Raw genomic sequence first — 63999 nt, forward strand, 5'->3', positions numbered from 1 at the left:
TACATATAATCATATCTACACATGTTAAGACTTTGTAGAAATATCCGAATAGAACAAAATATATGAACTTACAGAATAGATCAGTCAAGCCATTCTTCCTTAACCAACGATAGCAACTGTACTCTCCAGCCTCTGAATAGTTTATTTTCAATTAATTTCTGAAACTATGTTCTGTATCTAAACTATTCTACAAAACTCCCCAAAATCCCATAGAACAAGGCATGGATGTCAAGTTTTATGCACAAGGGAAATAGTGCTAGATAAGACAGGAAAAAGTTGATGGAGAAAACAGCTAGCAGTTTCTACCTTGAAAGTACACAAAGAGAGCTAGCTAACACCAACATTAACAGTGAACTGAGACAAAATAATATACTGGGGTGGCAGAAATGAAATCAGTAGAGAAGTGAATCATGAGACCAATTTTTGGTAAGAAACTACATGGAAAAGTAATATGGAAGTAAACGAGTAATTGATACATTGTTATTATGTAGTTGTGACTAAAGCATCCACAAAAGCACAAACAGGAATACTGCAATGCATTACATTTGCAAGTATTGTATAGCTATTTCACAGTGACAGAAGCAGACTATGTATATAGTCCCACAATAACAAGTAATAAAATAGAAAATTAAGAAGAGAGCAAGATCAATAAAGTTTAGCTTGTAGATATTACATTAAATTTCTTCTACATTTTATATAAGAGAACATATATTATTTTAGAAGTTAAAGAACTTCCTGAATTATCACAGCTTTGCTAATTAGCACACAAAGTGCTAGCTATTATCAAGGCTGTGCATACACATTTAAAAATTTTTGGAAGATAATTTCTTCCACTCCAGTGAGGTTCATCTTTAAACATCACCTGGTATTCCATGCAAGGAATAATATACTCCTCCATCAAATCAAATTTTAAACATCTCTCTGCCTTTCCAGTATACAATATTTAATCAGGTATTTCAGGAGTACTGCGTTCAGCTCTGGGGGCCCCAACATAAGAAGGACATGGGCCTGTTGGAGCGAGTCCAGAGGAGGCCCATGAAGATGATCACAGAGAGCTGGAGCACCTCTCCTATGAAGACAGGCTGAGAGAGTTGGGGTTGTTCAGCCTGGAGAAGTGAAGGCTCCAGAGAGACCTTATAGCAGCCTTCCAGTGCCTAAAGGGAGCCTACAAGGAAGCTGGAGAGGGACTTTTTACAAGGGCATGTAGTGATAGGACAAGGGGTAATGGTTTCAAGCTGAAAGAGGATAGATTTAGATTAGATATTGGGAAGAAATTCTTTCCTGTGAGGGTGGTGAGACACTGGAACAGGTTGCCCAGGGAAGTTGTGGATGCCCCATTATTGGACATGTTTAAGGCCAGGTTGGATGGGGCTTTGAGCAACATGGTCTAGTGGCAGGTGTCCCTGCCCATGGCAGGGGGGTTGGAACTTGATGATCTTTAAGGTCCCTTCCAACCCAAACCAATCCCTGGATCGTCCTTGACTGAAGATCTTATGGTTAATGATCAGGGGCCAGACCAACATGGCTGATGTTGTGGAAGGCATCTACTACAGACTCCCTAGCCAAGAAGAGGAAGACAGCTCTTTAAATAGCTGAAACAAGCCTCTCAATCACAGCCATTAGTACTCATAGGAAACTTCAGCAACCCTGATATCTGCTGGAATGGAAATATGTCTGGGCACAAACAAGCCAGGAGATTTCTGGACAGTGCTGAAGACAATTACTTGATGCAAGTGTTCAGGGACTGCGTAGGGACTGGAGTGTTGCAACAGATGGATACAGGTGCTTTAGGAAGGTAAGGACAAAATGGTGAAGAATAGGGGTTGTGCTCTACGAAAACACATGGCTTGAATTCATGGAGCTTTGCGTTGGAGCAGGTGATGAGCCAGTTTGCCTGTCTGCCAATCCTTATTCAGAAGCTCTCAACACAGATATGTGTTTAGAGCCTGATGATGGTGATAACAGGGTTGAGTGTTTATGGGTAAGAATCAGGGGGAAGGCCAACGAGGCAGGTATCATGGTGGGAGTCTGTTATAGACCACTCAACCAGGATGAAGAGGCAGACGAAATATTCTACAAGCAGCTGGGAGAAGTCTCACAATCACTAGCCCTTCTTCTTGTGGGGGACTTCAGCTTACCAGATGTCTGCTGGAAATACAATACCGAAGAGAGGAAACAGTCTAGGAGGTTCCTGGAGTGTGTGGAAGATAACTTCCTGACACAGCTGGTGAGCGAGCCAACTAGGGAAGGCACCTCACTGGACCTGTTTGCAAACACAGAAGGACCTGTGGATGATGTGGTGGTTGGAGGCCATTTTGGGCATAGTGATCACAAAATGGTAAGAGTCTTCGATTCTCAGAGAAGTAAGGAGGGTGGTCAGCAGAACTGCTACCTTGGACTTCCGGAGGGCAGACTTCAGCCTGTTTAGGAGGCTGGTTGACAGAGTCCCTTGGGAGGCAGTCCCAAAGGGCAAAGGAGTCCAGGAAGGCTGGACATCCTTCAAGAAGGAAATCATAAATGTGCAGGAGCAGGCTGTCCCTATGGGCTGAAAGACAAGCCGACAGGAAAGAACAGAGAGCTTTGGCTGTAACTCAGTGTCCTGGTTTCAGCTGGGATGGAGTTAATTTTCTTCTTAGTAGCCAGTGCAGTGCTGTGTTTTGGCTATGATGTGAGAACAGTGTTGATAACTGCACTGGTGTTTTTAGTTGTTGCTGGGTAATGTTTATACTAAATCAAGGACTTTTCAGTTTCTCGGGCCTTGCTGGCGAGAAGGCTGGAGTGGCACTAGAAATTGGGAGGGGACGCAGCCAGGACAGCTGACCTGAAACAGTCAAAGAGGTATTCCATACCATGGGACGTCATGCTTGGTATATAAAATGAGGGGGTTAGCCAGGGCCCGCGGATCGTTGCTTGGGGACTGGCTGGGGGCATCGGTCAGCAGGTGGTGAGCAGTTGTACTGTGCATCACTTGTTTTCCTTTCTCCCTTTCCCTTTGGATTTTATCTTTTTCCCCACCTTTCTATTATAACTGGTTTTGTTCTTACCTTTTTATTCAGTTTAAATTACTAAATTGTTCTTATCTCAACGCTCAAGTTTTACATTCCTTTCCGATTCTCCTCCCCACCCCTCTGGGTGAGGGAGGAGTGAGTGAGTGGCTGCATGGTGCTTCATTGCCAGTTAAACCACAACACTCAGAAGAAAAAAAAAAGAGAATTTATGACCTTTGGAAGAAGGGGCAGGCAACCCAGGAAGACTACAAGGATGTCATGAGGTTATGCAGCGAGAAAATTAGAAGGGCCAAAGCCCAACTAGAACTTAATCTGGCTATTGCTGTAAAGGACAATAAAAATGTTTCTATAAATACATTACCAACAAAAGGAGGGCTAAGGAGAATCTCCACCCTTTATTGGATGCGAGAGGAAACATAGTGACAAAGGATGAGGAAAAGGCCGAGGTACTTAATGCCTTCTTTGCCTCAGTCTTTAATAGTAAGACCAGTTGTTCTGAGGGTACCCATCCCCCTGAGCTGGAAGACAGGGACGAGGAGCAGAATGAAGCCTCCGTAATCCAAGGGGAAATGGTTAGCAACCTGCTACCCCACTTAGACACACACAAGTCTATGGGGCCAGATGGGATCCACCCAAGGGTACTGAGGGAGTTGGCAGAAGTGCTTACTGAGCCACTTTCCATCATTTATCAGCAGTCCTGGCTAACTGGGGAGGTCCCAGCTGACTGGAGGTTAGCAAATGTGATGCCCATCTACAAGAAGGGCCAGAAGGAGGATCCGGGGAACTAGAGGCCTGTCAGTCTGACCTCGGTGCCGGGGAAGGTTGTGGAGCAGATCATCCTGAGTGCCATCATGCAGCACGTACAGGACAACCAGGCGATCAGGCCCATCCAGCATGGGTTTATGAAAGGCAGGTCCTGATTGACTAACCTGACCTCCTTCTATGACCAGGTGATCCGCTTAGTGGATGAGGGAAATGCTGTGGATGTTGTCTACCTAGACTTTAGTAAAGCCTTTGACACCATTTCCCACAGCATTCTCCTGGAAAAACTGGCTGCTCATGGCTTGGACGGGTGTACTCTTCGCTGGGTAAAAAACTGGCTGACTGGCCGGGCCCAAAGATTATCTATGCTATTCTCTCCTTACAGTGTTAGCTCTAATAAATAGTATTTTAAGTTATACCTTACAGAATCTGAGTCCCTTTCTCACTGGGATCATAACGGACCAGCATGTCCTGGTGCAAAACATGCACCCACCGCAGGCCAAAGGAAAGCCAGTCAGAGAAGCTGGTGAAATATGTGTGAATTTCTCTGTGAAATTCTGGTGAAAAGCTGGTGAAATTATCTGTCAAAGCATATTTAAGAAAGGGTAAATAATGCTGCACGGGTAGCGAGGAGTGAGGAGAGAAAAAAAAAAAAGCGAGAGAAACAATGCTGCAGACACCAAAGTCGGAGAAGACGGAGGGGGAGGAGGTGCTTCAAGCACTGGAGCAGATATTTCCCTGCAGCCTGTGGAGAGGACCACGCTGGAGCAGATATCCACACTGCAGCCCATGGAGGACCCTGTGCCAGAGCAGGTGGATACGCTCTGAAGGAACTGCAGCCTGTGGAGATCCCATGCTGGAGCAGGAACTATGGCCTGTGAAGAGGACCCACGCTGGAGATGTTCTTGAAGGACTGCAGCCCATGGGATGGACCTGCACTGGGGCAGGGGAAAAGTGTGAGGAGGAGGGCAACCCCGCATTTCCCATCCCCCCTGTGCTGCTGGGAGTGGTGGCAGGGAGGAGGTAGAAGAGTCAGGACTGGGAATGAAGGACTGAAGTTGAGCCTATGAAAAAAAGGGGAGGTGAGGGGAAGGTGTTTTAGTTTTTGTCTTTGTTTCTCATCATCCTATTTTTAATTGGCAATAAATTGAATTAATTTTGCCCATTTTGCCCATGACAGTAACTGGTAAGTGATCTCCCTGTCTTTATCTTGACCCATGAGCTTTTCCATCTTATTTTCTTCCCCCGTCCTGTTGAGGAGGAGGGGGTGACAGAGCAACTGGATGGGTGTTGGGCATCATTAGAAACTGGTCTTTCTCATGTGGGAATGGCCACATAGGACAGCCGTTTTTTACATAGGATGGCTGCGTCCAAAGAGTTACAGTCAATGGCTCGATGTCCAAGTGGAAACCAGTAATGAGTTGTGTCCCTCAAGGGTCCATACTGAGACCAGTACTATTTAATATCTTCATCAACGACGCAGACAGTGGAATTGAGTGCATCCTCAGCAAGTTTGCAGACGACACCAAGCTGAGTGGTGCAGCTGATACGCTAGAGGGAAAGGATGCCATCCAGAGGGACCTTGACAGGCTTGAGGAGTGGGACCGTTCGAACCTCATGAAGTTCAACAAGGCCAAGTGCAGGGCCCTGCACTGGGGTTGGGGCAATCCCCAATACCACTACAGACTGGGGGCTGAATGGATTGAGAGCAGCCCTGCAGAGAAGGACTTGAGGATATACCAGTGGATGAAAAATTAGACATGAGCCGGCAACGTGTGCTTGCAGCCCAGAAAGCCAGTCGTATCCTGGGCTGCATAAGAAGCGTGGCCGGCAGGTCAGGGGAGGTCATTCTCCTCCTCTACTCTGCTCTCATGCGACCCCGCCTAGAGTACTGCATCCAGCTCTGGGGGCCCCAACATAAGAAGGACATGGGCCTGTTGGAGTGAGTCCAGAGGAAGGCCACAAAAATGGTCAGAGGGCTGGAACACCTCTCCTATGAAGACAGGCTGAGAGAGTTGAGGTTGTTCAGCCTGGAGAAGAGAAGGATCCAGGGAGACCTTATTGCAGCCTTCCAGCACCTTATAAGGGGGCTTATAAGAAAGACAGAGAGAGACCTTTTACCAGGGCCTGTAGTGATAGGACAAGGGGCAATGGTTTTAAACTAAAAGAAGGTAGATTTAGATTGGACATAAGGAAGAATTTTTTTACGCTGGGGGTGGTGAGACACTGGGACAGGTTGCCCAGGGAAGTTGTGTATGCCCCATCGTTGGAAGTGTTCAAGGTCAGGTTGGATGGGGCTTTGAGCAACCTAATGTAGTGAAAGATGTCCTTGCCCATGGCAGGGGGATTGGACTAGATGATGTTTAAAGGTCCCTTCCAACCCAAACCATTCTATGATTCCATGTTTTGTACATAGCTTAAGATAATAGAAACTGATCATGCATACGCTGGAGTGCTCACATAGAACCATGAGGTAGCTGGAACATAAGAGTTCACCAGAAAAACAGTTTGGTGAGTCTCACCTGATCCAGGTGAAGATGCCATTATAAAGATGCTTCTAACAGAGCCTGCTGTCACCGTTCAGATAATGACTGGCCATCCTGTTTGAAAGACTTGATTCCCCACACAAGCATTACCCCAATAAAGCAAAGGATCTCATTAAATCAGTGTGATTGGGGGGGTGTGGTGTGTGTTTGTTTTTTAAAACTAACACTCTGTGAGCGTAGAGAAAGTTGTTCTGTCTTCCTGGGAGAATTATTTAGTCATTTTAGGTATTCTTGCTTTTGCAAACCTAAACTATTCTGGTTTCTTTTTTTGGAAATCCTGGTAAGCAATCTCTCTGTCTTTTATCTCAACCCATGAGCTTTCTCATCCTATTTTCTCACCCTGTCCCACTGAGGAGATGGAGTGAGTGAGCAGCTGGGTGGGAGTTTGGCCCTTAGCCAAGGCTATTCCAACACACCACCTGATCAAGAAGTAGATGAGGCTTCCTCCAGTTGTTTAAAGGAGTCTTCATGTGTGCAGGCCCCAGTACTCATAGGGGACTGTGAACATCCTGATATCTGCTGGAAAGGCAATATGGCTGGGTGCAAGCAATCCAGGAGACTTTATGAGTGTGCCAAAGAATTTCTTGATGTAGATGATCGAAGAACCAACTAGAGGAGATGCTCTGCTGGATCTGTTACTCACAAGCAAGAAAGACCTGGCTGGGGATGTGAAGATCGAGGGCAGCCTTGGCTGCGGCAGCCATGAGATAGTGGAGTTTAAGATCTTGAGATGAGGAAACAAGGCAAACAGTAGAACCACATCATTGGACTTCAGGAGAGCAAATTTCAGCTTATTTAGGGATCTGCTTGACAGAATCCCATGCGGGACTGTCCTGGAGAGCAAAGGGGCTGGTTGATCTCGGAGGAGAACCTCCTCAAAGCACAAGAACAAACTATTCTGACATGCAGGAAGTCTAGCAGCATGGATGAACAGGGAACTCCTGACTGAACTCAAATGCAAAAAGGAGGTACACAGAAGTTGGACAAGGAGAACAGGCTACCCAAGAGGAATGTTGGGGTCTGCAGCGGGTCTGCAGATAAGTTAGTTGACCTCAAAGACTTAGCCGTGTACCTTTAAGACAGCCACAAATTGTCAGGTCTGTAAACAGGATGTGAAGAACCGGAACTATAGAACCTCAGCGTACGGGCACCTACAGCAACAGCAAATAGCAAGCAAGAAGGACACAAAAACCTATCAGGGTCTAACACCTGCACTGTCTAAGATATATAAATAGTTTGTATAAACAATAAAGGCCATTTTTTCCGAACGCAGCCACGCAGACATAGTGTTTCTTTTAAGTCCGCCTCGACTTGCGTCACCACAGAGGAATATAGAGATGTTACCCAGGTACACAGGGATGGAGTTAGGATAGCCAAATTTTAGCTGGAGTTGGAACTGATGAGGGATGTGAAGTGCAACAAGAAGGGCTTCTCTAAGTGTATTGACAGCAAATGAAAGACTAAGAAAAAATGTGGCTCCAACTCAATGGGGCAGGGGACCTAGTGAATGAAGACATGGAAAAGGCTGAGGTACTCAATAATTTCCCTGCCTCAGATTTCATTTGTAAAGTTTTCCCTCAGGTCTCTCAGTCTACTGGCAGAGTCTAGGGGGAGTAAAGCAATACCCACAGTAGAGGAAGATCGAGTTAGAGAGTACTTAAGGCAACTGAACATGCACAAGGTTTATTAATAATGTCAAAGTGTTGCTATCGCCAATCAGAAAGGAAGAGGGCAGCAGTCTCCAGTTTAACAGTGAATGCTGTTAACTAGAGAGAAAGTTCCATTAATAAACGTTTCAATTTGCAAATAAAATCGCCAAAGCAAAGGTCCATGTTGTAGCACAATGGTGCTTTAATGCCATTCCTTCCTTCTGTGCCAACTCTCAGCATAACATTTAATTATTTGACTTGAGGCATTTGACAAATATTTAAGATTAACAAAGTAAAGCACTCTCCCTAAGATTCAGATTTAATTGAAACTTTGGACGTGTTTGAATGTAGGTTTAAAGCTTATGACCAAAGCTGAGGATACACCACAATTCTGAATTTAAGATGTCAAAAACCACACATCATGTATACTCATATCAATAGGAAGCCTGAAAATACAATGTTTTTAGATGAGTGCAAATATGTCAAGCAATTGCATGAACCTACCTTGGAAAATCCAAATTGTTGTTAAGTCACAGAACAAAAATATAGATGCTCAACTCACTATGAATATGCTAACCAGGATAGATTTTTAACAATTAGACCATGCATCACTCATAGAGATAATGGCATAAGCAGCGCTTGAATGTTGCTGAGTGAAATTAGCTGACAAGAAGATAATTTACTAACAGACTGTATGATTGGTATTGCTGAAAGCCACATGCCACAGTAGTATGTAGGTGACATCCTAAAAACTAAAACCTAAGAAACTAGCAATGCTGCTGCTTTGGATACAACACAGCTATCCTATCATGGAGCACTATCCATTCACAGCCCTGGCTATTAAAGAACAAACCAACTGTTTGGCTATGTCTTTCTGTGAGAAGTACAAGGCCTATGTAGAAAAACATCACAAATGTAAAGGCTGGAAGGGTGGAATGCACTAGGAACAGACCTATAATGCACCAGTGCTTTATGCCCATGACCAAAACTCCAGAAGCAGTGCAGGACTATATTATGTATGGCATGAAATGTACACAAGAACCCAGGACACATATTCCAAATGACATTTTTGCCATGCAGTCAGTTCCAGATGCCCTTTGGGATGAAGAAGAAGAAGAAGAAGAAGAAGGAGTGGAAAGGAAAATGGAAGGAGAATAGGAGTTTAAGGGGGACACGTCTCATGGACTTTATTCAGTTGTTGATGGACACAGAGTTTTGGGGCTACACTTTCCTAGCACATAATGCCAAAGACTATTGTTGGGGTCTGCAGACAGGTTAGTTGACTTCAAAGACTTAGCCGTGTACCTTTAAGACAGCCACAGATTGTCAGGTATGTAAACAGGATGTGAAGAACCGGAACTTAGAACCGCAGCATACGGGTACCTACAGCAACAGCAAAGAGCAAGCAAGAAGAAGGACACAAAAACCTATCAGGGTCTGACACATGTAGTGTCTAAGATATATAAATAATTTGTATAAACAATAAAGGGCATTTTGCCATTTTGTCCGAACCCAGCCATGCAGACAGTGGTTTTTTCAGTCCGCCTCGACCTGCGTCACCACAGGCTATGATGGCTACTTCGTTATTAGCCAGTTTTTGAAAGGAAAAATGGACATGTAATTAATCATCCAAGGTGGTAAACTCATGTACATAGAAGTACCCAGCCTAAGTATACATTTAATAGACTCTTTACAATTTTTAACCCATGAAACTAAGCAGCCTTCCCCAAGCATTGGGAATTGCAAGCTGCAAAGGTTATCACCCCCATTTTTTGAACACTGCTGAAAATCAAAGTTATGTAGACCAGACCGTCTTCCACAGCCAGTATATTATGGGGTGGACACCATGATGCTTGAAGTGAAAAAGCCTTTCTTGGCATGGCACATAGCTAATCAGAAGAGGATTTCTGACTTGCAAAAAGAATCAGGCCTGGCTGGGATGGAGTTTCCCCATAGCGGCCCTCATAGTTCTGTGCTTTGTATTTGTAGCTAGAAGAGTGTTGATAACACACCAGTGTTTTGGCTACTGCTGAGCAGTGCCCACACAGCATCAAGGCTTTCTCTCCAGTGCCCACCCCAACACCAAAGGCCAGTAGGGTGATGAACCAGGGATTCACCTGACCAAGTGGGGCAACAGGGTGTTCACAAACAAGCTGACCAGACTTATGAGAACTTTAAACTAGACTTAGCAGGGGAAGGAGATGGAGTTTTGAGCACCAGACAAGAGCCAGGGGCTGCTGAGTTATTAGGAATCAACAGGGAGGAGAAGCTGGAAACCACTGTGCAGCTAGAAAGCTATGATCTAATCATCTTTGCTGAAACATGGTGGGACAAATCACATGACTGACTGCTGCAATCAATGGCCATAAGCTGTTCAGAAGGGACAAGCAAGGAAGGAGGAGCGGGGGAGTTGTTCTCTGTAAAAGAATGAACTGATTGCACAGAGTTGTATTTGAAAAACAGTGATGAACAGGTTGAGAGCTTATGGGTAAAAATTAGGGGCCAAGCCAACAAAGGAAATCTCATTGCTGGTGTTTATTACAGACCATCCAACCAAGGGGAGCCTGCAGAAGAAGCATTCTTATTTCAACTACAGGAAGCATCACAATTGCAGGCCCTGATCCTGCTGGGGGACTTCAATCACCCTGACATCTGCTGGAAAAGTGGCACAGCATGCTGTAAGTGGTCCAGGAGACTCTTTGTGAGCCTCGTGGATAATTTCTTAATCCAGGTGACAGACAGCCCGACCAGAAGAGAAGGGTTACTGGACCTGTTGGTCATGAACACAGATGAACTAATTAGAGAGATCAATACTGGTAGCAGCCTGGGCTGCAATGATCATGCTCTGGTGGGATTCACAATCTTGAGAACTATGGGCCAAGTGAAGACTAGAGTCAGGACCCTTAAGTTTAGGAGAGCAAACTTTCAGTTAAGGAACTAGTGGTTGTGACCTCTTGGGAAACTGCCTTCAGGGACAAAGTAGCTTAATAGAGCTGGCAGCTCTTTAAGGACATTTTTCTTAGAGCACAACAACTATTAATTCCCATGTGTAAGAAATCAGGCAAGGAAGGCAGGACACCAGCATGGCTGAGTAAGGACCTTCTGGTCAAACTAAAGTGTAAGAAGGAATGCCCAGATGCATAGGGATGGGACAAAGACAGATAAGGCAAATCTGGAACTGAATTTGGCAAGGGATGCAACAAATATTTATTATTATAAGGGTTTCTACAGGTACGTTGGCCAGAAAATGAAGGTTAAAGAAAATGTACCCCCTTCCCGATAAGACAGGAGAATTGGTGACAACTGATATTGAGAAGGCTGAGGTAATCAACAAATTTTTTAGAATAGAATAGACTATTTCATTTGGAAGGGATGTACAACAATCATCTAGTCCAACTGCCTGACCAATTCAGGGCCACCCCAAAATTAAAGCATTCCCTTTGAAAGAGCCAGATGAATCTGACAAATCAATAAATGGTTACGGGACTGGTGCCACAGCCAGGGGTTCAGCTACTTAGACTATGAGACTCGCTTTGAGAAACCTGGTCTTCTAGGGCTGATGGGGTCCATCTGGCAGAGAAGGCGAAGAGCATCCTTGGTCATAGGCTTGCCAAGCTGGTGAAGAGGGCTTTAAACTGAAGTTTCTGGGGAAGGGGAACCTCAATCCGTCCCACTCCTACGAGTTTATTGCCAGTGCCAGCAAGAGAAACCCAGAGCCTGGAGAAGGATCAAAGGTCAGCAGGAGAGCACCTTGTCGTGGTTTAACCTTCCTGGTAACTAAGTACCATGCAGCTGCTTGCTCACTCCCCCTTCACCCTGGTGGGATGGGGAGGAGAATTGGAAAGGAATGTAAAACTCAGGGTTGAGATAAGAATAGTTTAATAAGTAAAGCAAAAGCTGCACATGCAAGCAAAGCAAAACAAGGAATTCATTCACCACTTCCCATGGGCAGGCAGGTGTTCAGCCATCTCCAGGAAAGCAGGGCTCCATCACGCATAATGGTTACTCGGGAAGACAAACGCCATAATGCTGGATATCCCCCCCTTCCTTCTTCCCCCAGTTTATATACTCAGCTTGATGTCCTATGGTATGGAACATCCCTTTGGCTAGTTTGGGTCAGTTGACCTGGCTGTGTCCCCTCCCAATTTCTTGTGCCCCTCCAGCCTTCTCGCTGGCAAGGCCTGAGGAACTGACAAGTCCTTGATTTAGCGTAAACATTACCCAGCAACAACTAAAAACATCAGTGTCCTCTCAACATTGTTCTCACACCAAATCCAAAGCACAGCACTGCACCAGCTACTAAGAAGAAAAGTAGAAAAGTATTCTGCCAAAGACTATTGTTGGCGTCTGCAGCAGGTCTGCAGACAAGTTAGTTGATTTCAAAGACCCTCCAAACCTCTCGCTGACAGGGCCCAAGAAACCAAGAAGTCCTTGTCTGAGTATAAACATTATCCAGCAACAACTAAAAACATCAGTGTGGTTATCAACATTGTTCTCACATCATAGCCAAAACACAACACTGTACTAGCTACTAAGAAGAAAGTTAACTTCAACCCAGCCGAAACCAGGACATGGCGTCATAAGAGATATTAACTAGATGCCACCAAGATTGGAAGTCTCTTTCAAATTTAGTTGCATTATCCCAGATTACCTTTTGAATTTCAGTGAGTAAGGTGCCCTCATCGCCTTCTTTTATAATCACTGCCACAGCAAATTGTATCCACAACTGAGCTTGGATGCAGCTGAGAGCTAGGGAAACATTATTTTGGATGACACAATGCATCTGTAATTGATGGTCGTCTTCATTAATTCTTTCCCATTTAGGTAATATATCAGATAAGAGCCATTGACCGTTTCCTAGTGCCATTATATAAGATTGTAATGGTTATTCTAGTTTATGTAAATCACTTGTTGCCATGTTTATTTTGTTTGTTAAAATTTCTGCATGTATGCTGTTTAACACTCCTAATCCTGTTCCATGGATACCAGTCACATCTCTCCTTGATCATTTTGGAGAGGTGAGGATTCATCTTTGCAACCATGTTTACCACCCTGTATAATCTGTTTTCAGGAATGGCGAGCAGGTATGTTTATTTGTACCAGTATCAACCTGTATTGATAGTTCCACTCATTTAAGAGACCATGATGGATTAAACATCATTCGCTTTTGTCCTATGTTTTTAACTAGTTAGGGACCAGTGTTGTAAGTGTAAGGAGACAGTTTGATAAGAGGTTGAATTGGTGGATCTGGTTGTTCGATGTCAATCTTGAATTAAAAATCTAGGCTGGAATGAGAGTTGGAATCTGTACAAAGATTTATTATGTGTGCTGGATGGGATATAATAAAGTTGTACCAGGATTTGTGTTTGAAAGGACAGGTATGTATGTTGTATGTTCCTTCAGTATAGTTTACAACAATGTGTAAGGTTGCTGTCATACATTTAATGTGATTTTCAATTTGACATCCTACCAAAATGGTGTCTTGTTTGGTTTCTTTCAAAGACAGAATTTGTCAATTGTCACTTTAATTTTTAACAATCCATTCCTGCCTGTGGAAGGTCATGTTATTGTGTAGTACTACTGCAGATAAATTTAGACCAGGTATAGGCACGTCAAGAAATGTGTATGCATCACCCTATGGCCACCCTGTTGTATACACACAAATTCCAAATTTCACATTTGACAATAGTAAAATCAACAATAGTTCTACACCATGATTACCCCAAAGGCAAAATGTGAATACAGGTTGTATAAAAGTGAAATTGTACCAGCAATCTAGTTCTAGTATCTTATAGCAAGATTTCTCATTGTTTCTTAGTTTAGAAAAATCAGTAAATTATATTTTAATTTTGGTGGGGTTTTCATAGGTAGATCCACTGATTGCCCAACATTCGATTTTTATTTTTTCCCCTGGTGTGGCTTGAAGTGATGGTGTTTGATTAATGTCATTACTATTGTGAAATACTCCAATTCCCTTTTTGTATAGTGTCTCCCATCTCCATTCATCCTTTTAGATATGCTTCATTTCCATGTATAATCAGAGTAGCAAGGTTCAAGTTTGCCTTATATTTTGGTGAGATCCCAACACTTCCATTATAATTTAGTAGTGCATGGTCCCAAAAATTTTGTGTTTGAATTGGAAGGATTAGATTTGTTCTGTTTAAGAGGAGAAATGAAACTGTGTTGGAAGTATACTTCCATTGTTGTTGTTGCCATCGATTCATTTTCTCTTGCAAGAGGAAAGAAAGAAAGGTCTCGGTGGGTGTTGTGGTTTAATTCCAGCCAGCAACTAAGCACCACGCAGCTGCTTGCTCACTCCCCCCCACCTGTGTTACCGAAAACTCGGAATGAAGAACTTATCGACACCAATGTGATGTAGATAAGCAGACACTTCTTTATTGACAGCCGGGTGCGTGAGCGAGTCCTCTCACGATCAATGCACACCAAGTCTCAAAATCAGACACCATATATAGAACTTATTCATACATATTCTTTTCATATACATACATTGCTGACGGCGAGGGAAGTCAAGCAGGCAAACTCAATGTGAGTGATAAAGCAAGCTTCGATTTATTACGGCGCGATTATGTCTTATATACAGTTCCAGTTAATTATGCCTACTAGTCATCTGCTGATTGGCTAAGCTCTAAAGGGTTACATTTTCATACGTCCTCCTACTTGCGGTTTCTGCGGATAGCTAGCTACATATTTTTTTTCCTCTCTTGTCTACGCGAATTCCTCAAAGTTATTTACAACATTAGGCACAAGGTCAGTGTTTTTCTCAGCTTCCTTATCAGCATGCCTCAGCATAGCTGCAAGGCCTGCTTCAGCTAACTTACGCTAACTTTGTTTCACAAAGATCTTTAAGGGACTCATGGCCATGATCACGCAGCCATTCTGCAACAATACATAATTGTCGCGACAGAGCGAAGACACAGTCACTCAATATGAGTGAGCAGCAGACTTCGTTTATTGTGCCTTACAGTCACCTTTTATGCCTTGTTATAATTAGCTCATACATATTACAAAAGTTAAGCTCATTATTGGTTAGTTGCCTAAATACCAAGCCCGCCCCTAGTTTCTCTTCTGTAGTTATCTGTTCCCACCTGCAACATTCTTTTCCCACCGCGATCTTCCTGTTACTGTGTAACAAGAACAGCCAAGGACAGTGTATTTTGCTTTACTTCAGATAAGCTGAGAGCGATGTGCATTTTTGTCCAGCCAGCTGGACTATGTCTATGTGACCCTTTTCAGCTAGCCAGTTATCCACAATTCCCCCGTTTTTATTTTGGGCGACACAGGCTTGGTTGACCATTTTCAATAACAGCGTTTTAACACAGGAAAATACACAGCCAACTTATAAAATCTCAGTTCAGAAGTATAATTCCTGAAATACTTGACAAATAAAGTTAGCTTGAAGCTTTAATTTAGATGCTCTTTCTGTTCCAGTGATATAAAATGTTTAAAAAATTCAAAGGTAATTTTAAAGTTCTGAACATGGACTAATACAAGCTCAAAACCCAAAAAGAAACCAAACTGATGTTTGACTAGGAATATTTGCAAATATTTTAGTGGAAAATCCCTGACCATTAACAATTTTCTGTCCAAATAACAACTGCCCTTATGCAACCGACCAGTCCATACATTTTCTGAAGAATACCTCATTGATATCAAAGAATTAACAAAGGGAAAAAATTAGTTCTAAGCTATATACATTCATAAGTGTTTTTTTCAATAGTTACATACAGATTTACACACTAAGCCATAATGGCTTGTAGGTGATACACACAAGAAGAGTACGTTGCTTATCTGTCTGAATGTCTATGCTAAATTTGACAACTATGCCACAAGCCAAGCCTACATGGGTGCTGTATGTTATGCACGTTCCTTAACAAACAGAAGTATAATAGACAAATTCCCAAGACCTAGTCCCCAACCTAATTATATTATTTTGTAGCCAATTAAGGAAAATAACACAAATGTGCATATCTACATGTGCACACACCTTTTAGTTCAGAACCGATCTGTGATATAAGGCCTTAGCCTTATGGCATCATCGAATCTTAACGAGTACAGTAATTAAAAATGCAGTCTTACTGTAAGTGCGATTTACGCTGACATTCCCTCAAATGCTACACGTGAGTATTTCTCACTCAACTGCCTCAAGGTAAAATAGTAGTATTTGTTAATATGTATCGAAAAATCATTAATTCTCTACAATAGCAGTTGACTTCCATAACACTATGTAAGCAAAAGAGGCTTAAGATGGGTTTTCTGAATACTAACAATTTATTTTAGACTGTCTAAACTCAGGTCTTGAAAGATTTCACTCTGCCAGACATAGAAACACTGTTGCACTCCAGTTGTGATATCCCTTTTCCCAAGTTGTCACATGCACATCTCGCTCAAGCAACGTTATTGTTAAAGTTTCTCTCTGCTACATAAAAGCATATTGCACTTGCAGATATAAAAGACAGCAGCCTTACTTAGATTATTACCTTATTACCTCATAACTCTTAGTATACCTTGTATCTCTGATTTCATCACTTCAAAAATTCACCAGAAGCAGATAAAACCACAGCCTCAGACTAAACTACACCTTAACTGCTGATTCAAATAAAGGCATTCTCTTCAGATATGCCTAATGCTCACAAATAATTTGGGCTGGTTTTGATCAAAAAACTATTATTACAATAATGATCAAAAATAATAATCCCGTTTGCAAAATGCTTTAAGCCAGCCTCCTAGTCCCAACCAATTTCCACATTCAGAATACAGCATAAATACAGAATACAGCATAAATTATCTCCATCAAGGCAAAAAGGCTTCTCTTTAAGCACAGAGATGTTTGCTAGGTCAAGGCAGAAACCCATTTCTTGTAGGGGACATCTGAAGCACTTTTTTTTTTTTTTTTTTTTTTTTTGTGTGTGTTTGTAATCAATTCCGTATTTTTCCTTGAGAAGCTTAAGCTGTTCCTCTTGTTTCAGGAGTGTTTCCAACTCTGATTTGTCGAATAGGTCCGTATTTCCCAAACATATCATACATTTCCTCCGCTGTGATTTTATACGGCAGGTTCCGAATATAGAGGATCCGATTGACCTCTGGGGGCAGCCGGATGTCAGCTCGCTTGGCCGCTTGCATCGCCATGGCGCCGATCGGAGGGGGGGTGTGTGGGTGCCGCCTTGGAGAGAAACCGCGGCCGGGAAGGGGCCTGCCGGGCCGCGCGCCGCCGCTCGCTGCTGCCGCGGCGGTCCCGGACGCTATCCCATACGCTAATAACCCGGGTAATGCCTTTTTACAATCTATGTCCCGAACGCTCCGCTTTTCTAAAAAGCATATGAGCGAATCGTACGTCGCTTGTCTCTCCATACCTTCGTCAGCGCTGTTGCAGCCTTTGCGAGACTTCGGCGACGCGTGGCCGGCGGGACCCTCTGTAGGTGCTCCCGGGCGCGGGGACTGTGCCCTTCCGCCTCCTGCGCTGCTTTCAGCACCGGTACCCGAATCTCCGTCGAACCGTGGCTCGCAGGTTCAGCCCTCTCTAGGGTCCCTGTTCGGGCGCCATTTGTCGCGACGGAGGGAAGACACAGTCACTCAATATGAGTGATCAGCAGACTTCGTTTATTGTCCCTTACAGTCACCTTTTATGCCTTCTTATAATTAGCTCATACATATTACAAAAGTTAAGCTCATTATTGGTTAGTTGCCTAAATACCAAGCCCGCCCCTAGTTTCTCTTCTGTAGTTATCTGTTCCCATCTGCAACATTCTTTTCCCACCGCGATCTTCCTGTTACTGTGTAACAAGGACAGCCAAAGACAGTGTATTTTGCTTTACTTCAGATAAGCTGAGAGCGATGTGCATTTTTGTTCAGCCAGCTGGACTATGGCTATGTGACCCTTTTCAGCTAGCCAGTTATCCACAGTGGATGACAGGTAGACCAGAAGCGAGCAGCGTGCCTGAGCTGGTCCGAGGGATTGGAATGCGAGCTTAACATTAGCCTTGAACAGATACCTGTGTATCCTTGAAGAGCCTGGGAAACTCCTGAGAAAAGCTGAGCCAACAAGATAAGGAACTGCCAGATGCACAAGTAGAAGTGTATCAAAGATGTAGCAAAGAAAAGGTCATCCAATCATGAACTGGTGGTCTGTGAGTGAACCAATCATGTATAGGCACCTGTTCTTAAGAAATATATAAAAAGGCTTGTTAGAACAATAAATGGGGGCCTTTGACCTTTTGGCTTTTGTGCACAATCCTTTGTGTATTGTGTCCGTCTCAACAGCAACATGTGCCCTCATGACAAAGGCAGTCAACTGATGTGAATAAGCTCTAAATAATATGGTCAAGTTTGTATTCATAAACCAATATTCATTTTAATGCATAAATAAGCTTGTAATTGTATAGCGACAAAGGGGTTAAAATGTTTGAAAGATCATATAGACTGTTCTGGCAAGAAAGTTGCAAATCTCTGAAAGGGGAGCTGTCCTCCTTATCTGCAAAGCAAGCTGCCCTACCAAGGAGATAACGGGACAGCAGGATGGCCTTGAGTAAAATTAACAAGGAGTATTGTAAAAACCCTGGGAAAGATTTCTACAAGTCTGCCAACTCATCACTTTTGAGAACTAAGGTGAAAAGTACACCATGAGGAAGACCTACGGCCTTCCTCCCATAGACCACTGCCCACATTCTAAAGACCCCGGCCCACAATTTTTGGAAGAATCTGCGCAAGCGTGAAAGACTGATAAGCTAATTAGCATACGAAGCGAGGGTAGGCGGGTTCAGGTGATGAATATGTATAGGCGTTAATGGAATATTCATTGTTTCATTATATAAATATAAGATAATCTGCCCCTCTGGGTGTGTACGATTGGTGGAAGGATCCCCCGTACACCCGGCGCCGACAATAAAGAATACTTAATCACTAAGAAATTCTGAAGACGTTCTTTGAAACAATCTATATACTGGACTGTATTAGCAAGAATGTAGATGTCCAGTCCACAGAAATGATTCTTGCAGTCCATCTGGCACTTGTGAGACTGCACCTGGAGTACTGTGTCCAATTTTGGGTTCCCCATTACAAAATGATGTTGACACACTGAAGCAAGTCCAACAGACCTGCTAAGACGGTAGTCAAACATTGGAACAGATTGCACAGAGAGGTTATATACTCAGAAATCAACTGGTCACAGCCTTGAGTAAACTGCCCTAACCTTGAAATCAGCCTTGCTTTGAACAGGGGGTTGGACCAGATGACCTCCAGAGGTCTCTTCTGATCTAAATTATTATATGATTCCTTGACACAGGTTCCTCAGTTACAGCCAGACTGTGAAACTCAGGAAGAAGAAATCTTGAAAACTTAGTTGGGTTTTTTGGGAGTAATTAAGAAGAGAGGGAAGAAACTACTAACAATTATGCTGATGCTTTAGTAGTGTTAAGAGAATGCTTTAGTAGTGTAAACACGAGAAGGATAACAAGAAATTTGCCTTTACTTGGGAAGGTATACAATACACCTTTAACAGGCTCCCACAAGGGTATAAACACTCACCCACAATTGCTCAAACTGTGTTTGCTGAATTTTACAGTCTCACTTCCTCAGAATGTGAAACTGTACGAAAATATAGATGATATTCTAATCGGAGGAGATTCCTCTGAAGGGGCAGGGGAAGCAGCAACAGCAGTATGGCAACGACCAAATAAAGCAGAAATTGAGATCCCACCTGAAAAATGTCAGGGACTGTCATGGTTTTCGTGGGGATGGAGTTAATTTTTTTCTTAGTAGCCAGTGCAGTGCTGTGTTTTGGCTATGATGTGAGAACAGTGTTGATAACCACACTGATGTTTGTAGTTGTTGCTGGGTAATGTTTATACTAAGTCAAGGACTTTTACATTTCTTGGGCCTTGCCAGCCAGAGGGCTGGAGGGGCACAAGAGAGTGGGAGGGGACACAGCCAGGACAGCTGACCTGAACCAGCCAAAGAGGTATTCCATACCACGGGATGTCATGCCTGGTATATAAACTTGGAGGGTTAGCTGGGGTAATCGGTGCTCAGGGACTGGCTGAGCATTGGTCAGCGGGTGGTGAGCAGTTGTACTGTGCATCACTTGTTTTCCTTTCTCTCTTTTCCTTTGGATTTCATGCTTTTCCCCACCTTTCCATTATAACTGCTATTATTATTGTTACTATTGTTATTATTGTTGTTCTTACCTTTTTATTCTGTTTAAATTATTAAATTGTTCTTATCTCAAACCTTGAGTTTTACATTCCTTTCCAATTCTCTTACCCACCCTGCCAGGTGTTATAGATTTGCTAATAAGTTAAGATTGATTGATTTTATTTGATTATTTGATTTTATAAAATTATTTTATAAAATTGAAATATAGAAGGATAAGAAATATTTTAATGAAACTTATAGTTGCACAGTAAAAGCTACTATGAGATCTTCTGTACATCCCGTACCAAGGCCAGAAGAATGGGCTAGAACCATTGCTAAAATTTAGGTAATAACTTTAGGGTTTGAAAGGTTTCTTTGTATTTGACCAGTCTTCTGTATGTAGAAGGTGCATTGAAATGTCAGAATATAAGATTAATGGAAACCGGGGAGAGTCGACTGGAACAGCTTGTAGTTACCTGCCAAGAAATCGTGAACTTTAGTAAAAGGTAATTCCGGCAGGGGGAGATGGCGACCACCGACTCATATACCACCTACCCAAATCGTACCCCAGACCCATTTCTAGACCTCTCTAAGCTCTACTGCGCAGAATCGGATATAGGAGGAGAGTATGTTAATGATTTACAAAAAATATTATGATTATGTGTGGATAACTGGCTAGCTGAAAAAGGTCACATAGACATAGTCCAGCTGGCTGGACAAAAATGCAAATCGCTCTCAGCTTATCTGAAGTAAAGCAAAAATACACTATCCTTGGCTGTTCTTGTTATGCAATAACAGGAAGATCGCGGTGGGAAAAGAATGTTACAGGTGGGAACAGATAACTACAGAAGAGAAACTAGGGGCGGGCTTGGTATTTAGGCAACTAACCAATAATGAGCTTAACTTTTGTAATATGTATGAGCTAATTATAACAAGGCATAAAAGGTGACTGTAAGGGACAATAAACGAAGTCTGCTGCTCACTCATATTGAGTGACTGTGTCTTCCCTCCATCGTGACAGTGACCCAAGCTAGCCAAAGGGATATTCCATACCATATGACATCATGCTGAGTATATAAACTGGGGGAAGAAGAAGGAAGGGGGGGACATTTGGCATAATGGCGTTTGTCTTCCCAAGTAACTGTTACGTGTGATGGAGCCCTGCTTTCCTGGGGATGGCTGAACACCTGCTGCCCATGGGAAGTGGTGAATGAATTCCTTGCTTTGCTTTGCTTGCATGTGCGGCTTTTACTTTACCTATTAAATTGTTCTTATTTCAACCCTTGAGTTTTACATTCCTTTTCGATCTTCCTTCCCATCACTCTGGGTGGGGGCGAGTGAGCAAGTGGCTGTGTGGTGCTTGGTTGCTGGCCAGGGTTAAACCACGACAAAAGGTTAGTTTCTGAGTAATCTTAGTGTTCAGCTATGTGGTGTGAGCTCAACCTCAGTTCCTGCTTTGCAAATTTGTCCTCATGCTTTGTCTTTCAGTTGAAGTATTTGACTTATGCAACCTAATGAAAAATTACAAATAACTTGTCACCAGCATTCCTAGCTCCTGTGTAAGTTTAATTGTAACTAGTGGATGTCTTAAAGCTGCAACTTACAGAATTATGTGATTATTTGGGGGAGGATATTAAAAAAACAACCCACCTATATGCTTCTGGAGAAAACTCTGGAGTATGATATGGCTTTAAACACTGAAATCTGAAAGCCTACAAATTGTCCAGAATGTAAGGTTTGTTAATTAATCTTATTTTGAAAAATTAAACTCATTTTTACAGTCTGGGGAATGTTGATACTGTTCATAATTGGACATCCATTTTCTGGACTCTTGAAAGTGAGCATGTCTTGGAGAGGATGTGAGCTGTTTCTGAAATCTGCATATGTGGATGGGGGAGTATTTGGGTCCTAGAGAATCTAGTACAGAAGTTGGTGGTTTGCATGTATGACTTTAATGTTGGGAGCTTGTTTTGGTGCTTTTTTGTGCTGTGAATAGAGTACTAGGGTTAAGTCCTGTGTGTGGAGTTTGTTGGTGGAGAAAAGCTGTTCGTGGGTTCATTCCTGTGTAAATAAGGGAGTTGGTGGCCTGTGGCAGTAAGATCTTTCCTTGTATGTTGCAAGAGTGTTTGTCTTCCCAATATGTTAGGGAGACATTAGAAGGGTCATGCAGAAAATGTCTGTCCCTGTTTATCAGTGATGAGTCTATCTGTTTGACAGTGATGAGTGTCCCTGTATGTGGAAATATGCAGGTTTGGGGAGGATTATTCTGGGGTGCTTGTCTTTGCATGTGAGGAAGGTACAAGTTTTGGGGAAGCAGCGTCAGGAGTGCCTGTGTGTCAAGAAGGCTAAATGGGGCAGGGGAAAAGCATGCATTGCAGAAAGGCTATTTCTGGGTAAGTTCACCCCTCACCCAATCACTCCCATCTTGACAAAAAGATAGCATACAAGGATGCTACCTGAAAAAATTGTGCATGAATGAAGGAGCAATACCGGGCTGGGAATCCCACAGGGGCCACCCTAGGGAGAAACAGTACAGCAGAGAGGTATCTTCCACCCCAAGCTTAGGAGGAAACCGGAAAGACATTGCTCCCCTTTCAGCACACGCATAACAGAATGGGATAAAAGGAATGGATAACGCAAATCCAATCCCATATCTCGACAGAGGCAAGGATATAGATCTGAGCGTATGCGTGCACACAGTGCGCATGCGCTATATGCATGACATGCTCACTCGGTTTCATTCGGTCCGCACTCGGCTATTTCCGTCTCTTTGTTTTAAACTCTGAGTCGGAATATTGTGGGGGGGGAGGAGGAAAGACGGGAAGTATTTTCTTTCTTTTTTTTTTTTTTTTTTTTTTTGTGAGGGTAGGGAAAAAATAAAAGGGGAACTGGAAGGAAAAGGGGACGGGAATCAATCCCCTGAAGAGAAAAGATTTTTGCTCCTCCTCCTTCTCTTAGTTGCTCATTTTCTGTTGCTGTCGTTGCCGTTTGTTTGACAGGTCAGTCTGCCGCCCTCCGGTGCTGGGGTGGGAGGGACGACAGGAGCGACAGCGGGTCGGGTGTCGGCAGGCTGTGCTTGAACTTTTTGTGATGCAGAAAATGCACGTTATTGTCTCTGTGGGTTCGATGGTATTTTAATAGATAGTGGGGTTTTTTTTGTGGGTTTTTTTCTTTTTTTTTTTTTCTCCTTAAACCCCCTTCCTTTTTCGTGCTTAAGGGTAGCTTTTGCCCACCAAGGGGAAAGGTATCTTTTCCTTTAAAAAAAGCCCACAAACTTATTCTCCTCCCACCTTTTTTTCCTCCCTTCTGTTTTCACCCCTCCCTTTCTTATTCCAACTATTAAGCTTCCTGGCTTCTGGAGGAGTGGTAATGCTTCTTTCTTTCCGGTTTCCTGGTTAATGTGCCCCTGCATCCTGCCAACAGACTTTCGTCCTCAGGTTTGCATGGAGACCTCGCGTTACTGTGGGTTGGCTTAGGTGTGTAGCTTAGCAGGGTGATAAGGAACGTTTGTGTAGAGGTGGTGGTGGTGGTGGTGTTTGGATTAAAACTGAGTCGCTTACAGAAAGCTTCCTCCACCCCTACCAATGGTTTTGCATTCATTAAACCCCTACTGTTGGGAGGGGGAGGGAATCTGTCTCTAGTCAGAATGGAGTAGGCTATTCCTTGCTAAATGACCTCAATTATACAGATGCGCGGTTTTGCTGCTGTGGATGGCTTAGGTTTTCGGGTCCTGTGAGAAGTAGGCATTGAAGTAGCACTGGTAGATTTGTGGTTTGCATTGCCCACCCCCCAGTATTAGTCGAACAGTGTAGTCCTCTACAACCAAGTTCTGTTTATTTTCTACAAATGTTGCATTTTTCAGTGAGTTGTGGTGCTATGGAATAACATGGCAGTCGGTCTCTTGTTGAAAAGTAAATGATTTTGCTTTAGAATATCCTATGAAGAAACTGCAGGAGACTTAATACTTTAACACTATGGTTGTGTAATACTTGGATGCTTTTTGCTAGTTCACATTATGGTTTTGTTTTGGGAAATGTTGTATACTCCATAATTCTGCATAAGTGTAGTCTCAGATCAGTTTAGTAATTTTTTTTCTCCTGAATGTGAAATATGGGTGACTGAGAAACCTAGATCTAAAAATTCTGTTTGATTACCCATGTGTGCTCTAGAATGTTCCTTTAGAAGTGTTTTGTTTTGGTATTTTTCAGGACTCCTACATAATTGTCTACCTGTGTTTCCTAGAATTAAAGTTGTGGATGAGAAGGTTAAAATTAAAAAAAAAAAAAAAGCTATTTAAGCACAACATTGATTCTAACTTTGAAATATCATGTGCATAATGATCCTTCTGGACTAAAGCAATATTAGACAAAAATGTTGGACTCTCCAGAAAGCTACTTCAGGAATATGTTAAATACTTGCATGGAAACTTTAAGCTAGATATGATCTGTAAAGTGGATGTACATTTTGAAAAACACTGCAAATGTAATGAGAACTTGCAAGAATGTGGTTGGTAAAATATTCCTGGGGTTTTTATATGTGTATATATAACTCTTCATTCTTTTATATTGGGAGAGTGGTCTGACTGGTATGTAGTTTGAGACAGAGATACTAAATAGAAGCCTTTATCATCAGTATTTGGTGATACAATGGATTTCAGAATGTTTATATTCTTAAATGTCCTGTGGTTTAAACGGTTTCTCTTTTGATATCACTAGTAAAAAGGCTTGAGTAACAGTTCAAACTACCCCTTTGTGTTCTGATAAGTACTGTATCAGGTTTGAAGGGAGGCCAGAGAAAACTGATTTAGGAATGTCAGAATGTATGAAATAAATCAACAGCTAGAAAGACACTGCCCAATTCCAGAATCTGTTACTTGGTACAAGTATTGGAGTCCTGTCTCAAGGGTAAACTTAAAAATCTGTCTTTGAATAAAATTATTAGGAAGATGAAAGCAGACAGATTAAAAAAAAATGGAATTCTTATGTGTTTTCTTTAATAATAATAAAAAAGGGGTGAATAAAGGTAGAGAAGGGACCTAAATAAGCGTGTGGGAGAGTGGTGAGCTCAAGACTTACCTGTTCTGGTTAGCTTTTGGCAACCAGTGATGTAGCAATGACTGCCTCTTACCCAGCTTATAGTTAGGCAATGTGGAGTCAGCTGGGGAAAGTGTTGAGGAGATTTGGGTGAGAACTGGAGGTATCGATGGTGGGTATGTCTGTGTTACTATGATCAAGGACAGCAAAGGCACAAATGCAAAGGAAACCAGGCTCTGTTAGTTTTAGCACAAGTTAGTTCCCTCCCACTATTAACTATTTTACGTTTTAACCTTGTGGCTAACGCTAACATTAACACTGACAATATGTAAAAATGCTTATTTTAGTGGCAGTAACTACCATTATTAGGTGAAATCGAGGGTGTATTTGCTTTGTGAATAGCATAGTATGTTGGGGAATGTGTGCTTGTGCAGTAGGTGTTTAAGAGCAATTTTTTTCAAATTATTGTAATAAAGATTTAACTACTGACTTGTGAACGATTATTTAGTTCATAAATTGAACTGAAAAATTAATATTTTTTCCCACCCTTATGTATTGCTGTGGTTTAACCCTAGCTGGCAACTAAGCACCACATAGCTGCTCATTCACTCCCCCTCTGCTGGTGGGCTGGGGGAGAATTGGAAGGGTAAAAGTAGAGAAACTTGTGTGTTAAGGACAGCTTAATAATTAAAAAGAAATAATAATAAATTGTAAGGAAAAGAGGAGAAGAAAGAGACAGAGGAAAATAAAACCCAAGAAAAGCAAGTGATGCAAATAGTGAGCAATTGTTTTCACCAACTGATGTCCAGCCAGTACCTGAGCAGCAGCCCCCCTGCCAACCTCCCCCCTAGTCTTATTGCTCAGCATGACATCATATGGTATGGAATATCCCTTTGGTCAGTTGGGGTCAGCTCTCCCAGCTGTGCCCCCTCCCAACCTCTTGTGCACCCCCAGCCTACTTGTGGGTGGGGTGGGGTGAGGAGCAGAAAAGGCCTTGACTCTGTAAGCACTGCTCAGCAATAACTAAAACATTCCTGTGTTATCAACAGTATTTTCATCACAAATCCAAAACATAGCCCCATACAAGCTACTATGAAGAAAAATAACTAACTATCCCAGCCAAAACCACTACATGTATAATGAGGCAAGTGTATGATATTCTGTCTTCAGTGGATTGTTTATCTATTATAATGTTGCTGGATACACTAAGAATCTTATGACTGAGATTTTGATTTAAAGACACTAGCCCTATTAACTTGGCTATCTTCTCATATTGTGTGCATGCAAATATTAATTTAAAAGTATAAATGGTTCCTATTTGTTTTTGTAATAAAACCCCACCATAAAAAAAAAAAACAAACCAAAAAAACAACAAACCAACAAAACCCCACCAACCAAAAATCCTGCAGCCTGCAAACACTACAATGACCAGGGTTACTCTTTCTGGTGGGTTGTTTGTTTTTTTGGTGGATTTTTTTGGTAAGGTGTTGTCCTTATACAATCCCTCTCCACCTCCAGTTTGGCACCTGAAAGAACAAGGTTAAAAGTATGAGCCAACTGGCTAACTACAAATGTTTGTTACTTAATGTATTATGTGTAAATAGCATTTTGTGGTGAGTGGGAGCCATTTGCTAGTTTAAATATACAGACTGATGGAAGCTGTGAGCCAATTGATTACTTGGAATAATTTTGGCAGTACAGTGCTCTTTAACTTATTAGGAGAATTTTTTTGTAGCATATAACTTTTATTACACCGAGTTTATTTGTTGTACTTAACAGTAGTTATCTGTAGGCTTGACTTGTGGAATGGAAACTTCAAAATCTTATGGCATATTTGTTCGTTTGGAATGGCTTTACCCACAAAATGTTAAGGCATAGAGATTATTTGAAGTCAGGATTATATTCTCTGAGTTTAGGGCCAGAATGGACTGAGACTTTTGTCTGCCTGTTTATCAAACCATTAACTTCAGCACAGTTGCTCTTGCATTGAACATAACTGCTTCTGACTAAATCATGAACTGTCCTAGATGCAAGGAATCTGGTTTTGATTTGAGGATTCTGAGGATGCAGGATCTAAGGGTTTTTTGTTTGCTTGTTCCAATGGTTAATAATGTTAACTGCTGAAAACATATCCCTATTTTCTAATGCAAATTGGCATCTGTCATGGTTTAACCCCAGCCAGAAACTAAGCACTACACAGCTGCTCACTCACTCCCTCTAAAAAAGGACATGGGGAAGAGAATCAGAAGAGTAAAAGTTAGAAAACTCATGGATTGAGATAGAGACAGTTTAATAGGTAAAGCAAAACAAGGAACTCATTCACTACTTCCCATGGGCAGGCAGGTATTGAGCCATCCCGAGGAAAGCAGGGCTCCATCACATGTAATGGTTACTCAGGAAGACAAATGTTATAATGCCAAATGGCCTCCCCTTCCTCCTTCTTCCCCCATCTTTATATGCTGAGCATGATGTCCTATGGTGTGAAACATCCTTTTGGCTAGTTTGGGTCAGCTGTCCTGGCTGTGTCCCCTCCCAATTTCCCATGCCCCTCCAGTCCTCTCACTGGCAAGGCCTGAGAAATTGAAGTCCTTGACTTAATATAAAAATTGTCTAGCAACAACCAGAAACATCGGTGTCCTATAACATTGTTCTCACACCAAATCCAAAGCACAGCACTGCACCAGCTACTAAGAAGAAAATTAACTCTATCCCAGCTGAAACCAGGACAGCATCTGATTCAAAACCCTAATTCCTGTTGACATGCGGAATTAGACTCTATAACTCGCAAGTTATAAAGTAGGTATGTTTATTGCACGCAGATGCACGGGGGATCGCTCCTCCACAAGCGTGCATGCCCGAAGTGACGAACCATCTCACATTTATACAATAAAACAAATGAATATTCAATTAACGCCTATACATATTCGTTACCTAAACCCCGCTTCGTACGTTAATTAGCTTATCAGTCCTTTGCCTGGAACGTGGTGGTCTTGCAGGTTTATAGGTGATTCATGTCCTTGTGACCATCCGATCTTCTCCAGCAAGGAGACTTAGCACTCCCTCCCTCTAGATAGCATTGGAATATCTCTCATCCTTTTCTCATTCTCTTTTAAATAGCCCCTTTGTTAGAGGAAGAAGGGCAGGCGTCTCCTCAAAACTGTAGTTGTCTCCTCAGAGCTGTGTGCCTATGTGACCAGACACCGCACCCATGACTAGTCACCATACCCACATTCCTTGAGCAGACATATACAATCACAATCGATGTCCATTGTCCCCATTTCACACTATTTCTCCATATCAATCCCCCCTTTTCTATTAAACTAAGTAAATTCTCTTACTTAAGCAGCCTTCCCGAATGATATAAAGCATCATACATAAGTGTTACCCTTTTAAACATTCTCCAAACCCACAAATATAACATAATGGTTAGTATTAAGGAAATTCCTAAACTGATCAATAAGATCACAATGGGGTGTACCATAGTGTTAAGAATTCCTGTTGCAGAAGGTGACCAGCCAAAGAGAGTATCCCACCAATTATGGTTTCCATCCTGTTCTACCTTTTTTAAAACTTTCTTGATCCCCTCTACATCATGATGGATCATAAGAAGAGTTTTGTGTCCCTTTTCTTTGGTTTCTTCCAGTATTCGTTGTAAATCTGCATGTTTTAATAGTTCTTTTATATTACTTATACCCTATGGGGGTAGGAATTATCATCTGTGATAGGGTAAAGTTAGATGTAAAATTACAGATACAGTAATTTGAATATTGTGCAGTCTCCTTTACCTCCCCATCTATGGTTATTGTGTTACACTTAGTTCTCAAACACGCACATCCCTTCCCTGCATATATAATTACTGTTTTCAAGTTTGCATTTGGTCGGGCCTCAAAATGACATATTTTCTGATCTGTATCTAAACTAGTATCCTGAGCTATTATGGTATTGCTTTCACAGAGGAAGCCCTGCTGCTCTCGCATAATGCAAGATTCTAAATCTACTGTTTGCCACTTGTCGCCTGTCTTTCTGGCCCATGTTCTATGTTCAAAAGGATATAGGAGCACCCCATTATGGTTAATTCCAAGGGCTACAATGGGGTGTATGGTAATTATTACTGCATTATGTATGGTTAACACAAAAGCTGTGATGGTGTGTGTGTTGGGGTCGTAGGTAAAGTTCACCATATTCCACCATGACTGGAGTTTTCTTTCTACCTCCGTAGCATTGTCCCAAGCCATCTTTCGAATTTCAGTAGGAAATATGCCTTCCTCTCCTTCTCTTATTATGGATGCAGCTATTGATTGCATCCACATTTGGGCTTGGATACAACTTAGAGCCAAGGCGACGTCGTCCTGTAAACCACCTAACACCTTAGTGATGAGTTGATGATCTTCCATGTTTATTTGTTCCCACCTGGGGAGTACCTTCGATATCAACCATTGATGTGCCCCTAATGCCAATAATGAAGATTTTAGTGGTTGTTGTAGTTTTGATAGATCGGCCGTGGTGGCAGCTAGTTTATTCATTATCACCTCTGAGTCTATGGAATTTAATACTCCGAGTCCTGTTCCCAACATTCCAGTTACATCTCTCACTATTCTGTTTCAATAAATATTTCCCCTTTTTCTTAACCAAGTTGTCCATCCCTCATAAGAGGTCCGTAAGAAGGGGGAACAGGATGGCTTAGCATCAGAAACATTGACTTGTATTTTTAACTCTATTCTTTTAAGAGACCATTCTGGGTTAACCAACATTTGTTGCTGACCTGTATTTCTGATTACATATGGTCCAATTGTATAAATTTTTGGATCTGGTTTAGTTAATTTAAGATCAAGCATTAATGGGGTTGTTGTAACTGTGGTGGTGGTAGGAACAGTGGTTAGCATGATTGTTATTTTGATCTTATAAGTCAGAGCTGTTCTTGGGGATTCCTTTCCTAGGCATATTATAAAGATGGGCTCGGTTAAGGTAAAATTGTGCCAACATTCCTGTGAATTAAAGCACATGGTTGTATTTAGAAGGGTAAATTCCTTATCTACCTTTCTGACATTAATCAGGGTGTCTCCCGAAATCTTGGTGTTATCCTTTTCATTATATGTTTGACACCCTACTTCGGTCGACTTTGTGTACATCCTCCCGGTCCCATTGATTCCTTTGGTACACCTCATTTTCAGAAAAAACCACCATAGCTAGTTTTGTCTTTGAGTCCACCTTTCCCATTATTCCAGTGTGTTTTTTCTGGGCATGATTCCAAGGCCAGTTATCAGGCTCTTGGTTGTAGGCAAGAGAGAGGGTACAAATAAACACAAATGGTTTAAACCCACTATTGATCATTTTAAGAATCTAAATGTTCCTCATATGTGTATATAAAATCTGTTTTGATCAAAATATCTTTGTTTGAGTTGGGGCTTACTGATAACAAGTTGGGCAAGACTGGCCACTGGCTCAGTCCCAGACCCTTTTGTTCTATATTGTTTGTTGTGGTGCCCTTCCCATATGGTGGATCCACAACCGCTCAGGTTCACTTACTTGCCACCCACATTGTTCCCATTTGTCCGAGTAAATTTGAGTTTCAGTCCTTTTTTATCTGGGGTTACTTTCCACGAAGTTGCAGGGGCTTTCTTAATCCGGGTATGGTGAATCCAGGAATTCTGTCCCTCAACCTTGATTGCAGTGTAGGTGGTGAGTAGGACTTGAAAAGGTCCGGTCCACTGTGGTTCCAGGGTTTTATCTGCAAAACACTTAACGTATACATAGTCTCCTGGTTGTATATCGTGAACAGGTCCATCCAGACCCCTACTGCGTGTTCCCATCACATGCTTCTCAATTCTTATTAATTGTTTGTTTAGTGCCACCGTATAGGAAGTCATTGTTTCTTCACCAATCTGTGAAGACATCCCCTTTTGTACCCCATAGGGTCGTCCATATAAAATTTCAAATGGGCTAAGCCCCTCTTTTGCTCTGGTCTAGTTCGAATTCGTGTAAGAGCTAATGGCAAAGACTGGGGCCAAGTTAATTTGTTTCTTGACCTAACTTGACAATCTGTTGTTTGATTAGATGATTCATCTTTTCCACCTGGGCACTCGATTGTGGTCGGTATGGGGTATGTAATTGCCAATCTATTCCTAGATGGTGGCTGATCTGTTGTACTATTCTGGACACAAAATGTGGTCCTCTATCCGAGGACATTACCGCTGGGACTCCAAACCTAGGTATTATCTCTTGGAGAAGTATTTTGGTCACTTCCCGGGCTTTAGCAGTTCTGCACGGGAAGGCTTCTGGCCAACCTGAAAAGGTATCCGTTAGTACCAATAAATATCGATACCCCCCTTTTCTAGGAAGTTCCGAGAAATCGATCTGCCAATGTTGTCCTGGATAATTTCCTCTACTAATGTTCCCTAGTTTTATTTTATTTGCTGTATTGGGATTATTGCGTAAACACATTTCACATTGCTGAGTCACCTGTTTCATTACAGTATACAAGTTTCACCCTATCAATTTCTGATTTAGACTTTTATATAAAGTGTCAGCTCCCCAATGTGTCTTATTAATAATAGGGCTGTGGTCCATATTAAATTGGATGGTACCACTATACAACCATCCCTTAAATAAGTCCACTTACTTAATTTTATTTTATCATTCATGTCCTGAATTACCTTTAAGTTTTCTTTAGAATAGTTTGGCTCCTGATCTGTACTTACAGTTTGGATTTTATCATCTGGTATTAAGGATAATTCCTCCTTTCCTACCTCCTCTGTTACTCGTCTGGCCTCATGGTCGGCCAGGCAGTTTCCAATTTCCAAATCAGTGCCTCTATGGGCCATCTTATGTTCTTCCTTCCTGGATGACCCTCTTATAACAGAGGGGGCCATTCCTCACATCAAGGTCTGGCATGGCATATGTTCCCACCGCTCAACGCCTACTGGGTTGCAGCCAGCAGCGGAGCTCAAGATTCTTCTTGGTGGCAAACACCGAGGCCAACCCAGTCTTGCCCTCGACTATGGTAGGAGGCACCTGACCAACCTTATTCCTTGTACTTCGTTGTCAATGCAGAGTTTCATCTGCACATCCCATAACAAGTCACTGTCATGGCAAAACACACAGATTTACATTAGTAGATCTACTACAGAGTGTATTTTATTTCACTTTTTCTGCCAATATCCCCACAGCCTTGCTGACCAAGGGATATTGTTTTTATCTGAACTGAGCAAGCCTCCCCCTTATCATTTTACTGTAACAGGTAAAGCATTTTTCACCTTTCCTGGAATTTATTTTCAGATACACCTGGTTAAAAATTTCTTTTACTTCAGGGAGGTCCTCTTTTCCTCTTTTCTGTTGAATTAAAGATAAGCTCAATATTTCAATTACTTGATCATATTTAACTTTAATTTCATTTCCCTTTCTTTAAATGTCTAGATGTTCTAATAAATCTCATCCCAACAAAGATTTTGGTGAATTTGGCATTCTTATTTGTTTTTTTACTTTGTACTTTAAAAGTTTCAGGATGTTTTCCTGGTGGCCAGCAGCTCCCACAACTGTAACTTTTTTTTTTTTTTTTTTTTACTGAAGTTTAACAAGTAAGTTGGTTTTGTATTCACTAAAATTCCACCTCATACCCATTCCCTGCCCTGAAGGGGCCGTTACCGGTCCTGTTGTAGTGCAAATGCTGCAGCAATTGGGGTGACATTGTCTGGTCCTTCTGCTCAATTGTCAGCAATAGCAACCCCTCCTCCTCACCAGCAGAAGGGTTCGGGGCAGGAGATGCTCTTCCTGCTCTGCAGGTTACACAAGCCTGCCTCTGCAACAGCACTTCTGTTTTAACTCTTTCTTACCCTGAATGCAAATCTGCTACTTGTTGCTTTAAGTCTGCGTTCTTACATACCATGCCTTCGCAGGCAAATAGCAAACATCCTGCCATGCGTCCCAGCATGATTCAGTCGCACCTTCGATGGGGTACGGGGCTTTGTACAAACTCACCCCAATACTTTAACACTTTCACAAGGTCTTTGATTCTCCACCCCCCAGCCTCAGCTTTTACATACATTAGTACAAGTTTTTATCTTACAACGTGTTTCATTCTGGTTGCTCCACAGAAGGAGCCACAACCTGAGCTTTTTAACACAAAAATTTCAACAAGAACATCTTTCTCGTTTAGGTCTCAGTTTTTTTTTCTATCCTTTTCTAGAGCCATAATCAAAGATCAGGTGATGTTAATCCCGCACTCTTTCTAGTGCTAGTACCATAGGATCCCGAGGGGGTACTAATCCACAGTCCTTTTGCCACTCAGGTTTGTCACGGAGGACGAAGAACATGTCTGCATATTGTTATAAATTGAGACCACAATAGATCATAATCCAATTAAAATTTTTATTGATTATAGCAAGTAGAATATGAGCAAAACCAGCGCTGGACGACAGGGGAGTCTGCGCTCCGCCAACTGCCGTCCTGAGCAGTTCAATCAGTCCCTTTTTATACCTTTTTTTTACTTTCCTGTTCATGAAGTAGTGGAGGTGTTGAGCCTTCATTCATATGCACAAGCGGCATCCTGGACACCTGGCGGTTATCTTATCTTTTGTTGCCTAATCTTTACATTGGGCTTAACATAAATCTTAATAAACAATACCCTAGTCCATAGTTTCTTACAATCCCCCCTTTTTTTTTTTTTTTTTTTCTTTTTATCCTATTATTGTTTATTAGATGCTGCTTTCATTCTCGGCACTGCAAACAAACCTTTTTCCACAATCCCAACATTTATCATAACACTCACAAGGTAATACCTCACAATTACAATAGGCATAGTTCTCACGTGGCATAACGCATTCACAACAATCTTCATCCTCATTAATAGATACACTCTTATATTTTGCCCTAGACCTCGTAGTTAAAATAAGCAATTTAGCTATGTCAAACCGTTCTCTAATAAAGTGTAGCGTAATACACAAGGCCCAAATATAAGTCCCAGAATCAACATAATAAGTGGTCCTGCTAAAGCAGACAACAAAGTGGTTAGCCAAGGTGAGATATTAAACCAGTTTTCATACCATGACCTGCCCGCCTCACGATCTTTCTTACGTTGATCTAACCTTTTCCGGAGTTCAGACATGGTGTCCTGGACTACTCCAGTCCTGGGGAAGTTCGGCCATTGTTGCTTTAGTGTCCCATTGTTCTGGTTCTTTTCTCCACAGTTTGTTCCTCCTCTGCCTTGCCCGTCGACTCGGTTGCTTCGAGCCACGGGGTGTACCATCTTCTCGGCAGCAAGGGAATTCTTCAGGAGAACGGCTGCTTCGGGCTTTCTGCCTGTTTACATAGGCTTCCCACTTTGCAGCTTTAATTGCCACCCACATTGTTCCCATTTGTCCGAGTAAATTTGAGTTTCAGTTCTTTTTTATCTGGGGTTACTTTCCACGAAGTTGCAGGGGCTTTCTTAATCCGGGTATGGTGAATCCAAGAATTCTGTCCCTCAACCTTGATTGCAGTGTAGGTGGTGAGTAGGACTTGAAAAGGTCCGGTCCACTGTGGTTCCAGGGTTTTATCTGCAAAACACTTAACGTATACATAGTCTCCTGGTTGTATATCGTGAACAGGTCCATCCAGACCCCTACTGCGTGTTCCCATCACATGCTTCTCAATTCTTATTAATTGTTTGTTTAGTGCCACCATATAGGAAGTCATTGTTTCTTCACCAATCTGTGAAGACATCCCCTTTTGTACCCCATAGGGTCGTCCATATAAAATTTCAAATGGGCTAAGCCCCTCTTTTGCTCTGGTCTAGTTCGAATTCGTGTAAGAGCTAATGGCAAAGACTGGGGCCAAGTTAATTTGTTTCTTGGCCTAACTTGACAATCTGTTGTTTGATTAGATGATTCATCTTTTCCACCTGGGCACTCGATTGTGGTCGGTATGGGGTATGTAATTGCCAATCTATTCCTAGATGGTGGCTGATCTGTTGTACTATTCTGGACACAAAATGTGGTCCTCTATCCAAGGACATTACTGCTGGGACTCCAAACCTAGGTATTATCTCTTGGAGTAGTATTTTGGTCACTTCCCGGGCTTTAGCAGTTCTGCACGGGAAGGCTTCTGGCCAACCTGAAAAGGTATCTGCTAGTACCAACAAATATCGATACCCCCCTTTTCAAAGAAGTTGCGAGAAATCGATCTGCCAATGTTGCCCTAGAACATTCCCTCTGCTAATGTTCCCTAGTTTTATTTTATTTGCTGTATTGGGATTATTGTGTAAACACATTTCACATTGCTGAGTCACCTGTTTCATTACAGTATACAAGTTTCGCCCTTTCAATTTCTGATTTAGACTTTTATATAAAGTATCAGCTCCCCAATGCGTCTTATTAATAATAGGGCTGTGGTCCATATTAAATTGGATGGTACCACTATACAACCATCCCTTAAATAAGTCCATTTACTTAATTTTATTTTATAATTCATGTCCTGAATTACCTTTAAGTTTTCTTTAGAATAGTTTGGCTCTTGATCTGTACTTACAGTTTGGATTTTATCGTCTGGTATTAAGGATAATTCCTCCTTTCCTACCTCCTCTGTTACTCGTCTGGCCTCATGGTCGGCCAGGCAGTTTCCAATTTCCAAATCAGTGCCTCTATGGGCCACCTTATGTTCTTCCTTCCTGGATGACCCTCTTATAACAGAGGGGGCCATTCCTCACATCAAGGTCTGGCATGGCATATGTTCCCACCGCTCAACGCCTACTGGGTTGCAGCCAGCAGCGGAGCTCAAGATTCTTCTTGGTGGCAAACACCGAGGCCAACCCAGTCTTGCCCTCGACTATGGTAGGAGGCACCTGACCAACCTTATTCCTTGTACTTCATTGTCAATGCAGAGTTTCATCTGCACATCCCATAACAAGTCACTGTCATGGCAAAACACACAGATTTACATTAGTAGAACTACTACAGAGTGTATTTTATTTCACTTCACTTTTTCTGCCAATATCCCCACAGCCTTGCTGACCAAGGGATATTGTTTTTATCTGAACTGGGCAAGCCTCCCCCTTATCATTTTTGCTGTAACAGGTAAAGCATTTTTCACCTTTCCTGGAATTTATTTTCAGATACACCTGGTTAAAAATTTCTTTTACTTCAGGGAGGTCCTCTTTTCCTCTTTTCTGTTGAATTAAAGATAAGCTCAATATTTCAATTACTTGATCGTATTTAACTTTTAATTTCAATTCCCCTTCTTTAAACGTCTAGATGTTCTAATAAATCTTATGCCAAGAAAGATTTTAGTGAATTTGGCATTCTTATTTGTTTTTTTGTTTTTTTTTGTTTTTTTTTGTTTTTTTTACTTTGTACTTTAAAGGTTTCAGGATGTTTTCCTGGTGGCCAGCAGCTCCCACAACTGTAACAAATTTATTTATTTATTTATTTTTTACTGAAGTTTAACAAGTAAGTTGGTTTTGTATTCACTGAAATTCCACCTCATACCCATTCCCTGCCCTAGAGGGGCCGTTACCGGTCCTGTTGTACTGCAAATGCTGCAGCAGTTGGGGTGACATTCAGGTCCTTCTGCTCAATCGTCAGCAACAGCAACCCCCTCCTCCTCCCCAGCAGAAGGGTTCGGGGCAGGAGATGCTCTTCCTGCTCTGCAGGTTACACAAGCCTGCCTCTGCAGCAGCACTTCTGTTTTAACTCTTTCTTACCCTGAATGCAAATCTGCTACTTGTTGCTTTAAGTCTGTGTTATTACATATCAGGCCTTCGCAGGCAAACAGAAAACATCCTGCCATGCATCCCAGCATGATTCAGTCGCACCTTCGAGGGGGTACGGGGGTTTGTACAAACTCACCCCAACACTTACACACACACACACACGCCTCAGGTTTTACATACATCAGTACAAGTTTTTATATCTTACAACGTGTTTCATTCTGGTTGCTCCACAGAAGGAACCGCAACCTGAACTTTTTAACACAAAAATTTCAACAAGAATACCTTTCTAGTTTAGGTCTCAGTTTTTTCCTATCCTTTTCTAGAGCCACAATCAAAGATCAGGTGATGTTAATCCCACACTCTTTCTAGTGCTAGTACCATAGGATCCTGAGGGGGTACTAAGCCGCAGTCCTTTTGCCACTCAGGTTTGTCCTGGAGGACAAAGAACATGTCTGCATATGATACTTCATCCCATTTTCCCTCTCTCCTCAGAAACAACATTAATTGCAGGAGAGTGTTATAATCTAACGTTCCTCCCTCCTGAGGCCATTTCGCATCACTCTCCAATTTATACAAAGGCCACCACTGATTACAATATTTAACCAATTTCCTTCTATTTTCGGTACCACCCTGTCCTACGATATCCCTCCAATGTTTTAATATACAACCCAAGGGCGATTTTTCACAGGGCTTACTCCTTCCATTTCCCATTTTGCAATTTTAATTACTTTGGGTTTTTTGTTTTTTGTTTTTTTTTTTTTTTTTCCGGCCGCCTTAGCCACCCAAGGTCAGAAACGCGGATAGAGCTTCTTACTCGTTTTGCACTCAAACGCCTGTCTCAAGCACTCTTGCACTCACACTCAGTCAAAATAATTAAGCTATACACGGAAAATCAAAATGCGCATCTCAATCACACCATTCACACTCTCCGGGCAGCCCGCAGTCACACAAGCAGTATGTTATACGGTACCGTGCACTTATGTACAAACTCTTAGGAACACTAACAGTTCACAAAGTATGCATTTCAATGAACAATTGTCAAAAACCAAACAATAAACAAAAACCAATTTTTCCTGGTCTTAAGCAGAGTGTTAAGTTTTCCGCTATTTGCCACGAATTACCAGAATGTTAATATTTTTCAACATACATTTCATAACTCCGAGTTTTGAACATATAACAAGACAACACATAGAACAAACAAGACACAGAGCGCTATTTCAGTTGTTACATTCCAGGAACTCCCCAATTCTTAAAACAACCTAAAGGAAGTTTTTAGCTTCCTCTTTTTTTTGTATGTTAATTAGCTTATCAGTCCTTTGTATGGAATGTGGTGGTCTTGCAGGTTTGTAGGTGATTCATGTCCTTGTGACCATCCGATCTTCTCCAGCAAGGAGACTTAGCACTCCCTCCCTCTAGATAGCATTGGAATATCTCTCATCCTTTTCTCATTCTCTTTTAAATAGCCCCTTTGTTAGAGGAAGAAGGGCAGGCGTCTCCTCAAAACTGTAGTTGTCTCCTCAGAGCTGTGTGCCTATGTGACCAGACATCGCACCCATGACCAGTCACCATACCCACATTCCTTGAGCAGACATATACAATCACAATCGATGTCCATTGTCGCCATTTCACACTATTTCTCCATATCACTGTTAGCTCTTGATTTTTTATTTTAATTTCTAATTGCAATTCAACAATTAAATCTCGTCCTAACAGATTAAATTCTGCTTCAGGGACGAGCAAGAGTTCACCCATTCCAAATTTATTTTCAGTTTCGAATACCACATTTTTGATTTTGCTTACTTTAAAGGGTTCTCCTTTTGCCCCAATTACTTGTACTTTTTCAGGGGAAACTTTACATCCCTCAGGTATTTGCTTAATAGTTGATTTTTCAGCCCCAGTGTCTACTAAAAAGGTGAACTCTTGTTTATGGGGACCTATTTTTAATTTTATCAAGGGCTCATGATGACTCCGGTCCCCTAAGATATAGAGCCCCTGACTCTCCTATTTGCCACAAACTGAGTTCTTAGGAGCGCTTACCCTAAAGGGTCGTCTGGATTTACCCCAGAGTACAGCTGAAGGGCTTTCCCCTCAGTCGTTCCAGCCACTCAGTAGGGCTTTCATCTTTCTTTTGCATTTCATTAAATGCTTTATTGATATTCTGGCCACGGGGTACTGCTTCCCTAATCCCCTGAATTACTATAGTTCTCAGGTCCTGCATATGAGTTCTATGCACTGGATCCTGATTATCCCAATTAGGTCTTTGGAGTGGCCATTTAATATCTGCTTGGGGTTCCTAGGCATGCTGAGCATCCCACAGTCTCATACCTGCTCGTCATCATATCTCTTTCCTCGGTAGTAAATAATTGACCAAGGATAGATTACATCTCATCCCAAGTATAAAGGTTTGGTCCAAAAAAATTGATTTAATCTTTCTGCCACTCCGAGTGGGTCCTCAATTAAGTTTCCCATCTCAATTCTTTTAAAATCTCGTAGGTCAGCCGAGTTTAGGGGTACGGAAATATATCCGATCACAGGTTGAGGTCCCCCCATGGGTATTTCCCTTAGGGGGTACATCTGAGCTGCCCCTTTCTGACTTCTAGTTATGCGTCTAGGAAGAGGGGGAGACCCTTGTTCCGACTCTGGTGGGGGAGTGGGCGCTCTGGGGACCTCTGCGGGAGCAGGAGGAGGAATGTAAGGAGGGGGGGGTTAGAAGGGTTTCGTCCAACTCTTCCTGCTTTTTCTTTTGTTTAGTTTTTATTTCATTCAGTGGGTAAAGTCTAGCTCCCGGTCTTTCTAGCCACACTTCCGCATATCGACTCTCCTCCGGGTTAAGGGGTTTTTTATTATTAACCCACAGGTTTAATTGCTGTCTTACCCAATCTTCTTCTGACCCATAGACTGGCCAAAAGACATTTTTAGAAATTTTCTTCCCTCCCCATATCTTAGTACAATATTCTATCATCTTCTGCTTATCTTTCCCTAGAGTTCCAGGGAAATATCTCCAATTGTCTAAGATATATGCCAGAGGGGTATTCTTAGGTACAGTGGGTACCCTTCCCATGGGAGTCGAAGGCTTGCTGCCCTTCGCCCCCATCTTCTGGAATATCCACAAACATACACTCACTCGTTATATTCCAGGAAACCCAATCCCGCCCGAACGGCAAACCCGCGAACAAATTCGCAATATACTTACGCGTCCTGCGTCTTCGTCCGGACTCCCGTGCACAGAATTTTTATGGGATTTTACCGGTTTCTCCTTTGCTCATTATTCTAGAATTTAGGTTCGTCGGTAAGGTTGGAGTAAGCTGTTGGTCGCGGGGCCGCGAAATGTCGCGGGGCGCCTCCCCGGAGGACCAAAGCCCACCACCGTTCCTTATCCGAGTCACGGCACCAGAATTGTTATAAATTGAGACCACAATAGATCATAATCCAATTAAAATTTTTATTAATTATAGCAAGTAGAATATGAGCAAAACCAGCGCTGGACGACAGGGGAGTCTGCGCTCCGCCAACTGCCGTCCTGAGCAGTTCAAACAGTCCCTTTTTATACCTTTTTTTTTACTTTCGTGTTCATGAAGTAGTGGAGGTGTTGACCCTTCATTCATATGCACAAGCGGCATCCTGGACACCTGGCGGTTATCTTATCTTTTGTTGCCTAATCTTTACATTGGGCTTAACATAAATCTTAATAAACAATACCCTAGTCCATAGTTTCTTACAATATGATACTTCGTCCCATTTTCCCTCTCTCCTCAGAAACAACATTAATTGCAGGAGAGTGTTATAATCTAACGTTCCTCCCTCCTGAGGCCATTTCGCATCACTCCCCAATTTATACAAAGGCCACCACTGATTACAATATTTAATCAATTTCCTTCTATTTTCGGTACCGCCCTGTCCTACGATATCCCTCCAATGTTTTAATATACAGCCCAAGGGCGATTTTTCACAGGGCTTACTCCTTCCATTTCCTATTTCGCAATTTTAATTATTTTGTTTTTCTCCGGCCACCTTAGCCACCCAAGGTCGGAAACGCGGATAGAGCTCCTTACTCATATTGCACTCAAACGCGTGTCTCAAGCACTCTTGCACTCACACTCAGTCAAAATAATTAAGCTATACACGGAAAATCAAAATGCGCATCTCAATCACACCATTCACACTCTCCGGGCAGCCCGCAGTCACACAAGCAGTATGTTATACGGTACCGTGCACTTATGTACAACTTTTAGGATCACTGACAGCTCACAAAGTATGCATTTCAATGAACAATTGCCAAAAAACAAACAAAAACCCAAATTTTTCCTGGTCTTAAGCAGAGTGTTAAGTTTTCCGCTATTTGCCTAGAATTACCAGAATATTATTTTTCAACATACATTTCATAACTCCAAGTTTTGAACATGTAACATAGAACAAACAAGACACAGAGCGCTATTTCAGTTGTTACATTCTAGGAATTCCCCAATTCTTAAGACAACCTAAAGGAAGTTTTTAGCTTCGCCCTTTTTTTTTTTTCCTTTTTTTCCTACGCAAAAGTTTCCCTTTTACTTCTGCTGTGAGGTCCCTCTTGTTCCTGTGAGATTCCGCCTTATTCCGTCCCGCCCCCCACTTTCCGTCACGAGGCCTCCGGGCTTTTAGGAATGGCAGTAACCTCGGGTTTGCTCGATCTGCCCTCAAGATCGCTAGCGGCCACCCCTTGGTCAGCAAACCCCCTCCCAAGGTACCTTTCCTCCTGGGGACTACGCTGCACGCCGGACGTCTCCGTGCGTCTCACCAGCCGCCCCGTTACTAAACATACCGTTTTACCCGTGGATCCAGGGGTTTCTCTTCTGCTCCCGGGTGAACAGCTGAGAAGAGGAGGCTCCTCCGAGGAAATCTCCCGGGGCGCGCCTAGGAGCGTCCGCTCCGCAGCTGGTCCCTCAGCCGAGCAGAAATCCTCCTGCCTGGCTCGCCAAACTGACGTGCGGAATTAGACTCTATAACTCGAAAGTTATAAAGTAGGTATGTTTATTGCGCGCAGATGCACGGGGGATCGCTCCTCCACAAGCGTGCATGCCCGAAGTGACGAACCATCTCACATTTATACAATAGAACAAATGAATATTCAATTAACGTCTATACATATTCGTTACCTAAACCCCGCTTCGTATGTTAATTAGCTTATCAGTCCTTTGCCTGGAATGTGGTGGTCTTGCAGGTTTGTAGGTGATTCATGTCCTTGTGACCATCTGATCTTCTCCAGCAAGGAGACTTAGCACTCCCTCCTTCTAGAAAACATTGGAATGTCTCTCATCCTTTTCTCATCCTTTTTATAAATAGCCCCTTTGTTAGAGGAAGAAGGGCAGGTGTCTCCTCAAAGCTGTGTGCCTATGTGACCAGACACCACACCCATGACCAGTCACCATACCCACATTCCTTGAGCAGACATATACAATCACAATCGATGTCCATTGTCCCTATTTCACACTATTTCTCCATATCACTGTTATGCCTTTATCTGCTAGCTAGAGCTTTTTAATACTTTGCTTTCACTTTGTGAAGGTGTTGACACATGACAGTTGACCTCCCAGTTGTCTTTTTTTTTGTTTGTTTTTTTAATATAACTAAATGGATGGCTCTCTGTGAGGCATTTTGAGTCCCTGAATTTTATTTTGAATTTTTTTCCTTCTGTGTTTTTGTGGTTTGTCTTCTTTTTAAAGTATGGATTCCAGAGCCGAATATATAATCTGACTGATTCTGTCTGCACCAGTGAGATGCCTTTCTCTTGACTTGTTATTCCCCTGATTAATCAGCCAGCATGATGCTGAAGCAAGAAGGGCTAATTTAATTATTGGCTGTATAAATCTCTGACATCTAAATATTTTTTTCATACATGATTTTTAAAGCTTAATTGAATCCTCCTTTTTTTGGGGGGGGGAGGGGGCAGGCAAATATAATCTTGCCACTTGTTAAACGTGTTAAGTGCTCACCAATCCTAGAACATATTGTCCCCAAAATGCAGGTGCCTGTTGCTGTGTGTGTGCTATGCCTACCCCCACCCCCAATCCTGCACTTCAGGGGAAAAGTTTTACTACATCCATGAGGAAGCTGGGTGGTTAAAGTATACATTGCAAGTAATAGCTGTTTGGTATAAAGCTAAAATATTTAAGTTGTTTTGGAAGGAAGAAGTGTGGGTGTTTTCTTTGTTGAATGATGTGTGCAACTGCAGTGGGTTAACCTTGGCTGGCTGCCAGGTGCCCAGGAAGCCACTCTCTCATTCCTCCTCAACAGGAGAGGATGAGAAATAAGATGAAAAGCTAATTGGACAGGATAAGGACAGGGAGATCACTTGCCAATTACAGTCATGGGCAAAACAGACTCATCTTGGGGAAAGATTAACTTATTGCCAATTAATAACGGAGTAGGATAGTGAGAAACAAAACTAAAACCACTTCTTCCCCCCCCCCCCCCCCCTTTCTTTCCAGGTTTACCTTCACTTCTGACTCTTTTACCTCTTCTTCCCATTAGTGGCATGTCAGGGTGGGGGTTGTATTCAGTTAGTAACACTTCATCTCTGCTGCTGCTTCTTCCTTGCACTGTTCCCCTGCTCTAGCGTGGGGTCATTCTCACAGCCTGCAGTACTTCATGAATTGCTCCAGCATGGGGCCCTTCCCATGGGGTACAGTCCTTCAGGAACTGACTGCTCCAGTGTGGGTCCTTCACAGGCTGCAGTTTCTGGCAGAAAGCCTGCTCCTGCATGGGCTTCTCTCCATGGGCTGCAGTTCCTGCCAGGAGCCTGCTCCAGCTTAGGGTCTTCCATGGGGTGCAGTGTAGGTATTTGTTCCAGTGGAGTGTTTGGTGGACTGCAGGGGGACAATGTGCATCACCATGGTCTCTTCCACGGGCTGCAGGGGAATTTCTGCTTCAACATCTAGAGCACCTCCCCTTTCTTCTTCACTGACCTTGGTTGTCTGCAGAGTTGTTTCTCTCATGCTTTTCTCACTCCTCTCCTTCACAGCTGCTGTATAGAGTTTTTTTTACCTTTTTAAAAAAATGTTATCACAGAGGTGCCACTGACTTTCCTGACTGGCTTGGATTTGGCCAGTGGTGGGTCCATCATGGAGCCAGCTGGAATCGGTTTTGTCTGATATAGGGGCAGTTTCTGGTGTTTTCTCACAGAAACCACCCCTGTAACTGCCACACCCCCCCCCCCCCCCCCCCAAAAAAAAAATCCCAACAAAACAACAACAACAACCAAAAAACCCAAACCAAAAACAAACAACACCAAACAACTAACCAGCCCACAAAAAAACCAAGCGCCACACCCCAAAACAAAAAACCAAACTACCCAAAAAGCAAATCAACCTTGCCACGTAACCCCAATACTCTTTCCCACAGACATGGGCAAAGGGAGCTTCTGCCACCACCTGCCCTCTCTGTGTGACAATTCAAAACAATTTCCTATTCATGGGCCTATCTGCTAGTTCTTCTGGTTCACATGGTCTTTGGAGGGGAATCCCTTGGGGGCTTTTCCTTATTGTCCCCATGCACATGTTCTGAAGTTGGTGTTTTGCCCTGGTTTTCCTTTTTTAACAGTTTGGTCTGTGTCTTGAAGCGCAGTACAAAGTCCAGAAGCTGCCCCAATAATACTGTGTGGTTATCCTGTTGGGCTGGGGCTGGATGTAGGAGAACTCTGTCTGGCTCACAGGATTGGTCTCTTCTTTGCATGGGGTAGGGATTGCAAAGGGGCCCCTTGGTGGGCCTCCTAGGAGGGGTCCATAGCCCTCAGGCATGTTCTGACTTGTTTGTACCCCACCCCCTATCCACCTATTTCTGGCATTCCACTCAATTCCAAACATGTTAGAGATTGTTCAGCAGACTTTTAAAAGGGCTCTGTGTGTGTGTGTCAACTTGCCTTTTATGTTTACTTACATTTAATTACTTTCTATTCACATTTAAATTTTAATTTTAATAATCTTTATGGATATATATACCTATATAGAGTATCTATCTACCTCTGTGTGTATATAGACATAAAAAAAATATTCTACATATATGTATAAATAATGTGCAAATATGCAAGGTGTATAGATACATGGAAATGTATATGTTTGTATATGTGAGCACTTTGGTGTCCAAAATAAATGGGTAGTCATTCAGAGGATGCTCTGAGATCACATGGGTATACTAGTGTCAAAAATGGCAACCAGCCAATTGCAGGGCAATAGGAAAACACTTGGATGTAGACATAGGCAAACAACTCTGCAGACACCAAGGCCAATGAAGAAGAAGAGGGAGGAGGTGCTCCAGGTGCCAGAGCAGAGATTTCCTTGCAGCCTGTGGAGAAGAAAGTGGTGATGCAGGTTGTCCCCCTGAAGCCCATGGAGGACCCTGGTGGAGCAGATGGATATGCCCTGAAGGAAGCTTCAGTCTGTGGAGAGCCCATGCCAGAGCAAGCTCCTGGCAGGAACTACGGCCCATGCAGGAGACTGTTTTCTGGTGGGACCTGTGACCCTGTGGAGGACCCATGCTGAAGTAGTCAGTTCCTGAAGGACTGTATCATGTAGGAGGGACCCCATGGACCCCATGCTAGAGCAAGGGAAGAACATGAGAAGGAAGTAGCGGCAGAGACAAAGTGTTATAAACTGACCACAATCCCCATCCCCCTGTGCTGCTTGGGAGGAGGAGGTAGAAGAGTCAGGAATGAAGGTGAGCCAGGGAAGAAGGAGGAGTGGGAGGAAGGTGTTTTTAGATTTGTTCTTATTACTTACTGTCCTACTCTGTTACAATAAATTGGTAATAAATTAAATTAATTTCCTCAAGTAGTGTGTGTTTTGCCTGTGATGGTAATTGATAAGTGATCACACTGTCCTTATCTCAACCCATAAGCCTTTCATCATATTTTCTCCCCCATCCTAGTGATGGAGGGGAGTGATAGAGCAGCTTGGTGGGCACCTGGTGAACAGCCAAGGTCAACCCACCAGAGAGAGTTTACAGCTACCTGTAAGACTGTTATGGGATGCAGACTTGTGCTATATGTGTTTTCTTTTTCTTTGGTCATTGATAACATTATAGGATGTTGGGAAAAGCTCCAACTGAGTAAGGAGGGAGAGGACAGAAATGTACTGTGAACTGCTTGTGTTCTTGCCCAGGCCTGCAGCAGTCAAAGAAGAGTTACAGAAAGGAGAGCAGTGCTCAAGGGGGGAAAAAAAGATTGGAGAAGCCTGACTGGTGATCAACACCCCTCATACCCTATTAAAAAAGTTTCTCTGTGCATGGGTTAAATTTATTTAGTGTCTTATTTTGTATGTGTGTGTAGTAGTGGTGTGTCAGTAGATGTGGCATAGACATGTCTACTGACGCACAAATTTTAATAAAAGACATTTATAGTGCTCTGGAGGTTTTAGAAAAAAAGAAGGTGAGTATGGCAGAGGTGGATGCTCCGTAGCAGGCAGACTTGGTGGATAGGCAACAGTTTTCCAAACATAATGATGATGATAATTATTTCTTGACAGCAATTGATAGACACATTATCAAAGCATGCCTGGGCCATTGGTCCTAAAAGGCAAAACAGGTTCTGAAATAGCTGAGGATTTTAAAACCATTTTTAGTAGGGGGCCTATGCCTCAGAAGTTACAGACAGACTGAAGAAATACATTTCTAAGCAAGCCTTTAGACAAGCATTTAATGCAGTATGGTGTTTACTGCTTTTACTAATAATGAAGCCTGTGTTTTATAGAGGGTTTAAAGAGGATGCTGAAAGATATTTTACAGCATGTGATGCTCTTGACTACATTGATGTGGCGTTGGAGTTTATGAAGAGCTATAACCATAGCTTTCACAGAAGTGTCAGAACCAGGCCTGTAGATGTGAACTCTTTAAACTCTGTGAGGGTTTGGAAAAATATATATGGGGGCATATTTAAAATGAATCTGCTCTTCTGCTCAGGAAGGGAGACCAGGTGTTAGGTGTTCAACACATCTCAAAAGGGATAAAAAGCCTTACACTGTATCCTACAATAGGGACCTAGCATGGTGGGCAGGTATGTGGCAGCATGATGACCACCTGGCAAAAAGCAGTGTGCTCTGTTCCTCCTGAGCTTCTAGCACCCAGTAGAACCAATGCAGCCACACAGGCAGAACTCCTGTCATAGCATGCAACCACTCAGGCTTCAGACTGTGGGGGATGTGCATGAGGATATTCCTAGAGATGGAGGGTGATAGCAAGCAAGCCTGTGGGATGTGTGACCAGGTAGATGAGCTACTCTGCCTGGTGGCTGAGCTTCAGGAGGAGGAGATTAACCAATGGAGCTGCACTTTGTGATCTTTGGTACACATATGCCAACTCAGCATGGCCACTATGGAGGTAGGTCCAGGATCTGTTTTGTGCTAGGAGGAAGGCAGCGTTACAAGGGATAGGGAGGAGTGGAAATGAGTTACTACGTGGAGCTGTGAGAGGAACCCCTCCTTAGCCTCTCAGCTACCTTTACAGAATAGGTATGAGGCTCTGGGTATGGTAGACAAAGCATGTAATGAGATAGGAGGAATCTGTGCAAGCGCTGTCACCAAGGTCAGATAACCAGTCCCTCACAAGATCCACATTAAGACCAGCACCAAGAAGAAACAAGGATGAGTTATGGTCATAGGCGGTTCCTTCTTGAGCAGAATGGAGGCACCCATTTGCAGACTGGACCCTCTTTTCAGGGAAGTTTGCTGCCTCCCTGGGGCATGAATCGGGGATGTCACCAGTCAACTGATGAGCTTAGTACACTGTCATGGTTTAACCCCAGCCAGGAACTAAGCACCACACAGCTGCTCACTCACTCCCCCCCAAAAAGGGGGCATTGGGGAGAGAATTGGAAGGGTAAAAGTGAGAAAACTCGAGGGTTAAGATAAAGACAGTTTAATAGGTAAAGCAAAAGCTGCATATGCAAGCAAACCAATAAAAGGAATTAATTCGCTATTTCCCATTGGCAGGTAGGTGTTCAGCCATCTCCAGGAAAGCAGGGCTCCATCATCTGTAATGGTTACTTGGGAAGACAAATGCCATTGTCTGGATGCAGGAATTGAATGCACCCTTAATAAGTTTGCTGATACCAAACTGGGAGGTGCTATTGACTTGCTCAGGAGACAAGAGGCCTTGCAGAGGGACCTAGATAGATTGGAGAATTGGGAAATCATTAATGGGATGAAATTTGACAAGAACAAGTGCTGGGTTCTGCACCTGGGACGGACTAACGCCAGGCACAAGTATAGATTGGGAGAGGAGTGGCTGGAGAGCAGTCCTGCAGAATGGGATCTGGGGGTGCTGGTTGACAGCAGTCTTAATATGAGTCAGCAGCATGCCCTGGCAGCCAAGAGGGCAAACTGAATCCTGGGGTGCATCAAACACAGCATAATCAGCCAGTCAAAAGAGGTGATTATCCCTCTGTATTTAATGTTGGTGTGGCCTCACCGTGGGTATTGCATGCAGAGAGGGAGGTGCTGATCTCTTCTCCCTGGTATCCTGTGACTGGACATGTGGGAATGGCTCAAAGCTGTGCCAGGGCAGGTTCAGCCTTCTCCATGTCCTGGGTAACCAGGTCTCCCATTTCCTTTCGGAGAGGGCCCACATTTTCCCTAGTCTTCCTTTTATCACTGTTGTACCTATAGAAGCTTTTCTTGTTGCCCTTGATGTCCCTGGACGGTTTTAATTCTATCAGGGCTTTAGCTTTCCTAACCTCATCCCTGGATGCTTGGACAATTTCTCTGTATTCCTCCCAGGCTACCTGTCCTTGCTTCCACCCCCTGTAGGCTCCCTTTTTTTGTTTGAGTTTGTCCAGGAGTTTCTTGTTCATCCATGCAGGCCTCCTGGTGCTTTAGCCTGACTCCCTCTTTGTTGGGATGCATCACTCCTGAGCTTGGAGGAGGTGATCCCTGAATATTAACCAGCTTTCTTGGGTGCCTCTTCCTTCCAGGGCTCTTTCCCATGGTATTTTACCAAGCAGATCCCTGAAGAGGCCAAAGTCTGCTCTCCTGAAGGCCAGGGTAGCAATCTTGCTGTGCACCCTCTTCGCTGCCCGAAGGATCTTGAACTCCACCATTCAGTGGTCACTGCAGCCAAGGCTGCCCTTGAGCTTCATATTCCACACCAGCCCCTCCTTGTTGGTGAGAACAAGGTCCAGCATAGCAGCTGTCCTTGTTGGCTCCTCTAGCACTTGGAGAAGGAAGTTATCATCAGTGCATTCCAAGAACATTCTGGATTGCCTATACCCTGCTGTGTTGTTCCTCCAGCAGATTATTGGAGTGGTTGAAGTCCCCTGTGAGGAGCAGGGCTTGTGAATGTGAGGCAGCTGCTATCTGTATATAGAGGGCCTCATCTGCTTGGTCTTCCTGGTTTGGTGGCCTGTAGCAGACCCCCACTATAATGTCACCTGTCACTGCCCTCCCTTTAATCCTGACCCATAAGCTCTCAGTTGGGTCCTCATCCATCCCCAGGATCCATGCACTCCAGCAGGTCGTTGACATGCCCTCCTCCTGCCTGTCCTATCTAAAGAGCCTGTATCCTTTCATTCCAGCAGTCCAATCATGAGAGTCATCCCACTACATCTCTGTGATGCCAATCAGATCATAGCCCTGCAGGCATGCACATGTCTAACTCCTTTTGTTTATTCCCCATGTTACATGCCTTTGCATAGAGGCATTTGGGTCCCCAATGAATCTGACTTATTGGCTGGAGTAGCTGGAATTCATTTATGCTGTTTTTCAGGTGTGTCCTGGTTTCAGCTGAGATAGAGGTACTTTTCTTCTTAGTAGCTGGTGCAGTGCTGTGCTTTGGATTTGGTGTGAGAACAATGTTGAGAGGACACTGATGTTTTTAGTTGTTGCTGGGTAATGTTTACGCTAAATCAAGGACTTGTCAGTTCCTCAGGCCTTGCCAGCGAGAAGGCTGGAGGGGCACAAGAAATTGGGAGGGGACACAGCCAGGTCAACTGACCCAAACTAGCCAAAGGGATGTTCCATACCATAGGACATCAAGCTGAGTATATAAACTGGGGGAAGAAGGAAGGGGGGGATATCCAGCATTATGGCGTTTGTCTTCCCGAGTAACCATTATGCGTGATGGAGCCCTGCTTTCCTGGAGATGGCTGAACACCTGCCTGCCCATGGGAAGTGGTGAATGAATTCCTTGTTTTGCTTTGCTTGCATGTGCAGCTTTTGCTTTACTTATTAAACTATTCTTATCTCAACCCTGAGTTTTACATTCCTTTCCAATTCTCCTCCCCATCCCACCAGGGTGAAGGGGGAGTGAGCAAGCAGCTGCATGGTACTTAGTTACCAGGAAGGTTAAACCACGACAAGGTGCTCTCCTGCTGACCTTTGATCCTTCTCCAGGCTCTGGGTTTCTCTTGCTGGCACTGGCAATAAACTCGTAGGAGTGGGACGGATTGAGGTTCCCCTTCCCCAGAAACTTCAGTTTAAAGCCCTCTTCACCAGCTTGGCAAGCCTATGACCAAGGATGCTCTTCGCCTTCTCTGCCAGATGGACCCCATCAGCCCTAGAAGACCAGGTTTCTCAAAGCGAGTCTCATAGTCTAAGTAGCTGAACCCCTGGCTGTGGCACCAGTCCCGTAACCATTTATTGATTTGTCAGATTCATCTGGCTCTTTCAAAGGGAATGCTTTAATTTTGGGGTGGCCCTGAATTGGTCAGGCAGTTGGACTAGATGATTGTTGTACATCCCTTCCAAATGAAATAGTCTATTCTATTCTAAAAAATTTGTTGATTACCTCAGCCTTCTCAATATCAGTTGTCACCAATTCTCCTGTCTTATCGGGAAGGGGGTACATTTTCTTTAACCTTCATTTTCTGGCCAACGTACCTGTAGAAACCCTTATAATAATAAATATTTGTTGCATCCCTTGCCAAATTCAGTTCCAGATTTGCCTTATCTGTCTTTGTCCCATCCCTATGCATCTGGGCATTCCTTCTTACACTTTAGTTTGACCAGAAGGTCCTTACTCAGCCATGCTGGTGTCCTGCCTTCCTTGCCTGATTTCTTACACATGGGAATTAATAGTTGTTGTGCTCTAAGAAAAATGTCCTTAAAGAGCTGCCAGCTCTATTAAGCTACTTTGTCCCTGAAGGCAGTTTCCCAAGAGGTCACAACCACTAGTTCCTTAACTGAAAGTTTGCTCTCCTAAACTTAAGGGTCCTGACTCTAGTCTTCACTTGGCCCATAGTTCTCAAGATTGTGAATCCCACCAGAGCATGATCATTGCAGCCCAGGCTGCTACCAGTATTGATCTCTCTAATTAGTTCATCTGTGTTCATGACCAACAGGTCCAGTAACCCTTCTCTTCTGGTCGGGCTGTCTGTCACCTGGATTAAGAAATTATCCACGAGGCTCACAAAGAGTCTCCTGGACCACTTACAGCATGCTGTGCCACTTTTCCAGCAGATGTCAGGGTGATTGAAGTCCCCCAGCAGGATCAGGGCCTGCAATTGTGATGCTTCCTGTAGTTGAAATAAGAATGCTTCTTCTGCAGGCTCCCCTTGGTTGGATGGTCTGTAATAAACACCAGCAATGAGATTTCCTTTGTTGGCTTGGCCCCTAATTTTTACCCATAAGCTCTCAACCTGTTCATCACTGTTTTTCAAATACAACTCTGTGCAATCAGTTCATTCTTTTACAGAGAACAACTCCCCCGCTCCTCCTTCCTTGCTTGTCCCTTCTGAACAGCTTATGGCCATTGATTGCAGCAGTCAGTCATGTGATTTGTCCCACCATGTTTCAGCAAAGATGATTAGATCATAGCTTTCTAGCTGCACAGTGGTTTCCAGCTTCTCCTCCCTGTTGATTCCTAATAACTCAGCAGCCCCTGGCTCTTGTCTGGTGCTCAAAACTCCATCTCCTTCCCCTGCTAAGTCTAGTTTAAAGTTCTCATAAGTCTGGTCAGCTTGTTTGTGAACACCCTGTTGCCCCACTTGGTCAGGTGAATCCCTGGTTCATCACCCTACTGGCCTTTGGTGTTGGGGTGGGCACTGGAGAGAAAGCCTTGATGCTGTGTGGGCACTGCTCAGCAGTAGCCAAAACACTGGTGTGTTATCAACACTCTTCTAGCTACAAATACAAAGCACAGAACTATGAGGGCCGCTATGGGGAAACTCCATCCCAGCCAGGCCTGATTCTTTTTGCAAGTCAGAAATCCTCTTCTGATTAGCTATGTGCCATGCCAAGAAAGGCTTTTTCACTTCAAGCATCATGGTGTCCACCCCATAATATACTGGCTGTGGAAGACGGTCTGGTCTACATAACTTTGATTTTCAGCAGTGTTCAAAAAATGGGGGTGATAACCTTTGCAGCTTGCAATTCCCAATGCTTGGGGAAGGCTGCTTAGTTTCATGGGTTAAAAATTGTAAAGAGTCTATTAAATGTATACTTAGGCTGGGTACTTCTATGTACATGAGTTTACCACCTTGGATGATTAATTACATGTCCATTTTTCCTTTCAAAAACTGGCTAATAACGAAGTAGCCATCATAGCCTGTGGTGACGCAGGTCGAGGCGGACTGAAAAAACCACTGTCTGCATGGCTGGGTTCGGACAAAATGGCAAAATGCCCTTTATTGTTTATACAAATTATTTATATATCTTAGACACTACATGTGTCAGACCCTGATAGGTTTTTGTGTCCTTCTTCTTGCTTGCTCTTTGCTGTTGCTGTAGGTACCCGTATGCTGCGGTTCTAAGTTCCGGTTCTTCACATCCTGTTTACATACCTGACAATCTGTGGCTGTCTTAAAGGTACACGGCTAAGTCTTTGAAGTCAACTAACCTGTCTGCAGACCCCAACAATAGTCTTTGGCATTATGTGCTAGGAAAGTGTAGCCCCAAAACTCTGTGTCCATCAACAACTGAATAAAGTCCATGAGACGTGTCCCCCTTAAACTCCTATTCTCCTTCCATTTTCCTTTCCACTCCTTCTTCTTCTTCTTCTTCTTCTTCATCCCAAAGGGCATCTGGAACTGACTGCATGGCAAAAATGTCATTTGGAATATGTGTCCTGGGTTCTTGTGTACATTTCATGCCATACATAATATAGTCCTGCACTGCTTCTGGAGTTTTGGTCATGGGCATAAAGCACTGGTGCATTATAGGTCTGTTCCTAGTGCATTCCACCCTTCCAGCCTTTACATTTGTGATGTTTTTCTACATAGGCCTTGTACTTCTCACAGAAAGACATAGCCAAACAGTTGGTTTGTTCTTTAATAGCCAGGGCTGTGAATGGATAGTGCTCCATGATAGGATAGCTGTGTTGTATCCAAAGCAGCAGCATTGCTAGTTTCTTAGGTTTTAGTTTTTAGGATGTCACCTACATACTACTGTGGCATGTGGCTTTCAGCAATACCAATCATACAGTCTGTTAGTAAATTATCTTCTTGTCAGCTAATTTCACTCAGCAACATTCAAGCGCTGCTTATGCCATTATCTCTATGAGTGATGCATGGTCTAATTGTTAAAAATCTATCCTGGTTAGCATATTCATAGTGAGTTGAGCATCTATATTTTTGTTCTGTGACTTAACAACAATTTGGATTTTCCAAGGTAGGTTCATGCAATTGCTTGACATATTTGCACTCATCTAAAAACATTGTATTTTCAGGCTTCCTATTGATATGAGTATACATGATGTGTGGTTTTTGACATCTTAAATTCAGAATTGTGGTGTATCCTCAGCTTTGGTCATAAGCTTTAAACCTACATTCAAACACGTCCAAAGTTTCAATTAAATCTGAATCTTAGGGAGAGTGCTTTACTTTGTTAATCTTAAATATTTGTCAAATGCCTCAAGTCAAATAATTAAATGTTATGCTGAGAGTTGGCACAGAAGGAAGGAATGGCATTAAAGCACCATTGTGCTACAACATGGACCTTTGCTTTGGCGATTTTATTTGCAAATTGAAACGTTTATTAATGGAACTTTCTCTCTAGTTAACAGCATTCACTGTTAAACTGGAGACTGCTGCCCTCTTCCTTTCTGATTGGCGATAGCAACACTTTGACATTATTAATAAACCTTGTGCATGTTCAGTTGCCTTAAGTACTCTCTAACTCGATCTTCCTCTACTGTGGGTATTGCTTTACTCCCCCTAGACTCTGCCAGTAGACTGAGAGACCTGAGGGAAAACTTTACAAATGAAATCTGAGGCAGGGAAATTATTGAGTACCTCAGCCTTTTCCATGTCTTCATTCACTAGGTCCCCTGCCCCATTGAGTTGGAGCCACATTTTTTCTTAGTCTTTCATTTGCTGTCAATACACTTAGAGAAGCCCTTCTTGTTGCACTTCACATCCCTCATCAGTTCCAACTCCAGCTAAAATTTGGCTATCCTAACTCCATCCCTGTGTACCTGGGTAACATCTCTATATTCCTCTGTGGTGACGCAAGTCGAGGCGGACTTAAAAGAAACACTATGTCTGCGTGGCTGCGTTCGGAAAAAATGGCCTTTATTGTTTATACAAACTATTTATATATCTTAGACAGTGCAGGTGTTAGACCCTGATAGGTTTTTGTGTCCTTCTTGCTTGCTATTTGCTGTTGCTGTAGGTGCCCGTACGCTGAGGTTCTATAGTTCCGGTTCTTCACATCCTGTTTACAGACCTGACAATTTGTGGCTGTCTTAAAGGTACACGGCTAAGTCTTTGAGGTCAACTAACTTATCTGCAGACCCGCTGCAGACCCCAACATTCCTCTTGGGTAGCCTGTTCTCCTTGTCCAACTTCTGTGTACCTCCTTTTTGCATTTGAGTTCAGTCAGGAGTTCCCTGTTCATCCATGCTGCTAGACTTCCTGCATGTCAGAATAGTTTGTTCTTGTGCTTTGAGGAGGTTCTCCTCCGAGATCAACCAGCCCCTTTGCTCTCCAGGACAGTCCCGCATGGGATTCTGTCAAGCAGATCCCTAAATAAGCTGAAATTTGCTCTCCTGAAGTCCAATGATGTGGTTCTACTGTTTGCCTTGTTTCCTCATCTCAAGATCTTAAACTCCACTATCTCATGGCTGCCGCAGCCAAGGCTGCCCTCGATCTTCACATCCCCAGCCAGGTCTTTCTTGCTTGTGAGTAACAGATCCAGCAGAGCATCTCCTCTAGTTGGTTCTTCGATCATCTACATCAAGAAATTCTTTGGCACACTCATAAAGTCTCCTGGATTGCTTGCACCCAGCCATATTGCCTTTCCAGCAGATATCAGGATGTTCACAGTCCCCTATGAGTACTGGGGCCTGCACACATGAAGACTCCTTTAAACAACTGGAGGAAGCCTCATCTACTTCTTGATCAGGTGGTGTGTTGGAATAGCCTTGGCTAAGGGCCAAACTCCCACCCAGCTGCTCACTCACTCCATCTCCTCAGTGGGACAGGGTGAGAAAATAGGATGAGAAAGCTCATGGGTTGAGATAAAAGACAGAGAGATTGCTTACCAGGATTTCCAAAAAAAGAAACCAGAATAGTTTAGGTTTGCAAAAGCAAGAATACCTAAAATGACTAAATAATTCTCCCAGGAAGACAGAACAACTTTCTCTACGCTCACAGAGTGTTAGTTTTAAAAAACAAACACACACCACACCCCCCCCAATCACACTGATTTAATGAGATCCTTTGCTTTATTGGGGTAATGCTTGTGTGGGGAATCAAGTCTTTCAAACAGGATGGCCAGTCATTATCTGAACGGTGACAGCAGGCTCTGTTAGAAGCATCTTTATAATGGCATCTTCACCTGGATCAGGTGAGACTCACCAAACTGTTTTTCTGGTGAACTCTTATGTTCCAGCTACCTCATGGTTCTATGTGAGCACTCCAGCGTATGCATGATCAGTTTCTATTATCTTAAGCTATGTACAAAACATGGAATCATAGAATGGTTTGGGTTGGAAGGGACCTTTAAACATCATCTAGTCCAATCCCCCTGCCATGGGCAAGGACATCTTTCACTACATTAGGTTGCTCAAAGCCCCATCCAACCTGACCTTGAACACTTCCAACGATGGGGCATACACAACTTCCCTGGGCAACCTGTCCCAGTGTCTCACCACCCCCAGCGTAAAAAAATTCTTCCTTATGTCCAATCTAAATCTACCTTCTTTTAGTTTAAAACCATTGCCCCTTGTCCTATCACTACAGGCCCTGGTAAAAGGTCTCTCTCTGTCTTTCTTATAAGCCCCCTTATAAGGTGCTGGAAGGCTGCAATAAGGTCTCCCTGGATCCTTCTCTTCTCCAGGCTGAACAACCTCAACTCTCTCAGCCTGTCTTCATAGGAGAGGTGTTCCAGCCCTCTGACCATTTTTGTGGCCTTCCTCTGGACTCACTCCAACAGGCCCATGTCCTTCTTATGTTGGGGCCCCCAGAGCTGGATGCAGTACTCTAGGCGGGGTCGCATGAGAGCAGAGTAGAGGAGGAGAATGACCTCCCCTGACCTGCCGGCCACGCTTCTTATGCAGCCCAGGATACGACTGGCTTTCTGGGCTGCAAGCACACGTTGCCGGCTCATGTCTAATTTTTCATCCACTGGTATATCCTCAAGTCCTTCTCTGCAGGGCTGCTCTCAATCCATTCAGCCCCCAGTCTGTAGTGGTATTGGGGATTGCCCCAACCCCAGTGCAGGGCCCTGCACTTGGCCTTGTTGAACTTCATGAGGTTCGAACGGTCCCACTCCTCAAGCCTGTCAAGGTCCCTCTGGATGGCATCCTTTCCCTCTAGCGTATCAGCTGCACCACTCAGCTTGGTGTCGTCTGCAAACTTGCTGAGGATGCACTCAATTCCACTGTCTGCGTCGTTGATGAAGATATTAAATAGTACTGGTCTCAGTATGGACCCTTGAGGGACACAACTCATTACTGGTTTCCACTTGGACATCGAGCCATTGACTGTAACTCTTTGGACGCAGCCATCCTATGTAAAAAACGGCTGTCCTATGTGGCCATTCCCACATGAGAAAGACCAGTTTCTAATGATGCCCAACACCCATCCAGTTGCTCTGTCACCCCCTCCTCCTCAACAGGACGGGGGAAGAAAATAAGATGGAAAAGCTCATGGGTCAAGATAAAGACAGGGAGATCACTTACCAGTTACTGTCATGGGCAAAATGGGCAAAATTAATTCAATTTATTGCCAATTAAAAATAGGATGATGAGAAACAAAGACAAAAACTAAAACACCTTCCCCTCACCTCCCCTTTTTTTCATAGGCTCAACTTCAGTCCTTCATTCCCAGTCCTGACTCTTCTACCTCCTCCCTGCCACCACTCCCAGCAGCACAGGGGGGATGGGAAATGCGGGGTTGCCCTCCTCCTCACACTTTTCCCCTGCCCCAGTGCAGGTCCATCCCATGGGCTGCAGTCCTTCAAGAACATCTCCAGCGTGGGTCCTCTTCACAGGCCATAGTTCCTGCTCCAGCATGGGATCTCCACAGGCTGCAGTTCCTTCAGAGCGTATCCACCTGCTCTGGCACAGGGTCCTCCATGGGCTGCAGTGTGGATATCTGCTCCAGCGTGGTCCTCTCCACAGGCTGCAGGGAAATATCTGCTCCAGTGCTTGAAGCACCTCCTCCCCCTCCGTCTTCTCCGACTTTGGTGTCTGCAGCATTGTTTCTCTCGCTTTTTTTTTTTTCTCTCCTCACTCCTCGCTACCCGTGCAGCATTATTTACCCTTTCTTAAATATGCTTTGACAGATAATTTCACCAGCTTTTCACCAGAATTTCACAGAGAAATTCACACATATTTCACCAGCTTCTCTGACTGGCTTTCCTTTGGCCTGCGGTGGGTGCATGTTTTGCACCAGGACATGCTGGTCCGTTATGATCCCAGTGAGAAAGGGACTCAGATTCTGTAAGGTATAACTTAAAATACTATTTATTAGAGCTAACACTGTAAGGAGAGAATAGCATAGATAATCTTTGGGCCCGGCCAGTCAGCCAGTTTTTTACCCAGCGAAGAGTACACCCGTCCAAGCCATGAGCAGCCAGTTTTTCCAGGAGAATGCTGTGGGAAATGGTGTCAAAGGCTTTACTAAAGTCTAGGTAGACAACATCCACAGCATTTCCCTCATCCACTAAGCGGATCACCTGGTCATAGAAGGAGGTCAGGTTAGTCAATCAGGACCTGCCTTTCATAAACCCATGCTGGATGGGCCTGATCGCCTGGTTGTCCTGTACGTGCTGCATGATGGCACTCAGGATGATCTGCTCCACAACCTTCCCCGGCACCGAGGTCAGACTGACAGGCCTCTAGTTCCCCGGATCCTCCTTCTGGCCCTTCTTGTAGATGGGCATCACATTTGCTAACCTCCAGTCAGCTGGGACCTCCCCAGTTAGCCAGGACTGCTGATAAATGATGGAAAGTGGCTCAGTAAGCACTTCTGCCAACTCCCTCAGTACCCTTGGGTGGATCCCATCTGGCCCCATAGACTTGTGTGTGTCTAAGTGGGGTAGCAGGTTGCTAACCATTTCCCCTTGGATTACGGAGGCTTCATTCTGCTCCTCGTCCCTGTCTTCCAGCTCAGGGGGATGGGTACCCTCAGAACAACTGGTCTTACTATTAAAGACTGAGGCAAAGAAGGCATTAAGTACCTCGGCCTTTTCCTCATCCTTTGTCACTATGTTTCCTCTCGCATCCAATAAAGGGTGGAGATTCTCCTTAGCCCTCCTTTTGTTGGTAATGTATTTATAGAAACATTTTTATTGTCCTTTACAGCAATAGCCAGATTAAGTTCTAGTTGGGCTTTGGCCCTTCTAATTTTCTCGCTGCATAACCTCATGACATCCTTGTAGTCTTCCTGGGTTGCCTGCCCCTTCTTCCAAAGGTCATAAATTCTCTTTTTTTTTTCTTCTGAGTGTTGTGGTTTAACTGGCAATGAAGCACCATGCAGCCACTCACTCACTCCTCCCTCACCCAGAGGGGTGGGGAGGAGAATCGGAAAGGAATGTAAAACTTGAGCGTTGAGATAAGAACAATTTAGTAATTTAAACTGAATAAAAAGGTAAGAACAAAACCAGTTATAATAGAAAGGTGGGGAAAAAGATAAAATCCAAAGGGAAAGGGAGAAAGGAAAACAAGTGATGCACAGTACAACTGCTCACCACCTGCTGACCGATGCCCCCAGCCAGTCCCCAAGCAACGATCCGCGGGCCCTGGCTAACCCCCTCATTTTATATACCAAGCATGACGTCCCATGGTATGGAATACCTCTTTGACTGTTTCAGGTCAGCTGTCCTGGCTGCGTCCCCTCCCAATTTCTAGTGCCACTCCAGCCTTCTCGCCAGCAAGGCCCGAGAAACTGAAAAGTCCTTGATTTAGTATAAACATTACCCAGCAACAACTAAAAACACCAGTGCAGTTATCAACACTGTTCTCACATCATAGCCAAAACACAGCACTGCACTGGCTACTAAGAAGAAAATTAACTCCATCCCAGCTGAAACCAGGACACTGAGTTACAGCCAAAGCTCTCTGTTCTTTCCTGTCGGCTTGTCTTTCAGCCCATAGGGACAGCCTGCTCCTGCACATTTATGATTTCCTTCTTGAAGGATGTCCAGCCTTCCTGGACTCCTTTGCCCTTTGGGACTGCCTCCCAAGGGACTCTGTCAACCAGCCTCCTAAACAGGCTGAAGTCTGCCCTCCGGAAGTCCAAGGTAGCAGTTCTGCTGACCACCCTCCTTACTTCTCTGAGAATCGAAGACTCTTACCATTTTGTGATCACTATGCCCAAAATGGCCTCCAACCACCACATCATCCACAGGTCCTTCTGTGTTTGCAAACAGGTCCAGTGAGGTGCCTTCCCTAGTTGGCTCGCTCACCAGCTGTGTCAGGAAGTTATCTTCCACACACTCCAGGAACCTCCTAGACTGTTTCCTCTCTTCGGTATTGTATTTCCAGCAGACATCTGGTAAGCTGAAGTCCCCCACAAGAAGAAGGGCTAGTGATTGTGAGACTTCTCCCAGCTGCTTGTAGAATATTTCGTCTGCCTCTTCATCCTGGTTGAGTGGTCTATAACAGACTCCCACCATGATACCTGCCTCGTTGGCCTTCCCCCTGATTCTTACCCATAAACACTCAACCCTGTTATCACCATCATCAGGCTCTAAACACATATCTGTGTTGAGAGCTTCTGAATAAGGATTGGCAGACAGGCAAACTGGCTCATCACCTGCTCCAACGCAAAGCTCCATGAATTCAAGCCATGTGTTTTCGTAGAGCACAACCCCTATTCTTCACCATTTTGTCCTTACCTTCCTAAAGCACCTGTATCCATCTGTTGCAACACTCCAGTCCCTACGCAGTCCCTGAACACTTGCATCAAGTAATTGTCTTCAGCACTGTCCAGAAATCTCCTGGCTTGTTTGTGCCCAGACATATTTCCATTCCAGCAGATATCAGGGTTGCTGAAGTTTCCTATGAGTACTAATGGCTGTGATTGAGAGGCTTGTTTCAGCTATTTAAAGAGCTGTCTTCCTCTTCTTGGCTAGGGAGTCTGTAGTAGATGCCTTCCACAACATCAGCCATGTTGGTCTGGCCCCTGATCATTAACCATAAGATCTTCAGTCAAGGACGATCCAGGGATTGGTTTGGGTTGGAAGGGACCTTAAAGATCATCAAGTTCCAACCCCCCTGCCATGGGCAGGGACACCTGCCACTAGACCATGTTGCTCAAAGCCCCATCCAACCTGGCCTTAAACATGTCCAATAATGGGGCATCCACAACTTCCCTGGGCAACCTGTTCCAGTGTCTCACCACCCTCACAGGAAAGAATTTCTTCCCAATATCTAATCTAAATCTATCCTCTTTCAGCTTGAAACCATTACCCCTTGTCCTATCACTACATGCCCTTGTAAAAAGTCCCTCTCCAGCTTCCTTGTAGGCTCCCTTTAGGCACTGGAAGGCTGCTATAAGGTCTCTCTGGAGCCTTCACTTCTCCAGGCTGAACAACCCCAACTCTCTCAGCCTGTCTTCATAGGAGAGGTGCTCCAGCTCTCTGTGATCATCTTCATGGGCCTCCTCTGGACTCGCTCCAACAGGCCCATGTCCTTCTTATGTTGGGGCCCCCAGAGCTGAACGCAGTACTCCTGAAATACCTGATTAAATATTGTATACTGGAAAGGCAGAGAGATGTTTAAAATTTGATTTGATGGAGGAGTATATTATTCCTTGCATGGAATACCAGGTGATGTTTAAAGATGAACCTCACTGGAGTGGAAGAAATTATCTTCCAAAAATTTTTAAATGTGTATGCACAGCCTTGATAATAGCTAGCACTTTGTGTGCTAATTAGCAAAGCTGTGATAATTCAGGAAGTTCTTTAACTTCTAAAATAATATATGTTCTCTTATATAAAATGTAGAAGAAATTTAATGTAATATCTACAAGCTAAACTTTATTGATCTTGCTCTCTTCTTAATTTTCTATTTTATTACTTGTTATTGTGGGACTATATACATAGTCTGCTTCTGTCACTGTGAAATAGCTATACAATACTTGCAAATGTAATGCATTGCAGTATTCCTGTTTGTGCTTTTGTGGATGCTTTAGTCACAACTACATAATAACAATGTATCAATTACTCGTTTACTTCCATATTACTTTTCCATGTAGTTTCTTACCAAAAATTGGTCTCATGATTCACTTCTCTACTGATTTCATTTCTGCCACCCCAGTATATTATTTTGTCTCAGTTCACTGTTAATGTTGGTGTTAGCTAGCTCTCTTTGTGTACTTTCAAGGTAGAAACTGCTAGCTGTTTTCTCCATCAACTTTTTCCTGTCTTATCTAGCACTATTTCCCTTGTGCATAAAACTTGACATCCATGCCTTGTTCTATGGGATTTTGGGGAGTTTTGTAGAATAGTTTAGATACAGAACATAGTTTCAGAAATTAATTGAAAATAAACTATTCAGAGGCTGGAGAGTACAGTTGCTATCGTTGGTTAAGGAAGAATGGCTTGACTGATCTATTCTGTAAGTTCATATATTTTGTTCTATTCGGATATTTCTACAAAGTCTTAACATGTGTAGATATGATTATATGTAGAACTGAGATGGGAAACTTCACAAGGTAATAAATTCCCATGCTAGATGGAATAAGCAAAGCTGGTGGTTAATGCTGCAGCTGGTGCTGATTAAGGTAATTGATAATTGCTTGCTTTCTCCAAGGTCGAATTAAGTGGTAAGTAATAGGCAATTTCAAAAACATTTTTCACTACTTCTGTTCATTTAAGCACAAACTCTGTTGAGCACTGAGCAGTAAGGGAAAATACAGATAATATTTTTTTGAGACCTTTAAGGTCAAATATGTAATTAAAATATCTGGAGTAGAACAAAACTGAGGATTCTGACTGACAGGCAAGTTGGTGAATCTAGTTCTCACTCCACCTGCCCCTTTTCTGAAGGATTTCCTCTTGCCCTTTTTGCCATCTTCAGACTATATTAGTAAAACCTGCCTTCCTCAATGAGTCTGTCAGCTCTTACATAAATGAAACACTCCTGTGATGATCACTGAGATTTTTCTGTGGCTGTAATAATCCAGACCTTTCAGGTTTTGTTCAAGATTAGCTTTGTGGAGAAGCAGTCTTTCTCAGTGTTTTGCCAAAACAAGCCAGAACACTGTTGTCATTTTCCACTGAGCTCTTCTCTCTGAGACCACGTCCCTTAGACCAGTGTAATGTTGTAGTGTTACTGTTGTGACGATACTGCTTTCATTTCTATAGTTGAGGTTTCATTCTATCTTAAGATTTTTGTCTGTCATAGTTTGGGAAATGTAGCTGGTGCTAATGGCCTTGACTTAGAATACAGACAAAAGACTGCACTGGAACAATCAAAGTATGTTCCATATGTTCCTTAAGGTATTTTTGAACACTGATTCATTATTAGATTATGTAATGAAGAAATGCCTTAATTGTTGACGTTTTTTACTTCCCCCCCCCCCCCGTTCATCACTGTTTTTCAAATACAACTCTGTGCAATCAGTTCATTCTTTTACAGAGAACAACTCCCCCGCTCCTCCTTCCTTGCTTGTCCCTTCTGAACAGCTTATGGCCATTGATTGCAGCAGTCAGTCATGTGATTTGTCCCACCATGTTTCAGCAAAGATGATTAGATCATAGCTTTCTAGCTGCACAGTGGTTTCCAGCTTCTCCTCCCTGTTGATTCCTAATAACTCAGCAGCCCCTGGCTCTTGTCTGGTGCTCAAAACTCCATCTCCTTCCCCTGCTAAGTCTAGTTTAAAGTTCTCATAAGTCTGGTCAGCTTGTTTGTGAACACCCTGTTGCCCCACTTGGTCAGGTGAATCCCTGGTTCATCACCCTACTGGCCTTTGGTGTTGGGGTGGGCACTGGAGAGAAAGCCTTGATGCTGTGTGGGCACTGCTCAGCAGTAGCCAAAACACTGGTGTGTTATCAACACTCTTCTAGCTACAAATACAAAGCACAGAACTATGAGGGCCGCTATGGGAAACTCCATCCCAGCCAGGCCTGATTCTTTTTGCAAGTCAGAAATCCTCTTCTGATTAGCTATGTGCCATGCCAAGAAAGGCTTTTTCACTTCAAGCATCATGGTGTCCACCCCATAATATACTGGCTGTGGAAGACGGTCTGGTCTACATAACTTTGATTTTCAGCAGTGTTCAAAAAATGGGGGTGATAACCTTTGCAGCTTGCAATTCCCAATGCTTGGGGAAGGCTGCTTAGTTTCATGGGTTAAAAATTGTAAAGAGTCTATTAAATGTATACTTAGGCTGGGTACTTCTATGTACATGAGTTTACCACCTTGGATGATTAATTACATGTCCATTTTTCCTTTCAAAAACTGGCTAATAACGAAGTAGCCATCATAGCCTGTGGTGACGCAGGTCGAGGCGGACTGAAAAAACCACTGTCTGCATGGCTGGGTTCGGACAAAATGGCAAAATGCCCTTTATTGTTTATACAAATTATTTATATATCTTAGACACTACATGTGTCAGACCCTGATAGGTTTTTGTGTCCTTCTTCTTGCTTGCTCTTTGCTGTTGCTGTAGGTACCCGTATGCTGCGGTTCTAAGTTCCGGTTCTTCACATCCTGTTTACATACCTGACAATCTGTGGCTGTCTTAAAGGTACACGGCTAAGTCTTTGAAGTCAACTAACCTGTCTGCAGACCCCAACAATAGTCTTTGGCATTATGTGCTAGGAA

General features: G+C 43.2%; 1 long non-coding RNA gene across 2 annotated transcripts; it reads left to right on the plus strand.

The window, feature by feature from the left end:
* The first annotated feature begins 22954 nt into the window (after nucleotides 1-22954).
* Nucleotides 22955-25632, plus strand: LOC129783259 (uncharacterized). Of its 2 annotated transcripts, XR_008745194.1 has the most exons (3): nucleotides 22955-23111; nucleotides 23457-23549; nucleotides 24321-25632. It is a non-coding gene; the product is annotated as an uncharacterized LOC129783259 (long non-coding RNA). The 2 variants fall into 2 exon arrangements; XR_008745193.1 differs by having other exon boundaries at nucleotides 23457-25632.
* The last annotated feature ends 38367 nt before the right edge of the window (nucleotides 25633-63999 follow it).

Source organism: Falco peregrinus, assembly GCF_023634155.1.
Source record: "Falco peregrinus isolate bFalPer1 chromosome W unlocalized genomic scaffold, bFalPer1.pri SUPER_W_unloc_1, whole genome shotgun sequence".
NCBI lineage: Eukaryota > Metazoa > Chordata > Aves > Falconiformes > Falconidae > Falco > Falco peregrinus.